General features: G+C 42.6%; 2 long non-coding RNA genes across 2 annotated transcripts; both read right to left on the reverse strand.

The window, feature by feature from the left end:
• Window positions 1-6,983: 6,983 nt before the first annotated feature.
• Window positions 6,984-25,862, reverse strand: LOC140526234 (uncharacterized). The gene is made up of 3 exons (XR_011974291.1): window positions 25,775-25,862; window positions 24,917-25,010; window positions 6,984-7,188 (listed from the first exon to the last, which is right to left on the reverse strand). It is a non-coding gene; the product is annotated as an uncharacterized lncRNA (long non-coding RNA).
• A 6,394-nt stretch (window positions 25,863-32,256) lies between these two features.
• Window positions 32,257-44,451, reverse strand: LOC140526233 (uncharacterized). The gene is made up of 2 exons (XR_011974290.1): window positions 44,159-44,451; window positions 32,257-32,801 (listed from the first exon to the last, which is right to left on the reverse strand). It is a non-coding gene; the product is annotated as an uncharacterized lncRNA (long non-coding RNA).
• Window positions 44,452-72,089: the final 27,638 nt, after the last annotated feature.

Here is a 72,089-nt window from a genome sequence, read left to right on the forward strand (position 1 = left end):
GACGAACACACACTTGTCTATAAATGGCCAATGGCTCCTTCCCCCCTCTTTTGTAGCCCACCTCCCACACTATGTTTAGGAAAGCCAACTGGTATATGTGCGTGTGTGTGTTTTATATTTGATATTCTGTGACCCCCATTCCAGCTGGGGGTTAAGAAGAGAAGAGGGTCTCAATATCTGTGCCAATATAAATATATTACCATAGTTTATGCTGTGGGGTTCAGGGAGTATACACAGGTCAGTCTGTTGTCCCTTGTTTATTCTTTGTGGTTTGACATCCATGACTGTCCTCCTTCCCTCCTCCTCCAGATTCTAAAGCTCAGTCTGCTGAGAAAGCTGGGAGAAGTCTAGGATTGAGAGCTCCAATCAGCATTGAATTGGAATTCAGTATTTAGGAAGACCCTCCACACATTCCCCTTCTGTGATGGCAAAAATCCCACCACTGCCTCTGACCTCCAAGGGAATGCACTCTTCCATAAACAGAGGGATATGAACATGTTGTGTAACATATCAAGCCCTGTTCAAATCAACAAGAGACCTTCATGAACTTCTCTGTGGTTTGGGATCACCTGCTGGCCACACCACATTTGGCTCATCTGTCCTTGCACTTGGAACGGAGTAAAGACGTCATCAGATATTCCTGGGTGGAGCAAGGAGCTGAAATTTGCTCAAGATAATCATTATTAATACCAGTTCCTGGCACCAGAATGGTATTTTTTCCATGTTCCTGAGCACTTGTTGCCTCCTCTTGTTGCCTTCTCCCAATGTATCCCAGGAGGCAGGCAGAATGGGTAGTATTTCCACTGATTATTTCCACTATTCCCAACATATGGGGGAAGGGGAGGCAGAGAAGGAAGATTGTCCTAAGGCATGGCAATGGAGGGGAAAGGATGAAGCGCACCCTCCTTCCACCCTCTAACCCCATATCAGTACCTACTCTGGACCAGATAAAAGCCTTTTTTTCCCCTCTATTTGTAAGGGAAACTAGAGAGAGGATTCATGCTTCATATAGTAGCTGGAACAGAAGGCCTCCTGGTAGAATGGAAAGGATACTGGGTTTTGGAACCAGATTCCTGGATTTGAATCCTGGTTCTAAGTGTGCCTGGGCTCTGACTGGTCAGCTTTTACCTTACCTTACCTACCCAGGCCTGCATCTTACTTCCCTTCCTTTTCTACAACATGCTACTAAGCAGATCCTCCCAGCTCTCCTCCATCCTCTTCCAAGCTCCCCTTTATGTGCTATCTTGAATAGCACATATGAATGTAGGTTAGAATGTAGGTTCCTTGAAAACAGAGACTGTGTCTCTTGCTTGTACTTGTATCCTTAGCCCTTAGCACGGTGCCTGATACATAGTAAGCAACTCATAAATGTGTTTATCTACCTGCCTTCCTGTGTGAACTTAAGAAAGTGTGACCATTTCAGAGAATGACTCTAAGGTTTCCTTCCATTTCTAAATCCATGATCATCCTATGATTTTTCCAACTCTGAGATTTTTTGATTCTGTGACTTGCCTCAGGGTACATACTGAGTTGGAGGAGAGTGCACAACCTGGATTTCCTGGCTCTCTGTCTAGGCATCTTTTAATTGGAAGAAACTGTAATCACTGAAAAAAAGGGAGAGGAGGAAAGGGAATCACTGCTGATCTAATCTCTGTGCTTTCAGAGGTGTCCAATAAAAAAAGGACCCGAGTACTCATGTCTACTCCTTCCCTACCTCACTTTCATCCTACAGCTGGACAAGTCGACCTTCAAGTGGCAGAGGTCATAGGAAATGGTGTCCAGGAACTCTGGTTTTGATGAAATAAATACCATGCCAAAAAAGCTTTCAATCCTCCAGGTCAACTTGGGGTTCTCTTCTTTCTTTTTCTCTGATGCACTCCAGGGACATCAGTGTTATTGGCTGGTAAGCTTGTGCTACTCTGTATGAATCTCTCTCCATCGATGACAGCAATTCTAGTTTAGCCTCAGTACACATGGAGCCTAATATTTGCTTAGTGTACCCTAGACAAATCCAATGGGAAGTTTTCAAAAGAACTCTGTTAGTACTTAAGCATAGGAGACCAGCAAAGATGGCAGAATGGGAGAAAGTGTATACACTCACAACTATTTCAGCAAAGATGGAGGTAGAACACCAAACCAAACAGTGATTAGAAAATGCAAGGAGAAACCACAGTGGCACATTTTTCTAGCCAAAAATAGCAAATTCAGCTCACAACTAAGTAACTAGGTTACTTTGCAGACAATGGGGTCATCCCTCAGCTCTTTCACTCTGACTCTGGAGCAGGATCACATACCCTGAGCTGGGACCTGCAGCTGAGTAACAAGCACAGGAACTGAACTTCAGACCAGGGATGAAACTACAGGTCTTTGGTTCGGAAATTTCATCTGTACTGGAGCTCCAACCAGGGGCAAGCCTGCAATTGTGTTGTTCACACCCAAACCCAGGTAAGGAACCTGTAAAGCTCAGGAGGTCAGTGATTAGACTATGTTCTACATAGGATCATTTAAGGTTCCCTATAAGTTTGTGGGCCCCCAGTCTGACTCATTCCTTAGATCCTGCTCTCAAGAATCTCACATTCTGATAATGGAAGATGGCACATATAAGGGAGTTCAGCTGCAGATTGGATAAAAAAATTCAGGGGTCTTATGAGTGCTTATTGCACAGTGGGCATCAAAGCCCAGAAACCTGGAAGTGACTGGGCTATTACCACTGCAAAGGGAAAGAATAAGTCTAAGTGTTGGAGAAGAGCAAGGATTCTGGGTTCCCTCCTGTAGCAGTAAGGATGCGGACACGGGGTTATCATTCAGTTGGGAGGGGGCAAAGGAAACAATTAACATACCAATGCCAAATGAGGGTAGAGTCTGCACAGCAAACATATAGCAGGAGAGAGGAAGAGCACAGCCTCCCTACACACACACACACACACACACACACACACACACACACACACACACACACACACACACACACACATTGGAGTCAGTTTCTGGTGATAATAGAAGAGATTTCCAAAAGAAGATATATGGAGAGAAATACAAAGGAGAGAAGACCTGAGGACAAAAATGTAAATGTTTCTGAGACCTGGCAAGGAGGAGTAGAAAAGGGATTAGACTTGGAGCCAGAAGTCATAGACTGAATTATTCAGTCACTTACTGGCATTGTGATTTCTGGGAAAGTCTCACGATGAGTTCATCCATTAAATGGGCACAGTAATACTTGCACTACTTACCCCAGAGTGGGACTGTGAATAAAGCATGTTGTAAACTGAGCGGCTCTATCGAAATGTGAGCTATTTTTATCCTGAGCTATTATTAACAGGAGACAGAAATGAAACAGGTTCATTAGGATTGGTCAGGAAAGACATCCTAAAAGAGATAAGTTTTGATCCAAAGGAAGAGGAATAGGATAAGAAGAAGGAAGAGGAGGAGAGGGAGAAAAAGAATGAGAAGGAAGAGAAAGGAGGAGGAGGAAGAAGAAGAAGAAAGGGAAGGAGAAGAAGAAGAAAGAAGGAGAAAGAGAAGAAGGAAGAGAAGGAGAAAGAGAAGAAGGAAGAGAAGGAGGAGAAGGAGAAGGAGAGGAAAGAGGAGGAGAAGAAGGAGAAGAATGAGGAGGAGGAGAACCATTTAATAAAGTTTCTGATGTGCCAGGCACTGTGCTAAGTGCTTTCCAATTATTCTCATTTGAGCTTCACACTTTTCCTGTGAAGTAGGTGCTATTATTTTCCATATTTTACATAAGAGGCAACTGAAGGAAACAGAGGTTATTTTACTTGCCCAGGGTCACATAGCTGGTAAGTGTCTGCGGTCATATCTAAACTCAGATCTTCTTGACTCTAGACGCAGTGTTCTATACACCAGGCCACTTAACTACCTTTACTTTGAAGTGGGGTGCATTTTAGTGTAGTGAAAAGGGTATTGAATTTGGAGTAAGAAACTGTGGATTTGCATCCTATTTCCAACTTTTACTGGCTACGTGACCTTATATAAAGTCACTCCATGATAATGCTGACAAGTTATTAAATGAACATAATGAAGCATAAGTTATGATCATCAATTTAGAGTTAAAAGGGACCCCAGAGGTCATCTAGCCCAATCTCAATTTACAGATGAGGAAACTGAGGTACAGGGAAGGGAAGTGACTTGCTTAAGGTAACATCAGAAATGGGTTTCAAACTCAAGTCCTCTGACTCCAGAACATTTTCGTTGTACTGTGTTGTCATCCTATATTTCAAACAATTCAGGTAAAGCTCTGGATCCCTGCTGCCAGACATGAAGAATGCCTGCCCCAGCCCTGAAATCTAAGGCCAGAAAAAGGGAATCATTCTGGGAAATAGTATGACAGGTGGAGAAGTGGGGCCTGAGAGTTCTAATCTCAGCTCTATCGCTGACATGCTGTATGACCTTTGTAAGTGCCTTAACCTCTCTGAGCATGAGCCAAGCTCCACATGCCAGGTGATGGAGATCCCACCCAACCAAGTCTGCTGAGCCAAGAGCTGCTAGGAGCCATAGACACCAGGAGGATGAAGTCAGGGAAAAGAAATAATCTGAGAGTCAAGAGTAGGCGCTATTTTTTGGTAGCATTCCTGGAAAGTTACATTCTGATTGGCCCTGGAGTTGGACTTCTTTCCAGCCTTTGCCAGTCAGGAACAAGTCTATTAATAAAACTGTTTCTCCCTCTTGCCTCTCTCTCCCTCCTTTTCTCCCTCCTATCCCCATGAGAATGGGCAAGGCTGCCCTAGGAGTTTGGCCCGTTCCTAGCTAGTGTGAGCCAGTGATAGAGGAGATTGTAAAGTCTGACCTAGGAAAACTCCTGGAAATCAGGACAAGAACCCAGAAGTCAGAGGGCACTTGTCCTGGCTCACCTCCCCAATAATCTCCTCCTATACCCAAACCTGAAGCTCTGATGTTCACCCATTCCCCATAGACAGGCTTCTTTGTCTTCTGTTACATAGTTATGCAACACCCACCCCCAAGATTTGTGTTTTCCTTCTGTGGATTATCTCTAATTTATCCTGTATGTAGCCAGTTTGCACGTGGTTGCTTTGCATGGTTCCCCCGCCCCACACTAGATAGTGAGCTCCTTCAAGGCAGAGACTTACTTGTCTTTTGTCTTTCTTTGTATCCTCAGTACTTAGCACAGTGCCTGGTGCATAATCAATGTCTATTAGCTTGTGTAAACCTAAATGTCCGTGCATGTGTCCATTCATTCATTCAACAGATATTTGTGGAGTGTCCACTATGAACAAGATATGTGTATATGTACTTAAACTGAGTAAAGGTACATTGCAGAAGAGTATTTCTGTGCCCATTGGCTCATATTTCTACTCTAAAGTTAAATGATCATAATAGTTTACACTCCTATAACACTTTAAGATTTATAAATTAACAAATAATATTTCATTTCATCCTCATGACCACTCTTGGTGGTTAGGTGCTATGATTGTCCTCATTTTACAAATAAGGAAATCGTGGCAGGCAGAGGTCAAATGAACTTGCCCAGGGTTACACTGCTAGAAAGCCTCTGAGGACAGATTTGAACTCAGGTCTTCCAGACTCCAAATCCATCACCCCTTCCACTGCCCCACCTAACAGCCTAGGCTTACAAAGAACCTTCCTTGAAAAAACTCTCTGACATAGGTAAGTACAAGTATTATTATCCTCATTTTATAGATGAGAGGAGTGAGGATCAGAGGGACTAAAGTGATTTGTCCATCACATAGCTAGTAAATGTCAGAGGCAAGAATCTAAACCTGAGTCTCCTGGCTCCAAGTCCAGTATTCTTTCCACATGATTCCTTTTGTCAAAAAGAAAATAATGGACAATAATGGGGAATTCAACAGTGGGGCAGAAAGAAGCTAGTTGGAGGCAGGGTGGTTCAATAGAAAGAGCATCGGTTCGGGGACAGAAGACCTGGGTTCAAATCCTGCTTCTGATGTTTACTACCTATGGGACCTTGGGCTAGTCCCTGGCTTCAGTTGCCTCATCTATAAAATAAAGGAGAGCATTCTGGGAAATGTAACAATGCCCATTTTCGAGGATGACAATTTCCAATCATCTTATCAGGGCTTCTTAAACTTTTTTCCACTCCTAGCCCCTTCAGCACCTTTTAAACTGTGGGTCATGATCCCATGATCTCAAAGATCCTTTCCAACTCTAGAATTAGGATCCTACCTGTATGACTTTGGGCAAGTTACATAAGCTCAGCTTCCTTATCTTGGAAATGATGGCGTAGGACTAGTTGGCCCTCTGAGGTACCTTCCTTCTCTCAAGCTACAATCCTATGTGGCTTAACAAAATGAAATGTCTAGTCCAAGATCACACCATGGTAGAACCAGGCATCGAAAGGCTGAACCATGACTCAAACTCTAGCATGCTCAGGAATTATTAGTGCTAGGACAGAGGCAGTGGAAGGAGAAAGTTAGTTAAAGAGAAAGGGCTGGGAATTTCAATTTGCCTGGGAACTTCAAACCTTCTCTAAAACAAAATAGAGGAAGGTGGGAGTGCCTTCAGGAGTATGCCAAGGCACACTCAATACTCACACTCAGATAGATAGATCGATAGATGATAGATAGATAGATAGATGATAGATAGATTGGTAGATGGATGGATGGAAGAATGGATGAATGGATGGATAGACAGGCGGATGGACAGATGGACAGACGGATGGATGGATGGATGGATGTGCACAAATATATATATATATATATATATATATATACATATATCTATGAATGAATGAATGAGTATTCACTAAGCACTGTGTGCAAAGCAGTATGCCAAGTTCTAGGGATACAGATAGAAAAACCAGATAGTCCCTGTCTCAGGGTTCTCACAAGCTAATAACAATAATGACTAACATATATACAGCACTTTAAGGTTTGTAAAGAGCCTTACATACATTATAATAGAGGGAAACAACATACACACATTTTCAAGACTTTGGTCCATAAAGTATAATGGCAAAACAATGAGTAATTAATGTATTTTAAAAATATAATCTTTACTGACAAAACCTTTCTGAAGTTGAATCACTTGACAGTGTCAAGGACTTTGGTGGTGACAACATTCTTTCTTGCATCTTCAGTAGTGGTGCCTGCCGAAGGGGAGAGGACATATCAATGGATGGTGATGAGGATGGCTGGTCCATTCTTTACATGAGTTGTTACCAAGACGGCTGCAGGGGCCAGGCTGTAGGCAGAGCAGATGATGGGATGGAAAAGGTTGTGAGAGGGAGAAAAGGCACTGCTATTTCTGGGACTCTTGGACTCAGAAACCTAGGCTGTCTCCATATAGATTTGAGGAGAGATTGTGATCCAAGTGGTAGCAATAGTTTGACTCACCTGGTACATGCTGCCTCCAGTCTCTACCTCAGGGATCCTTGCTACTTCAGCTAAGTGACAATGAATATAACCCCATGAATATAACTATATCTCTAAATACACATATATAAGATATACATAGATATGTCTATATAGAGTGACACATGTGTTGATACATGCATATATATGTATGTATCTACATATATACATATATGTATCCTTCTATAAGATACCTATATAAGAGGATCTGGGATCTTTCTCTGTTTTCTCTCCTGGGAAGACTGGTGAGAATGTTTGATATCTGCCCAGAGGGATACACGCTGGAACCTAGGATTGATACTCAATAAAAACTAGAAAGAAAGACAAAGGCAATAAAAACCACAGAACCTGGGATGCAGTGGGGTGGAGGCAGCATCAGAGAGTAGGACTGAGATTCTGGCTGCCTCTTGCACAGACAAACTAAGGATGAAGCTCCAGAAGAGTGGTGTCAGACACTGACCCTTTGGCCACATTGTCACCCACAACATTCCCAAGTGCCATTGAACCAGGTTAAAATGTAATTGAGAAATAGTTAAAATAAATAAAAATACAGTAGAACATAGATGATGTTAATATGTGGTAAGGGGGCTACAGGGATGCTTATGTACAATTTAGAGGTTCTGTTTCTGTCTGAGTTTGACACTACCAGCCTAGAATCATCATTGTCCGTTACAAAGGTGGGACAGCTAGGTGGTGCAGAGTACAGGCCCTGGAGTCAGAAGGACTTGAGTTCCAAGGTGATCTCAGGCACTTGACACTTAGGGCTCCTGCCCCTCCCAGCTTGATTTATTTGTTGTTTATTCATTCATTTACTTATCTACTTCTTTACTTCTTTTGTCTTATTTTCTATTCAAAGGGGCCATCATCCACTGACTACTTTTTAGAGGCCTATTACCTCACTTTAAGTGAGTACCTAAAAAGGCCTTAGCCTAAAAGGCCAAGGTCTCCCATTGCATACTGGGCTGTCTCCAGTCATCCTGATGAATATCTATCTGGTTCTTGGATCCAAATGACTCAGGAGAAGAAAGTGAGACTGGTGACCTTGCACAGCCCTCCCTCACTCCAGAGTCAAGTACAAGTCATATCATCATTTCTCTGATGTCATGGTCCACTTCAAAAACAAAGGACAAACCCAACAACAAAAGCTGCGTGACCTTGTGCAAGTCACTTAACCCCAATTGCCTTGCCTTTTCCCACCTCCAAAAAACAAACCAAAACTAAAAAGGGCACCAGAAATCAATCAGTTAGAAAGTGCAGCCAGGTCCCAACTGGTACAAACAATGAGTCCTCAAAGTGGTGGGATTGCTCTAATTCACACTGCATATTTCCATTAGGCTGGAACTAATTGACATATTTTACATAATTAAGACTTTAAATAGAGGGAGTTCAAATAAATCACTTCTCAGGATCCAGTGTTCACATTAATCAGGACCTGGATGAATTTAAGTGCCTACTGTGTGCCAGACACTGGGTTAAATGCTTCAGATCTAAGTACAAAGACATACACACACATACACACAAATACATATATACATGTATGTGCATTTGTGTATGTACCTTGTATATATATGTATAATGCACATATTATAATGTGCTGTATATGCATATAAATTTATATGTGGTATATGTGTGTATACATGTATGTGTATATGTATATGTGTATATATATACATATATATTATATACACACAGAGATATTAGGAAGTCTGCATGGACTCCAGTGGGCTTTTTCCTATTTTATTTCACCTCTTGAGTGCTTTAGCACCTGCTGCTTAAATTTATAGCTTACAAATTGGTCCCACCACCCCCTCTGCCTCCCTTGCTGAGCCTTGCCCTCATTTGGAGTGTCTCCCCCCTTCCCCTCCCTCCTAGGATGCTGCTATATGGGGGCTGCTGTGCTCAGGCATTTGCAAATGTCTCTCAGGCATCCCTGGGTCATCCCCCCCTCCCTCCAAGGGCAGGGTTCTGTGTATGTGTTTCTATCTCTGTCTCTATGCCTTTCTGAAAGTGTCTGAGGGAAGGGGCCAAAAGCACACAAGGTGGGGGGAGGGGAGGTGGAGGGAGTGAAAGGGCCAGGTAACAAAATTAGAATAGTCCCTGAGAAGCTTGGCCTTCTCCTGTTACCTCTCCCTATTCCTCCTCCTTCCCCTTTTGCCATTAGCCCTTGCCCTCCATTCCCTCTGGGTCATATGACCCAGTGCCCACAGCCTGCTGGGAGGTCCTGTTTCTTGCTACCCTACTCCCACCCTAGAAACATGCATGAAAACCTATTCTTCCCTCTCTGACCACCCACCCCCACAGACCCTAGCTGCCAAGAATTGGTGCTCCATGGGCACCATGGGGGGTGAGGGGCAGACTCTAGAGTTGAAAGGTCATGCAGACATAAATTGTCATGGACCTCCTCCCCTCCCTATCCTGAAGAGGGGTGAATTTTCAGCTCCTGAGGTCATCAAGGGTCAGGGTCACCCCTCTAGGAGCTGATCCCCGTGGGAATGGGCAGAACACAGATCAGTTCCCTGGCTAAGTTTAGCTGGTTATACTGTACTGACCCCTAGGGAGGGGCTGGGGGACAGTCTGTTCACTCAGTTCACTCCAGCTTTCTCACTCCTCTAATTTGGAGAGTGGGACTGATATGAAATGGGCAAAGCTCAAACTTGCTCCTAGTCTGATAGGGGAGGCAATCCCTACCTTCAGAGAACTTAGAGTATAGTGAAGAAAAAGATCCCACTTTAGAGTGAGCCTGGTCTCCCAGGAAAGATATCACCCCTGACTTCAGGTCATCCTTCTTAGGGGAGAGAAGAGCAGGAAAGAAACACACACATAGTCTTAAATAACCTCTGTTTTGATCCCTGAAGAAAAACCTCTTTTGTCTTCAGTTCTCTAAGCTGACAAGCTTCAGGACCTACCATCCTGAACCCCTCCCACTCTGACCCCCACCATCTGAAGATCATTCTCCCCTGGGTGTCTGTCAAGGTACCCTGCCAGGTCACCAGATTTACAGGATGAGGAACATCCTATAAACTCAACAATCCATGTTGACTCAGGGCCTATGCCACAGGCTGGCCCAGCCATCTTAGGAACAGCATGAGGGGAGCATCAGGCCCAGGAAAACCTAGTGTTCTGCACACTTCCCTGTCCTCCCCCCCTTGCCCATCCCCGTGGACATCTGGAGATGTAGACAGAGAAGAAGGCATCTTCTTTCCAGAGGTCCAGCCTAAGGACCTGCTTTCAAATCTCTTCATATTCTTTGATCCAGTTCCACTGGCTCCCTGGTGGGTCCACAAATGAGGACTCCTCCAAATTCTGGGCATTTTTGTTGTCCCTCACACCTGGATTGCTCTCCCTCCTCATCCCAGACTCCTGGCTTCCCTAGATTCCTTCAAGTTCCAGCTAAAATCCCACCTTCTACAGGAAAACTTCCCCAACCCTTATCAATTCTAACGCCTTCCTTCATTTATTTCCTATTTATTCTATTTATAACTTATTTGTACATAGTCCTCCAAGTGCCTCAATCTCACAACCTACCTGTCATACTTGACTCATTATTCTCTCACCAAGCTCACCCCCCCCCCCCAAAAAAACCAATCTGTTGTCAAGGACTGTTGATTTCACCTTTACAACATCTCTTCAGTATCTCATCCCCTTCTCTCCTTTGACTCTGCCATCACTAAAGTACAAGTCCTCATCACCTCACACCTTAATGGCTCAGAGTGACTGTAAATAGTCAAACTCTGAGGGTCTTCCCCTCCCAGATGGATTCTTTTGTGAAGGCAAACTAGGCCATCTTTGGCCTCAGTTCTTACTTAGCCTTAAATCACTGAATGGGTATTGCCTCAGATAAACTGAGACCTGGGAAAGATCTTAGTTTAGAAAGGTCAAGGTCTCCTACTGCATCCTGGGACTTTGCCAGGCATCCTGACCTATGTCTTGCCATTAGACTTCCAGTGACTCTGGAGGAGAGAGTGGGCCTGATGACTCTGCACAGCTCTGCCTCACTCAAATTCAATTCATTTGCAAGTCAAGACATCACCCTCCTGATATCATTGGTGCTGCCTACCTCAAGTGTTTCCCTATTCCAATTCATCTATTCAACCACTAAAGTGATTTTCTTAAAATGAAGGTTCAACTATATCAGCCCCTTTCCCACACACCTCCTCCACATTCAACAAACTCCAGTGGTTCCTTGTTTCCTCTAGGGTCAAGTGCAAAATGCTTTGTTTGGCATTCAATGCCCTTCATCATCTACTTCCAACCAACCTTTCCAGTCTTCTTACACTTTATTCTCTGACACCTACTGTTTCATCCAGTAACACTGACCTGTTTGCTGTTCCATGAACAGAACACTCTATCTCATGCCTGGAATGTCCTTCCTCATCTTCATCCACTGTCTTCCCTGGTTTCACTTAAGTCCCACTGCCTGGCCTTTAAAATATCTGATGGCAGCTATCAAGATACAAAATCAGAGAATTTCAAGACTTAAGAGACCTCAGCAGTCACAGTTTATCCCATAGTCAATACAACATCTCAGAAAAATGACCATCCTATATCTGGTTGAATACTTCCAATGAAGCGGAACTCCCTACTTCCCAAGGCAGTCCATTTCATTTTGGGACTCTGATCATTAGGAAGTTTGGGGATGTTTTGTCTTGATAAAACCTAAATTTGCCTCTTTGAACACTCTACCATTTTTGTTACTTGATCTCCCCTCTGGAGCCTCACAAAACAAGCCTAATTCCTCACCCACAAGCCCTTGAAGACAGCTATAATATCTTCCCTGAATCTCCTCTTCTCTAGTCTAAAACACTCCCTCTTACTTCCACCAATAACCATATGGCATGGATTTGAGGTCCTTCACTATTCTGATTGTCCTCTCATAAGTGCCCAGCTCTATACAATACTCCAGCTGCTGTCTGGCTAGGACAGAATAAAACAACATTATCACCTCCTTATTCTGGGAAGTTCTGCCTGGCAATAGAACCCCAGACTGAATTCACTTCTTTCAGTTGCTCTATCACATTATTAATCCATCAATAAGCATTTATTAAGTGCTTCCTACATAAACAAGATTATGCTGAGCTTGTGAACCACTAAAACCCCCAGATCTTTATCAGACAAACTTCTATTGAAATTCGTCTTGTATTTGTGAAGACATTGTTTAACCCAAGTGTAGCTCTTCACATTTATCCCATTTATTTATTTACTAAATGTAAAAATTTAATCTTGAAAAGCAGCATGGCTAGAAGCCATGGAACCCAAGTCAGGAAGGCATGGGTTTAAATCCCATTTCTGATACTCACTGTCTGCTTGACTCTGGGCAAATCCCTTACCCTTCAGTACTCTAGTGCAGAGGTGTCAAACACCAGCCCTTGGATCCCCAAAGTGTGCTCAGAATCAGATTAAAATGTCATTGGGAAATATTGTTTAAAATACATTAAAATGGAGCAGCTAGGTGGTACAGTGGATAGATCACCGACCCTGGAGTCAGGAAGAGCTGACTTCAAAGCCCACCTCAGATACTTACTAGCCATGTAACCCTGAATGCCCCCCAAAATTAGATAAATAAAAACACAAGAGATAATGTTCATACATGGTTTTCTAATATATTTCAGTAGGGATTCTTATGTAAGGTTAAGTGCTCCAGTTTCTATTTGAGTTTGGCCCCCAGCTCTAGGTAATTCTCTAAGATGCTGACCTGAATAGGAAGAGAGGGTTTCCTCATCCAGGGGGAGTCTATGCCAATGAAATCTAGATTCAGTCTCTATACCTATCCTGAAATTTCACCTCTTTATATTCACTCCAAAGTGAAGGTCTTTTTGGATCCTGACTCTATCATCAAGTGTGTTAGCTATCCCTTCTAGCTTTGTTTCATTGTCAGATTTGATAAGCATACTAGATATATCCTTATCTAAATCATTAGATAAAGAATGTTTCAGTGGAAAGAGCTTTGGGCCTGGAGTCAGGAAGACCTGAGTTCAAATCTGACCTCAGACATTTACTAGCAACGTAATCCTGGGTAAGTCACTTAACCTTAATCCACTTAAGGTTTGCCTTATTACACTGGAAGAAGACCTTTTAAAAATTATGAGCAGAGCCAAGATGGTGGAGTAAAAGCAGGGGCCTGCCACAGCTCTCCCCCCAAAACTCTCAGAAAACGTGTAAAAAAAATGACTCTAAACAAATTCTAGAGCAACAGAAGTCACAAAATAACAGACTGAAGCAAATTTCCAGCCCAAGACAATCTTGGAAGGTCGACAGGAAGGGTCTATTGCACTAGGCTGGGAGCAGAGCACTGGGTGCAGACTGAGCAGGAGCAAGTCTTAGGGGACTGAATTGCTGGTGACTGTTGTAGATTCCAGACTTCTCAATCCACAAACACTAAAGACAGCTTCAAAGGTCAGTGGGAAGGGTCTCTTACCTGGCTGAGAGGGGAGCATGGTCTGGCCCCAGTCCCAGCTCCAGGGCAGCAGCAGCAACTGCTAAAGCAGAGGATGTTTCTGGTTTCCTCCACTTAACAAAGCTCAAAAGTCAAGTAATTGTCTGGGAAAATGAGCAAATGGGAGAAAAAGAAACAAACTATAGATTCTTACTTTCTCAATGAAGAAGTATTTCCTTACGTCATTAGTGACAAGGAAAATCAAAACATACACCCAGAAGAAGACAACAAAGCCAAATCTCCTGTATCCAAAGCCTCTAAGAAACATATGAATTGGTCTCAGGCCATGGAAGAGCTCAAAAAGGATTTTGAAAATCAAGTAAAAGAAGTAAAGGAAAAATTGGGAAGAGAAATGAGAGTAATACAAGAAAATCATGAAAAATGAATCAACAGTTTGCTAAAGGAGACCCAAAAAATGCTGAAGAATATCACACTTTTAAAATTAGACTAACCCAAAAGGCAAAAGAGGTTCAAAAATGCCTTAAGAAGCAGAATGAGCCAAATGGAAAAAGAGGTCCAAAAGCTCACTGAAGAAAATAATTCTTTAAAAACTAGAATGGAGAAAATGGAAGTTAATGACTTTATGAGAAATCAAGAAATTATAAAACAAAACAAAAGAATGAAAAAATAGAAAATGATGTGAAGTATCTCAGAGGAAAAACAACAGACCTGGAAAATGGATCCAGGAGAGATAATTTAAAAATTATTGGACTACCTAAAAGCCATGATCAATAAAAGAGCCTAGACATCATCTTTCAAGAAATTATCAAGGAAAACTGTCCTGATATTCTAGAACCAGAGGGTAAAATAGAAATGGAAAGAATCCACTGATCACCTCCTGAAAGAGATCCCAAAAGGAAAACTCCTATCCTAGGAACATTATAGCCAAATTCCACAGTTCCCAGGTCAAGCAGAAAATATTACAAGCAACCAAATAGAAACAATTCAAGTGTTGTGGAAACACAATCAGGATAACAGAAGACTTAGCAGCTTCTATACTAAAGGATTAGAAGGTTTGGAATATGATATTCCAGAGGTCAGAGGAGGTAGGATTAAAACCAAGCATCACCTACCCAGCAAATATGAGTATAATACTTCAGGGGAAAAAATGGAACTTCAATGAAACAGAGGACTTCCAAGCATTCTTGTTGAAAAAATCCGAGCTAAACAGAAAATTTGACTTTCAAATACAAAAAGCAAGAGAAGCATGAATAGGTAAATAGGAAAGAGAAACCATAAGGGACTTATTAAAGTTGAACTGTTTACATTCCTACATGGAAAGATGATATTTGCAGCTTGAGACCTTTCTCAGTATTAGGATAGTTGAAGGGAAAATACATGTGCATGTGTATAAATATGTATACATATATATGTGTATATATATATACATATATATATATATATACAGAGAGAGAGAGAGAGAGAGGAGAGTGAGAGGGGGCACAAGGTGAGATGAATATGAAGGGCTGATATCTAAAAAAGAAAATTAAGGATTGAGAGGAATGTACTAGGAGAAAGAGAAAAGGAGAGGTAGAATATAGTAAATTATCTCACATAAAAGAGGCAAGAAAAAGCTTTTACAATGGAGGGGAAGAAGGGGAAGGTGAGAGGGAATAAGTGAGCCTTCCTTTCATCAGTTTTGGTTTCAGGAGGAAATAACATACACACTCAATTGGGTATAGAAGTTTATCTTACCCTACAGGAAAGCAGGGGGAAAGGGATAAGAGAGGGGGGATAACAGAAAGGATGGCAAATTGGGGAAGGGGTAATCAGAAGCAAACACTTTGGTAGAGGGACAGGTAAAAGGAGAGAACTGAATAAATACAGAGTGGGACAGGATAAAGGGAAATATAGTTTCACAACATCAGTGTTATAGAGGTGTTTTGCATGACTACAAATGTATAATCTCTATCGAATTTCTTGCCTTCTCAATGAAAGTGGGTGGGGAGGGGAAAGGGAGAGAACGTGGAACTCAAAGCTTTAAAAATGAATGTTAGAGGATGTTTTTACTTACAACTAGGAAATAAGATATATAAGCAATGGGGTATAGAAATCTCTCACCCTAGAGGAAAATAGAAGGGAAGGGGATGGGGGTGGGAGTGATAGAAGGGAGGGCAGATCGGAGGAAAAGGCAATCAAAATACGCACTCTCCTGGGGTGGGAGTAGGGGAGTGATGGGGAGAAAATTTGAAATTCAAAATTTTGTGGAAGTGAATGTTGAAAACTGAAAATGAATTTATATGAAAAAATACACTGGAGGAGGAAATGGTAAACCACTCTAGTATCTTTGCCAAGAAAATATGGACAGTACAGCCATGGTCTATGGGGTCACGAAGAGCTGAACATGACTTGACAAATGAACAACAAAGTTATTAGCAAAAATATTAAATAATAAAATGTCAAGCCACTGGAGACACCTCCTTTCAAGTTAACATCAAGCCCTTAATGACTATTCCTTGAGTCCTCACGCCCCAATCCATAAAGATCCAATCCATAAGATTGTACTATCACTTAGCCCACATTTCTCCATCTTTTCCATGAGAGACATCGTCAAACATTTCACTAAAATATAGGCAAACTCTTTCTTCAGCATTCCCCAGATTTATTGGTTAGGTAACTCCATCAGTGGGGCAGGTAGGTGGTGCAATGGATAGAGAGTCAAGCCTGGAGTCAGAAAGATTCACCTTCTCAAGCTCAAATCTGGCCTCAGATGCTTACTAGGTGTGTGACCCTGGGCAAATCACTTTACCCCATTTGTCCCAGTTTCCTCTTGTGTAAAATGATCTGGAGAAGGAAATGGCAAACCACTCCAGTATCTCTGCCAAGAAAACCCCAAATGGGGTCATGAAGAATCATCCCGAAATGACTGAATATCAGCAACAAACCCCATCAAAAGAGGAAATGCTACTAGTGTGATCTGATCTGTTCTTGCTAAAGTCATCCTGGCCCTTTGTCACCCTGATTTTTCCTTTTCTAGATATGCACCAACCTGGAATAATCCATTCTAGAATTTTGCCAGGAATGGAGGTCAGACTTTACCATTTGTAGACTCTACTCATTTCTTTTTCTGAAAATCATACCAATAATTTCCTCCTTCCAGGCCTGCTATTCCTCTCCCATTCTCCATGATCTTTCAGCTATCCCAAATGGTGGCTCAAAAATCACGTCCACCAGTTGTCTTCCTACCCAGGAATCTAATTGGCTGGGGGCAGGTGACCTGAAATTCACCAGGAGCAGCTAAATACTCCCTTACCATCTTCTCATCTGTCTTGGTCTCCACTGCCTACTAGTCATTTTTGTTCTGTTTTTCTTTTTTTTTCAAAAAGATCAACCCCTTTGGCCAAAAGCAAAAAATTAAGCAGCTTGGCTCTCTCCTTCTACTGTGTTATTATTGTCCCATCCTGCGCCAGCCAGTCTTATCCCTTCTTGAGCCTTCTCTTTTCCTCAGTTTAGGAATAGGGACTGAACCTGTGATTTCATTGATCTAGGGAACTCCCAAGTGAGGAAATTAACACAGGTCTGCACCTGTTCTTTAATTTATAGCCTTAGAGAGTTCTTGAAGCACTGAGAGACAAGAGACTATGTGATTGACCTGAGGTAACACAGTGGATATATATATATATATATATATATATATATATATATATATATATATATATATATATATATATATATATATATATATATATATATATATCAGAAGCAAGATTTGAAGAATGAGGTCTTCCTCACTCTGAAGCCAACTCTCCACCACATCACACTGCTTCCATTTCCTCAATATAACTTTAAAAAAATAACCCTTTTTATAGTCCTTACCTTTCTCAGCCTGTTCTCAATTAATTCTGAGTCTTAGAACTCTTAGCCATATTCTTATAAGCTCTTCTGTCTTAATACTCTATCACCTGCCCTTGCTCTCATTTTCTGTAATTTTCTTTGGAAAATCTAATTTGGTTGATGAGTTTTGTGTGACTGTAGACAAGTCCAGTGTTTCCTCTTGACTGGAATTGTTTCTCTTTGGGTCTTTAGAGTTTTATTGTTGAGAGCTGCTTGCCCCTCCTGGGCTATTTCCTACTGTAAAATGTTATTGCATGGGATCTTCTCTTTAAGTCTCCTCCAGGTTAAACAACCCTCATGTCCTCAACTGATTCTATGAGATGAGATTCTATCACCATCACACAGAGACTCTGAACACCACACCCCATAGTCTGAAGCAATGAGGGGAGAAAGGTACCTGCCACATTAAGTCTGTGGTCAAAATGAGGAAGAATACCTTTACCTCAAACCAACAGTTCTTATGGTGGGACTTATGAGTTTCTTAAAAATAATTTTATAACTATTTCAATACAAATCAGTTTCTTTCATAAAGTCTATGTATTTTATTTTATGGACTTAAAAAAACTATAGTTATCCCTTCCACATCATGACTTTCCCCATAGTGGTTTTGATATATCACAGGTTGGCATAAGAAATTAAGTGGGAATTTAGAGGGAGTTTTGTGGAAGCTACAGATGACACAGAAAAAGTTTAGAAATGCAGAAATGCATAAAATATGTATATAGTATTACATAACATCAATATAGTTTATCTTTTAATACCACAAACACCCAATAAAAGAAAAAGAAAAAATTCAGACTTCTTCTCTGGTACAAACAGAGGGCCAAAAAATTTTACACCGATTTTCCAGAACACAGGGGAGCTGTACCCCTAGTCCTTGTGTTGTGGAAGGGATAACTGTATTCTGAAAAGGAATCATCACCAGGCTGTCAATGGGGTCCATAACCTCCCCCCAAAAAAATTAAGAACCCCTAGACTAGAGGAAATCTAGATTTGAAGTAAAAAGAAAATCAGTCAAACTTGTTACTCAGCTTCAAGGAGAGAAAACAACCAGCTGGATTAACTAAAGCTTTAACTTCTCCCCTACTTGATTTAGCTTCGAAGAGACAGACAGACAGACAGGAGACAACAAAGTTAGCTGGCTTCACATGTGTGAGAGAGGTTATGAGTGTCAGAATGAGATGTTCAGTGAGCCCCATGGAGTAGAACAGAAGAGAGTAAGTGTGAACTGAGATGACCTGGGTTGGAATCCTGCCTCTAACACAAGCTAGCTTATGTATCATCTCCCTGTACCTCCCCTTCCTCAACTATTATCCCTGTAAAATGGGGATAATCATACTCCTACTATAGCTTGCAGTGATATGATTTGCTTTGTAAACTTTAAAGCCTTGTATAAATGTGTTGTTAGTGTATTTACCTACGTATGAGTGTGAGTGTCTACATGTAGCTTGTGTGCGTGTGCCCATGTACACACACATGCAAAGGCTGGTCTCATCCTCAGGAAGAAGGAATGTGATTTCTAGGACAAATTCTTTCCTTCCTTAAATCTTTCTCCACCTCCTATCCCAACCCACCACACACACACACAAAGCACCCCTTCCACCTGACCTATTCCTTCAATAGAGGTCAAGTCTTTCATTCCTACAAAAATGAAATGGATTGCCTTGGGAGGGGGTGGGTTTCTGCTACCCAGAGAGCTTCAAGCAGATTTTGGATGACCACTTGTCAGGTATGTTATAGAGAAGATTCCTTTTAAGTATGAGTTGAGGTACCTTCTAACTTGAAAATTCTGGAAACCCCTGAGATAGCCCACAAGGTAGCTGAAATTCATGCTTAATTGTAAATGACTGGTATTAGATTTTTTTTCATTTTCCACAGAGACAGCAGGAAATATGAGGATACTAGGCATTTAAAAAGAAAAGAAAAGAAAAAGAAAAGGAGTAAAATGCAGTGTTAGAAGCCTTCTTAGGTACTCCAGATCTAAAGGATACAAAACTAAAGTGAGCAACAACCTCAGAAACTGTCTAGTCCAAATACACTATTTTACAGTTGAAGAAATAAAGACACAGAGGAAGTAACTTGTCCAAAGTCACGGAAACATAGAATCTCAGAGTTGGGAGGGATCTTAGACGTCATCTCATTCAATACCTGAACAGGAATCCCCTTTGTAACATCCCCCACAAGCGGTCATCAAGCTTGAAGATTTCCCCAGTAGGTCAATGGCAGAATTGGAATTCGAACCCAGTTCCTCAGACAACCAATGTTCTTTCCAATAAGTCACAATGCCTTGCAAAAAGGTCACCATACTGTAAAAAAGAATTCGGTCAGCTTGGAAAACAAATTTTGCCTATTTCCCCAATTTTGCCTAGAGCTATTTTGGGGTGGGTGGGGGGCGGCAAATGCTACCCAGTGAAGATGAGGAGGGTGAGAAGAATGGGGCTGTGCAGAAGAAACAGCCGATATAGTACTTGTCACAAATCTGCAGAAAAGGAGCTAGAATCATCACCATCATCATCATCATTTTTATCTTTCTTTTCACATTTTTGACAGGTCTCAAATAGAATTGGTGTTGGGAAAATTGCTACCCTGCTATCATTCTTTCGTGTTTTGATGCTATATGGACTCTTGCCCAGGTAGAGAAAATACTTGCTTTTTGCAGTTGAATGAAAGGATTGGGATATGACATTAACCTCTATAGGTTTGTTGAAAGCACCTACGTTGTTATTGTTTCTATGGTTTGTTGTTTGTTTTCAAAGAGGACCAATGGCATCACAAATGGATGAAATTTTGACTTGTGAGTGAATTGGATTTAAGTGAGACAGAGTTGCACAAAGTCATCAAGTTTACTCTCTCTTCCAGAGTCGTCGAAGTTCAGGGGCACGACAAAATTCAAGCTGACTGGTGATGATCTGGGATGCAATGGATAACCCGGGCATTTTCAATGTCTGATGAAGCTCTAAGCACTCCACAACACCTGCTTTGACCACCTTAATGGCCCTTGGAATGAACTGTTCTCATCCACCCACTCTGCCAGGGGAAATCTTCTCATGCTTAAGATAGACACTCTCCTAACTCACTGATGGGTTTGAAGTTCATCAGTTACCCTCAACCTGGTTTAGCTTATCTACCAAGACAGTATATTTTGAGATCTGTATTTGCAGCAAATGGCAGATTTCTCGTCTTTCAGTCCAAGGAGCTTCTGGTACACAATTCTAGCTACCAGATTATGTTTTACTAGGTATGTATCAGGTGCTAAAATTTTCTAGCCTGTAACAATGTGTTGCATACCTTCTATTGTTTCTCTGCATCATCTACACTGGTAACTAAGTTTGAGATCTTCTCAATAATTTCTGGTGAGGATCACATAGTTCTGAATTGCCAGAATAAAACCTTCAGTTTCAACAAGCATTCAGCCATTGGCTTGAAGCTTTACTGTCAACAGGTTGTTGGCTGACCACCTAAACATCACTCACAAAGGGACTTCTGATTTCTTGCTTGAATATTTGAGTTTTTTCAGAAGTAAAGCATTCTGCGATTAATCAATCAATAAATATTTATTAAATACCTATCTACCATGTGCCCAGCACTGTGCTAAACACTAAAGATACACAAAGAAGCAAAAGGCAGTTCCTGACCTCAGGGAACTTACAATCTAATGGGGAAATAACATGCAAACAAATAAATACAAAGTGAGCTATATAAAGTATAAATTGGAAATAATTAAAAGAGGGAAGGCACTGGAATTAAGAGGGTTTGAGAAGGCTTCTTGTAGAAGGTGGGATTTTTGTTGGGACTTAAGGGAAGCCAGAGAGATCAGTAGTCAGGCTTGAGAAGGGCGAGCATTCTAGGCATGAGGGGCAGCCAGAGAGAATACCCCAAGCCAAGATTTGGAGTATTTTGTTCACAGAAAAGTCAGGAGATCAGTGTTACTGGATCAAAGAATATGTGTTAAGGAAATAAGGTGTAAGAAAACTAGAAAGTTAGGAAATGACTAGGTTATGAAGGTCTTTGAAGGCCATATAGAACATTTTGCATTTGCTCCTAGAGGCAATAGGAAGTCACTGGAGTTTATTGAGTGGGTGGAAGAGGATGGAGACAGAGGTGGGCAGGTGGTAACATGGTCAGGCTTTCACTTTGGGCTAGAGTGAAAAGAGACTCATGGCAGGCAGACTCAACAGCAAGATGCTGCAATAATTCAGGCAGAGGGTCTGCACCAGGATGGTGGTAGTATCAGAAGAGAGAAGTGAGCTTATTTGAGAGATCAACAGACCTTGGCAGCCTTGGTAGCCTTGGCAACAGCTTGGATATGGGGACAGGGAGGGTGAAAAATAGTGAGGTTGTGAGCCTGGGACTGGGAGGGTAGTGTTGCCCTCTACAGTAATAGGGAAGGTAGGAGGAGGTCTAGTTCCATTTTGGACATACTGAGTTTAAGATGATTACTGGACATCCAATGAGAGATGTCTGAAAGGAGCTGGAGATGTGAGATTATAGGTTGGCAGAAAGATTTGAGGCAGGAAAGACAGATTTGAGAATGATCAGCATAGAAATGGTGATTAAATCCATGGGAGTTGATGAGATCACCAAGGGAAGTTGTAGAGAGGAAAAAGAGAAGAGGATACAGAACTGAAAATTGAGGGACACCAGTGGCTAGAGGTCATGATCTGGAAGAGGATCCAGAAAAAGGGACAGAGAAGGACTGGTCATATAGGTAGGAGGAGAACCAGAAGAGAGTGGTATCCCAAAAACATAGAAAAAAGAGAGTATTAAGGAGGAGAGAGTGAACAACAGTGCCAAAGGCTGTAGACAGATCAAGAAGAATAAGGATTTAGAAATGGAGATGATTGGTTTTGACAACTAGGAGATCATTGATAACTCTGGAGAGAATAGTTTCAGTGGAATGATAAGATAGGAAGACAGTTGTAAGGGATTAAGAAGAAAGCAAAAGGAGAGAAAGTGGAGGTACCTATTGTAGATGACCTTTTGGAGATGGGGAAGAGGGCATTCATCATGAATGACTTCAATTTCTTCTGTAAAACATGAGACAAAATTCTCAACTGAAAGAGTGAGGGGAGAGGGAGTCATGTGAATACTGGCCCTGGAGTTGGGAGAACCCGAATTCAAATCCAACCTTAGACACTGAATACCTGTGTGATCCTGGGAAAGTCACTTAACCCCAGTTGCCTCAAAAAAAAACCCAAATAGAATGAGGAAAGAGAAATGGGGACAAGGAATGTCCTTGGCAAAGGACAGACAGCACTTAAAAAGTCTCAGAGGCTCATTTAATCATTTAATCAGCTCAGGGAAGGCCTCAAACTGAATATAGCAAAAGAGCACTAGCTTTGGAATCAGAGGACCTGGGTTTAAAATCTACCTCTGCCGCTTCCTACCTATATGACCTTGGCTCAGTTCCTTAACCTCTCCAACCTCCAGTTTCCTCATATGCAAAAGAGAGGGCGGGGCTAGATGACCTCTAAGGTCTAAGTCAATAATTCTTTGATCCTGTGACCCAAGTCAGAAGTCTCTCTTGCAGGAATTGTTCCTAGAAGTCTACTCCAACAAGGAGTTCCCAGTCGCCTTTGCCCGAGTGCTGGGCATGGGTGGGAAGGTCTGGGACTGACTCATTACCACCTTCACCCCAGACTTGGAACAGTCATTCACCTTTGGAAGCCTTCTGTCACTTGGAGGCAAGGTGTGGCAGCAAGGAAGGAACAGATGGGGACAACAGGGGTCAATGACACTAAGACATCTGCCCCTAGCACTATCCCAATCCTAGATCAAAATTCAGTCCTGCCCTTTACCTTGTCCAGGCACCTACCCCCAGCTAATCCCAGTATGGACCAGGAATAAGGAAGGCAGCTGGTTTATTCCCCCTCCCCTGCAGACCCCTCCAGCACAATACTTTGAAACCAGTTATTAGAAACCATATTGTTAGAAACAGAATAGTGTAACACAACGGAAAGAGGATCTAGCTTTGAATTTTGCTACTATACAGGTTGATACTTCCATTCTGTGTGGCCTTGGACAAGTCCTTTCTGACTTAGCTGACAACTTCTCCAGGTCTGTTTCCTAATAAAAATGATACAATATTTAATATTGAGATAAAATGAGATATTTGTAACATGCTAAACACAATGCCTAGGACATAGTAGGCATCTAATAATTTTTTTTTTTTAGTCAGCTAAGCGGGACAGTGGCATGGGAGCTGCAACTAGAGTTGGGAAGATCTGAATTCAAATCTAGCCTCAGATACTTACTAGCTGTGTGACCTTGGCAAGTTACTTAATCTTTCTTTCCCTCGGTTTCCTATTCTGTAAAATGGACATAATAATAGTACCTACTTCCCATGATCATTAGGAGAATCAGTCGAGAAGATATTTGTAGTTCTGTTACTGTGTACAATGTTCTCCTGGTTCTGCTCACTTTGCTTTGGATCAGTTCACGTAAGTTCCTCTAGATTGTTCTGAAATCATTGTCATTTCTCATAGTACAATAGTATTCCATTACATTCATATACCACAGCTTGTTCAGTCATTCCCCAATTAATGGGCATCCTTCAGTTTCCAGTTCTTAGCCACCACAAACATAGCTGCTATAATATTTTTGTACATGTGGGTCCTGTTCCTTTATAAGAGATCTTATAAAGCACAGTGCCTGGCACATAGTAGACAACTGTTATTTTTATCTGTAAAAAGTAAAGAAAATGTTAAAAAATGCAAGACAGTATTATAATTTGTAAAAAAAAAAAAAAACACCCAAATCTATTAAATCTGTAAAATTAGTATTATTACTATTATCTGCAAAATGAGCCATTGGAAGAGATAGCCTCTGAGTTCCCTTACTGGAGAGCTATGATCTCCCACCCACCTGCAAGACCAAGTAATGTCTCAGGGTTTGACATCTAGAGAAGGACAACAAAGACTTGAGCCCCTTCCCCCTAAATCAGAAAGACTGGGAACAAATGTGAAACCCTCCAGATGTTATCCTCCCTCCTAGACAAGAAGCCCTCCCTCTCATCCTCACCTCCACCCAGGAATGTGCTGGAAAATGTTTAACAAAAGGCTCTCTGAAAAAAATTTAATAAAGGCAGGATACATTTTTTAAACTTAATCTACATTATTAATATTTTCTATATTGTGTCTTTAGGTGTAGGCAATCTACAGAACAATAAATCAAGTCCTAATTTGTAGCATTTGCCAATTTCCAAAGTATAAATGCTCATCCTGAAAATTTAACATTCAGCTTTCATGTATCAATCTCACTCCAGTACATCCCTGCCTCCACTCCAACTCACCATGTAAGTGTGAGCCAGTCCTGTGTGAGTCCTACAAGTCACTGGGAAAGACCAGAAGTAGACTTTGAAATCCCTTCAATCCATCTCTCAGTTCCTATAATGTGATACCATGGGAGGGGAGGGAGGAAGCAATTGATAGGAAGTCAGATGACCTTAGTTTAAGTTATGGCTTTATTTACCACCTGTATGACAATGGGGATTTTAATTAACCCCTCTGTCCCTCAGTTTTCTCATGGGTAAAACGAGGGGGTTGAACCAGTTATCTCAGAGTCTCTGGGTCCTCAGTTCAAACTATTCCCCCCCAGTAAAGAGCAGACTGGATCAGTTCCCTCCATCTTCTCTCCTCAGAAAGGCATCATTACTCTCTAAAATATCCCAAACTTTCCCTCTCCTTGGTTTTCTCTATTCTACCTGGGAGTGGGGAGTCTCTTTATATTGTCCAACTTGTATGTGCCATCATTTATGAATTAACTGTATGCAACTGTGAGTGTGTATATGTGTAAAAGTGTCCATATCTGTGGAGAGAACCTCCTGTTCGTTGTGGATGATACTCTCCCCTGAGGAGGTGTGGAGCTTGGTGCAGAGAAAGTGTGGGACTGGGGTGCTGAGAATGCACGAGTCCTGATCTCACCTCCATCCCTAACTTTCTGTGTGACCCTCTCTCTGGGCCTCATCTCTCCCCATCCATGATCCAAGAATTACTCCCACAGTGTGAGTCTGTGTTGGGGAACCGGGGAAGGGAGGAGGGTGGATGGGAGGGGGAGGGGAAGAGAAGGGGTGGAAGACAAAGAGCACGTCGGTGGAGACTCTCAGAAGGGGAGGTAGCTCAGATCCCCACCTTCCACCCCCACTCCCTACCTCCAGTACACAGGTGCATCTGACCCAATTCTGATTATTAACTCCAGTTCGTTAGATATAGTTAAGGCAGTTGAGCACAAGCATATCCATCCGTCAGTTGCGGAAGGGATGGAATAAATACCCACACTTGGCTCTGACTACAAAGGGTGTTTCTTGGGGGGGGGCACCCCTGAACTGTTCTAACGCCCAAAGCGCCGCACGGGAGGGGGAAGGGGGAAGCGGGGAGGGGCCGTGACGTCGAGGTGGCCTCATGCAAACGAGAAGGAAGCAGCTAATTGCCGACCTGATGACTGGGCAGCCTGATGAGTGGGGTGATGAGGCCACTGGTGCAGTGAGGGCTAGGGGAGGGAGGCGGTAGGGAAAAGAGATGGATTGGGACCTTGCCAAGAGTGGAACTAGTAGAATCTTATAGTCACAGGCTAAGGGGAGGAGGAAGGGGGGCTGTCCACGGTACCGCTTGGGGTGGGGACGGTGGCGGGGGTGGAGAAAGGGTGCTGAGAGGTTGACTGTGGGAAAGGATTTCTCCTGAGTTCTCTATAGCTCCAAAAGAAAGGAGTTCTTTCCAAAAGAAAGGAGTCCCTAGGGATGGGAGCTACAATACTTAGGGATGAGAGGGAGGATTCTGGAGGGGGACCTAAGTTCTGGGAATGAGAAGGGCAAACAAGCATCAGGGGTGGGATTTAAGTGCTGGAGATGGAGACTAAATAGAGTAACAGATAACAAGCTGAAAGGGACTTTAAAGATCATCCCACTACATCATTTTACAGATGAAGAAACTGAGGTTGTTACTGGTTCAAGACCAACCAGTGACAAAGGCAGCATTTGAACTTACTCTTTAATACTCAGAGTTGGTTAAGAGAGGGTTAAGTGCCCAGGGCATAGAACTTAAGGATCATTCCTCAAACCACAAGTCCCAGGATCCCTCTCAGCTCCCTCCCTTCTCCCCAATTTCATCTAGCCCCATATTTGGGCCATTGGGAGTCTTCAAAGGGAGGATAAAGGAGCAGCATTCCAATTTGGGATCCAATATACTAGAAGGGATCTTAGAGAACCCCTGAGGCATGGGTTCTTTACTTTTGTGTGTGTATCATGAATCCTTTGGTCAGCTGGGTGAACTCTATCAACCCCTTCTCAGAATTATGTTTTTAAATGCAGGAAATAACACACATAAGATTACAAAGGATACATACCCATTATATTGAAATAGTATACACCAACCACACATACTTTTTTTTTTAAGTCCCAACTTCCCATGTTAAGAACCCCTGATCTAGTCTAACACATCTGAGGCCTAGGTGGGCCTTGTCTGAGGAACAAGGAGGACACTTGATTACAGAGTAAGGTATAAGAAGACTGGAAAAGTAGGAAGTGGTCTGGTTGTGAAGAGTTTTGAAAGCCAAACAGTGGGTTTTAAACTTGATCCTGAAAGTGACAGGGAGCCACTGGAGTTTATTGAATAAGGAGGGAGGGAGTGATGTGGTCAGATTTGAGCTTTAGGAAAATCATTTTGATAGCCAAGCTGAGTGAGGAAAGACTTGAGGCAGAGAAGCCAGCTAGTGGCTATTTGCCACTAGTCTGAGCCTGAGGTGCTGAGGGCTTGCACCAGGATAGTGGAAGTGTCAATATTGGCTGAGTGCAAAGGCTGGAAGAGCCAGACATTGGAGGGGTCTGAAAGGAAAAGGAATATCCAGGACAACCCTAACCCTAGCCCTCCCCACCACCACTCCCTTCCCCTCCTCCCCATCAACCAGGAGAATATGGTCTAATTAAGGAGATAAATGAAGAGTTGAACACAACTGAAAAACAGCTACTTCCTAACTCTAAATCTGGTTCTCTTTCCACTGTATCTCCCTATGCAAGTCTTCTTTCCAGGGGCCTGTGAATTATGTGGGGCAGCTAGGTGATGAAGTGAACAGAATGCTGGGCCTGAAGTCAGGAACTTATCTTCCTGAGTTCAAATCTGGCCTCATATACTTCCTAGCTGTGTGACACTGGGCAAATCACTTCGCCCTGTTTGCCTCAGTTTCCTTATCTGTAAAATCAACTGGAGAAGGAAAGGGCAAACCAATACAATATCTTTACTGAGAAAATCCCAGATGGGGTCACAAAGTCAGACACAACTGAACAACTGAACAGCGAAACAAAGCACAAACATGGGAAACAAGGAAATAATGGGTGGAATCAGGGAGATGAACAGAGATGACTTGGAAAGAGGAGGTGGGATATGAGGATCTTCAAGCAAGGTTAATGATAATAGCTCATAGCTATATAGTATTTAATAGCTCACAAAGCACTTTTCTCAAAGCAAGTACAACCAGTGCAAGTAATTTCATCCCTGTATGATAGATGAGGAAATTGAGGTTCTGAGAGTTTAAGCACTTAGCCACAATCACATAGCTTACTAGCCATGTGACCCCTGAATCTAGGACCTCAGACTTCAAACCCCAGTGTTCCCAGCTTCCTCTGCAGAAGGGTAGGATCTGGGTCAGTGGAGGGGAGAGGAGAGGGCAACCTAAGTAAAAGGAAGGCCTGGCAAAAGCAGGAGACACGTGCAAGGGACAGTAAAGAACACCTGCCTGTAGGAAGAGGTTTGTTTTTGGATTTTTTTCTTGTCAGAGAGGTGAGGTCAGAGGGTTGTTTCCCATCCCTGCTACCAACCATGGGCGTCATATCCTGGCCAACCGCTACTCCATCCTTTCAGAAAACCACAGTTTGGCAGCTAAGAGGCTTCTCACACTCACCCCTGTCCATCCCATCCCTGGCCTTCAGAGACTGGTTTTGTGGTTTCCGGATGAAGTAGAAGAAGAAGTGGGTATGCCAAGGTGGGCATGTTTCACGTCCTCTTCTTAATCTGGAGGAAAGGGACTTCCTTACCCAGTTCAGAACATGGGATCTGCTTGGACAAGTGGAGAGAGAGGTGCCACCTGGACCCTCCACCCTTGTTGACTCCCACCCTGGAAAGTCATGGCTCAGGCCAGGTGAGTGGCACCAGATGTCAACATCATAAGCTTCTGTGCCCTCAGTTCGTATGTCCACCCACTCGGTTGAAAGAGCCCCCTATGGGCAGAAATTTATCTTAGGTAACATGGACACAATTCAGTTCAAGTCACCATGCACTTATTAAGCACCTACTGTGTGCCAGACACTGCTAGGCATTCAGGATACAAAGACAAAAAGCGAAATATCCTTTCCTTCAAAGGGCTTGTTATATTCTGCAGGACACAAGCCTTGATAAGTTCAATGAGTCTCAGTCTCTCATGGAGCAAACCAAGCCCTGGCATGGGGAATTCTTGTTCTAAAATAGTATCTACGGCTGATGCAAGGAGAGAAAACACACCAGTCCAGACAGAAAGGAATATTAAACAATTCCTGCCCAGTTCAGAAATGCACCAAAGTGCTGCAGTGGCGGGATGGAGGGGAGGGAGGGGTGTCCCAGACAGTTCTGTTCACAGCAGTTTAAAATTCCTTCTGGGACCTGGTCTTTAATCCTCTAATACACAATCACCTCCCCCTTTTGTCCCCTTCCCCCAGCCTCAAGCCCGGGCTGTACCCAACCCCTTCTCTGTGCTGGCCCGTGGCAGTGCCACAGTCAGACTCTCTAAGCCCCTTTGAAGCTGACAGAGTCCCCAGCTCAGCAGGAGGGCCCGAAACTATGCCAGCAATGCCAGCTATGTCCCTGAGGCCCCCTGCCCCAGTCGGCCACCACCGCTCCCAATTAATACTTCTTAATCTGGCTAATAAATAAACTCCCAGCCTGCCCTTCCCTCCCACTCCCTGCCACCTGGGGGAAAAGGGGGGGGGGGGGGAGGGCGGGATAGGCAAGCAGGCTGCAGAGGAATGAGGAGGGAAGCAGGTTCCCCATCCCACCCTCTCTCAGTGTTAGACTCTCAGAGATGCCCATGGACTCTTAAGGGAGCAGAAAGAGAAAGTTTATCTCTACTTCCAGCTCTGTGGCTCTTCATCCTTCCATCTTTACTTCTCAGCTCTCAATTCCTCCGGTATCACAAAGAACATAAGATGAGCAATCAGAGGACCTCAATTTTGGTTCTGGCTCTTCTTCATGAGTGACCCTGGATGCGCTTGCTAACTCCGCTCTCATTCTTCATCTGCAAAATGAGACCTCTAAACTCCCTTCCCAATCTAACTCTCTAATTGTGACCTCATTATCCTACAACATCTAAATTCAATTAAACAGTTTGCCTGACAAATAGTAGGAGCTTAAAAAATGTTTATTGAGAGAGTGATTAAGCCCTGTTGTTGTTTAGTCATTCAGTCCCACCCCTTATGGGGTTTTCTTGGCAAAGACACCAAAGTGATTTGCCGTTTCCTTCTCCAGAGGGATTAAGGCAAGCAGTGACTTGCCCAGGGTCACACAGCTAGTAAGTGTCTAAAACAATTTGAACCCAGGTCTTCCTAACTCCAGGCCCAGTGCTCTATCTACTGAGCCACCTAGCTGCCTCTAGCACCATACATATATAATACACTGATTAAGCACCATATATATATATATATATATATATATATATATATATATATATATATATATATATATATATATATACACATACATATATACATACATATGTATATGTGTGTGTTTGTGTGTGTATGTGTGTATCACTGATGAAACCATCCTGGGCCTTAGATACAGAGATGAAAAACAAGTAGTTTCTGACCTCAAATAATACATTCATATAAGAGCTAGGAGTATATCATGGGCACAATACGTATGATAAAGGTAGAATGCAGTAGGGAAGATGTGCTTTAGGAACCTTGCTGAGAAGAGTAGTTAGGAGAGTTCTTCAGCTGAGGGACCAGAAAAGGCTTCACATAGGGAGAAGCAGCACCCAAGCTGGTTCATAGAAGAAAAGATTTTTTCAACAGGCAGAGAAATAAGGAAGGAATTCTAGATTCGGAAGATGATCTGCTCAAATATACAGAGACAGGAAGGAAAGAAGGAAGGGAGGAAATAAGCATTTATAAAGCCTGTGGTATGCAAATATTATCTCATTTGCTCTTCACAAATGGCCCTGGGAAGGAGATGCTATTACTTCCCCCATTTTACAGATGAGGAAACTAAGGCAGACAGCAGTTAAGTGACTTGCCCAGAATCACACAATTAGTACATGTGTGAGGCTGAACTTGAACTTAGGTCTTCCTGACTCCAGACCTGATACTCTGTCCATTGTGCCACCCAGGTGGTCTATGGAAGAAGAGAGGGTGAAATAGGGATCACTTAGTAGCTCAGTTCAGCCAGAATACCTAGTAAGGGAAATGAAGAAATGTGAAACAAAATGGAGAAGGTAGGTTGATGGCAGAGCATGGAAGACCAAAGAGTTTATATGTTATCCTACAAGCAATAGGGAATCACTGAAGATTTTGGAGCAGAGGAGTGCATATTCTGTTTCTCTGTTTTTGTCTCATGCTTCCTCTCTTTTCTGCTTCTCTATTTTCTTTCTTGTGTGTCTGTTTCTGTCTTTGCGATATTAGTGTCAGTCGACCTAAAGACAAAAGGATGAACTAAAAGACCTTGGAAAGAGCCTTTGGCCCCCATACACCCTAGGGGAAGCCTTAATTTCCCCATCTGTACAATGGACGTCTGAGGTCCCTTTCAGCTTTAAATCTATGATCTAAATGATCTATGAAGAGCAGAGTCAGTTCTTCCAATATCTGCCCCCCGATCCCCCCAAGGAGAAGGAGCCTGGTGCAGGTCCCAGGGGAGCTGCGCTGTGCTCCTCTGGAAGGGTCCCTGGCTGCCACTTCCCTTCCTCTGTCTAGAGACCACAGGATGTGGTAAGAAGCCACAAAGATCAACCCCGCAAAGCTCCTTGATTCCTGGAAGAACATTTCCACAGCGGAGTGTCATTACATCCTTGTCAGAAGTGTCATCGCCTTCCCGGGTTTCCGGGGAAAGTTGAAAATCCCAGAGGGGAAGAGAAACTCTCCATAGTACTGAATCACTTTCTCCTCTTATCACACCTCAGGCCCCACTCAGGCGGGGCTAGGGGGTGGGGCAGGGGGCCCAGGCCATGCTGCTCCAAATGCAAACTGCGGCTGAATTGTAAGACTGAAAGAGCCCGTCAAATACAGCCTAATTACCCCGAGGTTTTGCAAACTTTCGCTAATTAGGGCTCCCCTTCCCCACCCCCTGCCCCCGCTAGCAGGAGAGAGTTTAGTTTCACCAAGTCCAGCCACGTTCTCACTCTATGCTTCCTTCACAGCCTCACTGAAGGGGACTCGTCCAGGGCTTTCAGGGAGACAGAGGCACACAGACCCCATTTGCGGGAGACGTCTCTACCTCTCGTGTCAGTGAAACATACTCCCTTAGGTCGGAGGTTCTGAGTGCAGAAGTGGACAACGTCCTTTGGGGCAAGTGAGAGAAAGGAAGGGAGGAAGGGAGGAAGGAAGGGAGGGAGGAAAGACTTATTTATGTGCAAAACACTGTGCTAAGCTCAGGGAACTCAAATAAAAGAATGAGACAATTTCTGCTCTCAAGGAGCTCACATTTTAATGGGACACCACATATGGGAACCACTGCAAATCAGATGGAAAAGTCCCATGATCCTTAGGGTGCAGATGCAGAGAAGATAGTAATGCCTTTTCCTTAATATCATTTGAACTGATGAAAGCAAAACTATACCACATCACCAAAGACTTTGGTGACAAGAACTTTCTTTTCGGGTCTTCAGTAGCTGTGGGCTAGCACTCACAGGAATTTCCAGGCAGCATCTATTTCTTCAGGACTTTCCTTCCCAGGATGATGACTTAGGGCACTGGGCTGAAAACATTACTGTACAAGTTTCTTGGGTTCATAGTTCTGGGTTTGGTCCATCTGGGTCTGAGGAAAGATGGTTGTCAAGGTGGTTGTGGTGGCGAATTGCCTGGCAGGTGCTACCTCCAATCTTTCCTTCAGGGTTCCTTACTGCTTCAGCTGCCCTGTGGGTGGCAGTTGGTTGATCATTGATATGAGTGGCTGACTCCTTCTCCACAGAAGCTGCTTCCCCAGATGATGACTTTTAGAGCTAGACTGCAAACAAAATCAATGAGTTCCCATGATTAGTTGCCTGTTGGAAGCAATTGGTTGGTAAGTTGTTGCTGTTAAGTGGTACGGTGGACTCCTTTTCCACAATAATTTTCCCCTCAATGATAACAGAGGTAGGGGGTGGGGGAAGGGGAGTCAAAGGTTGGAAGCAGGTCTGGTAGTTTGAGTAGTACTGCTATTTCAAAGGTTCTTAGGTTCCCAGTCTGTCTACCTCAGACTCTGAGTGGAGATGATGGTCAAAGTAGTGATGGTGGTTTGATTTGCCTGGCACATGCTGCTTTATGTCTCTCCTGCAGGATGCCTTGCTGCTTCAGCTAAGGAATACACCACCTCCGCTTTGCAAAATAACCATTGTCCTCAGCCCATCCTCTGGCTCCTCCAGCTCTTGCCTTTCACTATTGGGCTCAAAACCCTACAACCAGCAGCTTGCATCCTACTACACATGTTCTCACCTCAAGAGCCTGTGATTCTAAGTCTGGGCGATGATCCACATTATCCCTGCTGTCCAAAGCATGGAGGAAGGGGATATCATAGGATCATAGTTCCAGAGAAAGAAAGGGCCCTTGAGATCATATGGTCCAACCCCCTTGTTTTAATAAGTCTGGAAACTGAACCCCAGAGTAGTAAAGTGCTTTAGCCCAGGTTATACACATGCTAAGGGGCAGGAATCTCTGGTTCCAGATCCAGAAGCTACAGGGCTCACAGGTCCTGTTCAGCTCCCAAAACCCTATGATTTCCTTCTCTCTCTCTCTCTCTCTCTCTCTCTCTCTCTCTCTCTCTCTCTCTCTCTCTCTCCTCAATTACATGTAAAAAAATTAACATTCATTATTTTAAAATTTTGACTTCCAAATTCTTTCCCTCCCTCCCTTCTTTCCTCCTTGAGAAGGCAAACAATTTGATATTGACTGTATATGGATAATAATGCAAAACATATTTTCCCATTAGCCATGGTGCAAAAACACTCCAAAAAAAAAAAAAACACACAAGAAAAATAAAGTGTGTGGGGGGAAATATGCTTCAATCTTCATTCAGACTCTATCAGTTCTTTCTCTGGAGGAGGATAGCATTTTTTTCATCATAAGTCCTTTGGAATTGTTTTAGATCATTGTATTGTTGAGAAAAGTTAAATCATTCACAGTTGATCATTGGGCAATATTGTTGTTACTATGTAGAATGTTCTCCTGGTTCTGCTTACTTCATTTTGCTTCAGTTCATATAAGTCTTCCTGTATTTTTTTTTCTGAAAGCATACTGCTCATTATTTCTCATAGTAAAATAGTATTCCATCACCATTATATGCCACATGTTCCGCCATCCCCCAATTGAGGAGCATATCCTCAGTTTCTAATTCTTTACCACCTTTTTCTTGGATCTCTTTGGGATACAGACCTAGTAGTGGTATTGCTGGTTTAAAGAGTGTGGACAGTTGTATAGCCCTTTGAACACAGTTCCAAATTGCTTTGCAGAATGATTGGATTAGTTCACAACTCCATGAACAGTGCACTAGTGTTCCAATTTTTTCACATCCTCTCCTACCTTTGGAATTATATTTTTCTTTTATATTAGCCAATCTGATAGGTATGATGTAGTACCTCAGAGTTGTTTAAATTTACATTTTAATAATCAGTAGTGGTTCCGAACATTTTTTACATGACCATAGACAGTTTTAATTTCTTTCTCTGAAAACTGTCTGTTTCTTTCCTTTGACCATTTATCAACTGGGGAATGATTCATATTCTTATAAATTTGTCTCATATCAAATATATTCTCACGTTTTTTAGAAATGAGGCTTTTATCAGAGAAACTCGGTGTAAATTTTTTTCCCCAGTTTCCAACTTTCCTCTTAATCTTGGCAGCATTGGTTTTGTTTATGCAAAACTTTTTTAACTTAATGTAATCAGTTATCCATTTCTTTTCCTATAATGCTCTCTTCCCTTCTCCACATTTCCTTTATCCAAATTTTCCATGCTCCTCTAATTTGTGTATGATATCACTCTTTATGTTTAAATCATGTACCCATTTTAACTGTATCTTGCTGTACAGCGTGAGATGTTGGTCTATTTAGTTTCTACCAAACTGCTTCCCAGTTTTTTGTCAAATACTGAGTTCTTGTCTTGGGTTTATTGTGTACCCAACCTATCCCACTGATCTACCACTCTGTTAGCCAGGCCCAGATTATTTTGATAATTACCACTTTGTTATACAGTTTGAGATCTGGTACTGTTAGGCCACCTTCCTTCACATTTTTTTTCATTGATTCTCATAATATTCTTGACCTTTTCTTCTTCCAGATGAATTTTGTTATTATTTTTCTACCTTCATAAAATATTCTTTGGTAGTCTGATTAGTAGGGCACTGAATAAGTAAATCACAATTTCCTTTCAATTAAAAAAAGGGAAAAGGAAGGAAAGAAGAAGAAAAATGAAGAGAAAGGAAGAAAGAAAGAAGAAGGAAACAAGGAAAGAGAGAGAAAGAAAGCAAAGAAGAAAGAAGGAAGGAGGGAAGGAAGGGAGAGAGAGAAAGAAAGAAAGAAAGAAGGAAGGAAGGAAGGAAGGAAGGAAGGAAGGAAGGAAGGAAGGAAGGAAGGAAGGAAGGAAGAAAGGAAGGAAGGAAGGAAGGGAAGGAAGGGAAGGAAGGAAGGAAGGAAGGAAGGAAGGAAGGAAGGAAGAAAGAAAGAAAGAAAGAAAGAAAGAAAGAAAGAAAGAAAGAAAGAAAGAAAGAAAGAAAGAAAGAAAGAAAGAAAGAAAGAAAGAAAGAAAGATCCCAACTGTAACACATCCTGGCCATGTGCCACTGGGCAAGTCATTTAATCTCTCATTGCCCCCTGGCAACTCTCTAAGACTCTTTAGTCACAGAACAGGTGCAGCTACAAATTGGAAAAAGGGAGTTTCCTCCTGAGGAGTTCTATATATGAATAAAATCACAGATCTGGGAGGAGGGAGGAGGGAGGAGGGAGAGGGACAAAGGAAAAGAAATTGCAGGTTCTGTAATAGGAGGAGTCAGGCCTTTTGCTTTAATGTCAAATGTTCATGATGGAGAGTCCTCAGCAGCAGCAGATCCAACCCTTACCTGAGCATGAATATATACAACCTTAGCAAGAAATCCTAGAGATTCAATACCCATTTAAATGCACTAAATTTAGGGAGCACTTGATAATTTGAAAACCTTTTTATTCTCATTACTCTCATGTCCAGCGAGTAAAAGCATTACAAAACAGAAGGTATCAGAATTAGATGGGACATTTTGCAGTCATCTGAAAAAGTACTGGATTTGGAGTCAAAGGGCCAGGTTCCAATATCGCCTCTTCTATTTACTGCCAATGTCACCATGGGCAAGTAAATCACTTAACCCTTCAATTTCCTCATTTGTAAAAAGAGGGGGGTCATACTAGATGACTTCTGAGGTCCCTTCCCAATATAAGTTTTATGATCTTATGAAAGACTCCCCCCAATGTGGGAATCTAATTCAACTCTCATTTCATAGGTAAGAAAACTTAAGTCCATAAAGGTCTTGTGACTTCCTCAAAGTCACTAGAGAATTAAAGGCAGAGCTGGCAGGTAGAGTATTCTGATATTATCATTTTCATTTTACAGATGAGAACACTGAGATACAATGAGGTTATATAATTCCCCCAAGGTCACATAGTTTGGGCATTTGGGGCTTAGACCATGGCTGGTTTGTTGCTAGTTAGGCAGTGGTCAGAACAAGGAGGCAAAACTCATAGATTCTATCCTCATCCAAGACAATGCCACACACAGAAAGAAAAAAAAAGCAGGGGGAGGGGGACTTCTCTCCAACCAAGACTTTTCTCTTATTCCCTGTTGGATATCTGATATGTCCTGCTGAACTCAAGGACAACTAGGTGAGAATATAGGTGGTTTAGTGCTGGCTATCCCAACGGGTGGGCAGCTAGGTAGATAGGGCAGTGGGTAGCATGCCAGGTCTAGAGTCAGGAATTCTCATTTTCCTGAGTTCCAATTTGGCCTCAGACACATGCTAGCTGTGTGACCCTACACAAGTAACTTATCCCTGTTTGCCTCAGTTTCCTCATCTGTAAAATGAGCTGGAGAAGGAAATGGCAAACCACTCCAATATCTCTGCCAAGAAAACCCCAAATGGAGTCACAAAGAGAGAGGACTGAATGACAACAAAAGATCCCCAGTAATAGAGAAACAGTTCAAAGAATATTTCTTAAGGTTGGATGGATGTTATCTGCAGCTATGAAAAAGTGGTACTTGAAGACTATAACTGGTTTAGGAAGTTAGTTCCTTGGCATCCAGGTTTAGGGAAGAAATATGAAGCTATTTACTCCCAGCCATCCTCACCTGACATATTTGGCTATAACTCAACCCTTCCTTATAAACCTGGCTCAGATCTCTCCTCTTCCAAGAAGGCTTCCTTGATTCATACAGGATCACTCTGACTGCTCCTTCAGGCCACTTCTCCTTAGCATTCATAGATACAGTCTGCAGCCTCTGTCCACCTGCATGTTTAAGTCTGTGTTCTCTCCTACCCATCAGCAGGGACTGTGTCTCCCCCATCAAACTGGGAATTCTCTGAGGAGAGAGACTGTGACTCTTCCTTCATCTAGATCTTCCCACCCTCACCCAGTACCTAGGTCTGGAAATTCTTTACAGGCATGATTTAGATATGGCAGAAATCTCAGAGATCCTTCTATTCCAAACCTCTAATTTTAGAGGTAAAGAAACTGAAATCCAGAGGTTGTGGCTTGCTCTATTTTGCATAGATAATATGAAGCACAGGTGACATTCAAACCCGGGGCACCAAATCCCAAATCTATGACTTTTCCACCATATCATGATGCACTAAGAATAGCTGTCTTTACGCTTTCAAAACCCTTCTAAAGGGGGAGGAAGGTAGAAGAAGGTGTCAGAGCCCAGATTACCTAAGAAGGACCCTGGGAAGACTCTGATAAGTCTCCTACCTCCGTCTCTGGGGTTAGAGGAGGCAGGACTGGCCTTTGGGGAAGGAGGTAAGTGGGGTAGAGAGAACAACCCTGAGAGACCTAGCTGAACAGACATGGAGAAAATATCTAGGCACTCCTCAGCTCCATGTCTCCAATCTCCAATTGCACAGAAAGCCATGTGGGCCCCCATCTCTTTACACAGTAGTTCCCTCTTAATCCTCCCCCTCCCATCCCAGACACCTGCTTTCCTATGCCTCACCCCTAGAAGGCTATGATATCAGGGTGCACGAGGGAGATGCCAGGACTTCTTGGCAGGCCACAGCTGACTTGAGGCCTCCAAAGGAGCAGTCAGGAGGGGAAGGGGACAGCCGGATAGGATTTTTCTAACTTTCTCCATCCCCCAACCAAGGGACACGTTAATCTTCCAGAGCCAACTTCTAAAAGCACTTGCAAATGAGTTACTCTGGTGGGAGCAGCTCTTGGGTGCTATCAATTGGAGATCTGGGTGGGTGCTGGGAATGAGGAGTGGGGGAAGGGGTTCTCATGACCTAGAAGTAAGGACCAAGTTGCCCTCATTTCCTCAGCCCACTGTGTCTCACTTTCCTCATCCATTCCTCACCCTTCTCTGTCCACGCTGAAGTCTTATGCCACAAAGTTAAGAATAGTGTGACCTTTCCCCAAGCAAATATTCATTCTCCCTGGGGCCCCCAGAGTGGGCACTGCAGGTGGTCAGGGGAATGCAGAAGGGAGGGGAACAGTTGACCTTAACCTACTTCTTTACAAAAATCCCTCCTCCCCCTCCCCTACCCCTACTTCTGGCTCAGCTCTGGGGAGGGAAGCATGCCAGACTTTTTTTTAAGACTCTGCTCACAGCATGAAGTACAGATAAAAGAGCTCTGGATTCTGAGTCCAAAGACCTGGGTTCTAGTCCTGTCTCTGTCACTCAACTTGCTTTGTGAACTTGGGTGGATGATTTACCTTCTTTAGATCAGTTTGTCACTGTTGCTGTTCAGCCATGTCTGACTCTTTGTAACCCCATTTGGGGTTTTCTTGGCAAAGATACTAGAGTGGTTTGCCATTTCCTTCTCCAGATCATTTTACAGATGAGGAAACTGAGGCAAACAGGATTAAGTGACTTGCCCAGAGTCACACAGCTGGAAAGTATCTGAGGCCAGATTTGAACTAAGATCATCCTGACTCTAATCCCAGGCCTCTATCCACTGCACCATCTAGCTGCCCATCTACCTTAACTTTACAGAATGTTTCCCATGCATCACCATGATGAGGATGGTAGTAGAATTGTCATTTACGGACATGGACCCTTCCAGATCTACAATCCATGAATCTGTTAGGCCTCTGCTAATACCTTGGACTTGTGGATTACTTTGCAGTATACATGCAGTTAGGTGGTGAAGTGGATAGAGTGCTGGCCCTAGAGTCAGAAAGACCTAAGTTCAAATCTGACCTCTGACATTTACTATCTGCACCACCTTGCTGTCTTTAGATCAATTAGTCAGTCAATAAACATGTATTAAACACTGAGCCAGGCACATAAGAAGCAAAGAAAGGCGACAGTCCCTGCTCTCAAGGAGCCCGCGGTCTAATGGGGGAAACAATAAACAAACAATTGTGTACAAATAAACTTCAGGCAGGATAAAGTCCCTCAGCAGAGGGATGGTAGTGAATTAATAGTGACCAGGAAAGGCTTCCTGAAGATAAAAGGTGGGATTTTAGCTGAGACTTGAAGGAAGCCAGGAGGGAGAGATGAGGAGGGAGAGCCTTCCCCAGGCCCCAGGGACAGCCAGAACCCAGAGTCAGGGGATGGAATGTCTAGTCTGAGGAATGTCAAAGACGTCAGGGTCATTGGATCAATGAGTACGTGCTGAAGTGCAGAGAGGGGGAGCGCAGAGGCAAAGTAAAGGCTGGGAAGGGGTGGGAGCAGATTATGAAGGGATTTGATCCTGGAGGTGATAGGGAGCCACTGGAGTTTTTGAGTGGGAGAGAGGGGGTGACATGGTCAGACCTGGACTTTACAAAGATCACTTTGACAGCTGGCCGGGGTTGTGAGAGACCTGTGACTGCAGAGTGATTAGAAGCCTATTACAGTAATCCAGGAGTGAGGTGATGAGACTTCACACCAGGGTGGTGGCGGTATCAGAGGAGACAAGAGGACATATTTGAGAGATGTTATGAAGTCAAAATTGGCAGCCCTTCGAAACAGATTGGATGTCGTTGCTGTTCAGTTGTTTCAGGCATGTCTGACTCTTGGTGACCCTATCTGGGGTTTCTTGGCAAAGATACTGGAGTGGTTTGCCATTTCCATCTCCAGTTCATTTTATAGATGAACAAATTGAGACAAATAGGGTTAAGCGACTTGCCTAGGGTCACACAGCTACTAAGTTATCTGAGCCTGGATTTGAACCCAGGTCTTCCTAACTCCAGGCCCGCCCTGTGATCTACTGTGCCATCTAGTCACCCACCAGATTGGATATGAGATGAGAAAGAAGCAAGGAGTCAAGGATGACACCTAATTTGTCAGCCTGGGGGCTGAGAAAATGGTGGTGCCCTCAACAGTAATAGGTAAGTCTGAAAGGGGGAAAGATGATGAATTCTATTTTGGATATTTTGAGGTTAAGATTCAATAGAACACCCAGTTCCAGATGTCCAGCAGACAACCAGAAATGTCAGGTAGGATTAGTTAGCAAGGAGTTTAGGGCTGGATAAATAGATTTGAGGATCATCAGCCCAGAAATGATCAGTAAATCCATGGGAGCTGATGAGATGGAGCACCAAGTGAAATGGTGGTTGCTTGGTTGGTTGGTTGTTGTCTTTCGTCTTCGAAGAGGACCAAAATGACATCACCTTTGTAAAGTGAAATTTCAACGTGTCCTGCTGTGGCTGATCAGACCAATATGAGCTCAGAATGATCTGCCACAGGTTGGGCACAGATAGTACTCATGAATATTTGGAGTGGATGTCCCAAATTTGCGCATCCTGCATTTACTTTGTGATGTCTCAATTCTGCTTTGCTCAAAGAGCACAGCACCCCTTCTTATGTGGGCATGCCATGCTGAGCAGTCCTGTGCCAGTGTCTCCCATGTTGCACAGTCAAATCCAAAGTTCTTGAGAGAGACCTTGAGAGTGTCCTTGTATCGTTTCTTCTGGCCACCATGTGATTGCCTGCCCCATGCAAGTTCTCCATAAAATAGTCTTTTTGGCAAGTGTACATTTGGCATTCGAACAACGTGGCCAGCCTATCGGAGTTGCGCTCTCTAAAGCATAGTTCGAATACTTGGCAATTCAGCTCGAGCAAGGACTTCAGTGTCTGGTACCTTATCCTGCCAGGTGATCCTCACAATCTTCCTAAGACAGTTCAAATGGAAACGATTCAGTTTCCTGGCCTGGCACTGGTAGACTGTCCATGTTTCACAGGCATACAACAATGAGGTCAGCACAGCGGCTCTGTAGACCTTCAATTTGGTAGTTAGTCTAATACCTCTTATCTCCCACTCTAACTTCTGTGATGTGGTGACTCTGAAGGGGCATCAGGAATAGAAGACAACATTTTGGAACATTTTATGGGCTAGATGTAAGAACCAAAACTTTGATCTAGGGGTTCTATCAGTCCTAGAAGGACTTATAATGTTGTCCATGAGGATGTCAGTGTTAATTCTATTTCCATGTATCTTTATGTATCTAGGATGGGGTTCTAGGGTACATATACAGAGTTCATGGGAGAGGAGACCTTGGATTATTGAAGTTTGGTGAGATGGTGGTTAAAAAAAAAAGTAGGAGGAAGGAGAGGGAAAGAGAGGAAACATGTCTCTTTGCAAAGCTGATGAAAGTGTAGCCTCTCCTCAAAATAGGTGGATAGACCATATGCCCTCTGCAAGAGCATTTGGGTTCAAAGCTACTACCATGCACATGCATTCCCTTTCCTCAACCTGGAAGTAAATTTAGCTCTAAATTGTCTGACTCGGGCCTTACTGGCCCAAATGCCTGCGGAGCTCATGGGACAGCTGAGGGGCCATATAAGGCAGACAAAAGGCTGAGATATTTTCTCTTGGCTTATATCTCAGGGGGCAAAGATACCAAGCAAGGCTTGGGGGTCAAGAGTTGGGTTGACAGGTTCAGGCCTCAGGCAACAGGTGTCTGAATCCTCAAGATGGATAAAAATATGGAAGAAAGCAGGTTAAATTTGGGTGGATGACCTCCTAGGGGTGGGGGGAAAAGGGAGAGAAAGCAAGAATGACTCTTCCCTTCAAATGAGCCAGTGAAGCAGTGTTTTCTTTTCTATAAGAAATGACAGACCAGATGATGGAAATTAGAGCTGAATAGGGCCTTCAAGGTACAACCACTCCAATCCTCTCACTTTACAAACAAGGAAAATGAAATTCCAAAAGAGAAAGTGAATTGGCCCTCCAGTCATCCAGCTAGTAAATAACAAAAGTGAGGACTGAATTCTGGTTCTCTGACTCCAACCCAGTGCTCTTTCCACTATATTATGCTTGGAGCAAGCTTTCCACCCAGCACCCCAATCCTTTGATAGAGAAGGGCATGGGATACCCCTTAAGGCTTCTCTACCCTCTGAAGGGAGGGGAGAGGCTCCTGGGCTTCTGTGTCACCCCCATATGTTGGTGAGGGCACCATGAAGTAGCCAGGGAGGTGGTGAGAAAGAAGGAAGCTGAAATCAGGTCTAGCCTTGGTCTGGATAAGTTCTTCACCTTTGGTAAGTCTCAGACGCCTTTGTCAGTCTGGTGAAGGCTATAGAGACCTTCTTAGAATAATGTTTCATTGTCCACATTCATAACTGAAGGAAATGCTAGATTTCAGTTGGAGCAAGGATTCTGAACCTGGAATCCACAGAACTCCTAAGGGGTCCTAGGATAGATTTTAAGGAGTCTATGAACTTGGATGAGAGAAAAGGGAAATCTATGTCTTCATTTCAATAAATCTGGTTTTCTTTGTAATCCTGTGCATTTCATTTTCTATATTTAAAAACCATAATTCTGAGAAGCGGTCCATAAGCTTTACCAGACTGACACATCTATGTCTTTATTTCAATAAATTTGGTTTCCTTTGTAATTCTATGTATTTGATTTTCTATATTTAAAAATCATGATTCTGAGGAATCTATAAGCTTTACCAGACTGACAAAGGGGTTCAAAAAGAGGTGACATTAGAAGTTAGTAAAAATAAGGATTTTTTTAAAAAAATTTTTTCCCATACAAGTTCATAAACCCCCTGATGTTCATCCACCTAACCCCTGGCCTAGATGACGGCTGGGATCACTTGTAGCTTAGCGTTCTGCTGTGTGCACAGCAGGATGAAGACAGCTCTCCACCCAGGCTACCCTGCCCCAGGATATGAGAGGATTAGACAAACCATCATAAGCTAGGCCATCTGATGAAGGTCAGGGAGCCCTGGCAAGCAAGAGGCTCTTCATTCTCTTCCAGAAGTAGGCCAGGCTTCCCACAGAGCAAAATGTACTAATGTCCTCCCTGTCGTAGCCTCCCTCTACCGCAGATGCCAAGAGCGTTGGAACCAGAATCAGAAGACCTAAGTTCAAATCCCAACTCTGCCACTTTACTCTCATGTGACCTTGGTCATCCTACCTCTCTAAGTCTAGGTTTGCATCCGTAAAATGAGAAGGCTGGACTATATTACCTCTAAGGTCCCTTCCAAGACTAATTCTAAGGTCCTCTGACCCTTACCTTTTCTTCATCCCTCCCAAGTTTTCCCTTAGAGAACTCTGCCTGGATCTCCTTTTCCAGTCATTGCTTGATTTATATCATCTCCCCTTCCCCCCGTTAGTAACCTGGTCTCCATCCCTGGGTCCCTCAGCTCGGATAGGTGTCTTTGCCTTATCTCGAACTGATCCAGACCCCTCAGGTGGTTTCTCCACCTTCAACTAAATACACACCCCCTCCCCATCCTTTCTGGCTCCCTTTTACAGCTGTTCTTCTTCCAGTAGAACTGGGATGTGCTTTGATGCTGGGGACTGTCTTGCTTCCTTATATTTATATTTCCAGCACTTAACACAGTATCTGGCACGTTGCAAACCCTGATAAATGCTTTAGCTAGCTAACATATACATCTTTGTCGTTCCGCCTTTGAAAAAGATTTACATTGCTGTGTGATCTTTTCCATCTATATATCCACAGACCTCAGCACAGTAGCCTGCACAGAATAGGCCCTTAATAAATGTTTGTTGAGTTGAATTAAGTCATTTCCTCTTCTGTGCCTAGGGCAGTCTTCTCTGCAGCAGTGGAGGAGCTTCTCAGTGATCTTATTGAGGTGAGCTAAGGATCAAGGTGAGATGAGTGGGGTGAGGGGAGTGGGGTGAAAGGAGGGAGATAGTGAAAAGGAGAAGTGAGATAAAGGAAATCCCGTGGGCCATTGCAGAGGCTACTTACCTGCAGGAGCAGGGAGCGATGGGGTAGCAGGTTGGGTAACCTCACAGCCACCACTAAATTTGGAAGCGATGAGAATGATGTGAACCTAAGAAAAGTCGCTATGCAAATGAATCGTGGCAGTCGGGATCTCTGGAAGGAGAAAGTGACAGATGATTCAATAGGGGAGGAGAAGGAGAGGAAATTGGCTAAGGTTCGTGACGACCCAGAAATTCCCAAGAGGGGAGAGCAGCAGAGGGGGAGACAGTTTGGAAGGGCGGAGTATTGAATACCGTCAGCACCCTTACCTAGCCAGGGCTTGCCCCACCCTACCACGCACAACCTTGCCCCACCCCCTTTTACTGTTGGCAGGACAGTGACTCAGAAAATCACCTGTGAGGGTGGAGAAGAGCTAGGTTTCACCTGCTCGTACTAAAAAAAGATTTGAGAGCCAGGCACTTTAAATTAAACATAATAACTCCCTTTTCTTCACTCTAGGTGCCCACACACACGCGGACACACCTAAGGTCACTGACACCAAGGTAAAGAATTGCTCTCTTTGGAGGCATATTGCTCAATTTGTGTCATCTTTTGCCCTTCAAAAATGCCATTAGTGTTCATATCACCTTAACTTTTACCTCTATAATAAGTGCCATCTGCGGGAAAGGGGAAGGAAATAAGCATTTAGCAAGTACCTAGTATGGGCCCGGCACCATGCTAAGTGCTTTACGGATATTATCATCTTACTAGATTCTCACAGTAACCCTGTGAAGTAAGGGCTATTATGAGCCCAATTTTACAGGTGATAAAAGTAAAGTTGACAGATATTAAGTGACTTATCCTGGGTCCCATAGCTAGTAAGTGTTAGAGGCTGAATTTGAATTCAGGTCTTCTCAACTCCAGGTTCAGTGCTCTAATCCACTGGGAAAGAGAGAAACGATGTGATTTAAACCCCCAAACCTCATACCCCTTAGTGATGGCGCTGCTGAACAGTTCCAGTTTTCACCAGTTCTGGAAATTATTCCAAATATTACCTCTTACTTTAAATTCCAACCTCTGAGGAAGCTGCCAGGGTCATAGTGAGAACACAGCCCTTGCCTTTAGGGAGCTCCAGTCTAAAAGGAGAGACAACATTGGTGGAGGACTAAAACTAAAATAAAACCAAAAGTCCATATGCAGAGGGGAAAAGTCAGGTAAAATTGTATAGGGAGGAGATGAAATAAAGGAGTTATTCAGTCATTGTGGGGTTAATCAGGGAAGGCTTCTTGGAGGAAGTGCATCCTGAGCCAGGTTTTGAAAGAGAAGGAAGACAAGGCTTGGCAGCGAGTTTGCTTATCCAGGCAGCCAGGATCTGGGAACACAGAATGAGGACACCAAACTTGGCTTTGGACTGGGTGAAGAAGGAGGGTTTCCCTCGATCATTGGTTCCCTGTGCTTTCTTTGGTCACCAAGCCCCACCCCGTTAAAGCATTAATGAGATTCCCCTGAAGGACCAGTTAGTTCTCTCTTCTACCACAGCCTGTCCAGACTCAGAACTTCATTTGTATGTCTAATTAAATCAACAATAGCTCACATTTCTATGGCAACTTAACATCTGCAAAGCATTTTACATGCATTACTTCATGTGTGCCTCACTCTATAAAGTAGACTGCTATTATAAATCCTATTTTTTAGAAATCCTATTTGAAATGAGGAAACTTTTAAGGTACTGAGATATAGCTGGTATCTGAGATGGGAGTCACTCCTCTACTCAATAAATTCCAATGGCTCCCTATTGCCTCCGAGATCAAATATAAAAATCCTGTTTTGTGTTTAAAGTTCTTTATAGCCTGGTTCCTTCTTACCTTTCTGGTCTTAGTACACCTTACTCCTCTACACATGTTCTGGAATCCAGTAATGCTGATCTCCTCGCTAATTCTCAGACAAGACTCTTGATCTCCTAACTCTCATTGTCACTGGCTGTCTCCATCCCTCGAATTCCCTTCTCATAAGTGCTTCCTGGCTTCCCTGGATTCCTTCAAGTCCCAGCCAAAATCCTACATTCTGCAAGAAATCTTTCCTGCTTCCACTTAATGCTAGTGCCTTTCCTCTGTGATTAGCACCAATTTGTCCTGTATATATCTTGTTTGTACATAGTTGTTCACATGTCTCTTCCATTAGAATGGGGGCTCTTTGAGGGTAGGACTGTTTTTGCCTTTCTTTATATACCCAGGGCTTAGCCCAAGGCCTGGGACACAGTAGGCAGTTAATAAATGCTAGTTGACTTCATCTTGATGCTCCCCCCTACCCCGCCCAGTCCACCTCTTTATCCATTCCATCACATCTTTTATTGGAAAGAACCCTCAGCTGGGATCTAGGAACATTACTGCCATTTCCTAGCTATTACTTCCTTGGTTGAGCCTCATTTTATTTATCTGTAATATGAAGCGTTGGACAAGAAGATCTCTAGCCCTCACATATCCTAATTCTACAGTTGAAGTCCAAGAGCAAAAGAACAGGTAGCTCTAAGGAATTGTCTGCACTGCACTCAATGGCCAGGTCATATAGCCCCAGATACTTTGGAGGAGGGGAAATATCTGGATGCCCACAGAAGTGTCCATCTCCCCACTGGACCTAAAGTCCAGAAAACAAGTTCAAATCTGACCTCAGATACTTAACAGCTGTGTGACCCTGAGCGGGTCCCTTAACCTCTGTCTACCTCAGTTTCCTCATCTGTAAAATCAGGGTAATAAATAGGATAAAATGAGATACCCTGATTACCAGGCAAGGACTCGTTCCCTGAGATGTGGAGAAGTGCAGAAAGCACTGGACTTGGAGTCAGGAAGACATGGGTTTGACTTCCACATTATATACTTATTGTATGACCCTGAGTAAGTCATGTGAACTTGTTGAACCTCAGTTACATCATCTGTAAAATGGGGAGAACAATAGTACCTATCTCCCAGGGTTGCTCTGAGGCTCAAATAAGAAGCTCAAATGAACTCGAGAGCTATCTGACGTTTGGGAAGGTGATGGGGCCTCTAGAGAGGCAAGTGGGTCTGGGCAGAAGAGTTAAAGATAAATGTGCTGAGACCGATGAGTGTGGGAACAATCAATTAATTGTCTCTGCCTGTGGGTTATCCCCTCCCTGCATCATGGATGGCAAAGACTAATTATTTCCGCAGCCACCCAACCAAGGCATGGCTTGGAGAAAAACAGCCTGAGCCACAGAGTAAAGAAGAGGATTTATTCTCTTTTCTTTAAAACCTTATGGTTTACAAAACACTTGCCTCAGAACCATCCAGGGAGGTGCAAGTAGTGCCAAGTACTGTCAATACCATTTTACAGATGAGGTAACTGAAGTTCAACAAAGTCAAAGTGAACTTGCCTGGGGTCATGCATCTAATCTAGGTAAGATTAATGCTAGACAGAGTATCACAAAGCCAAACCCAAATGACCTTTTTATTATTTGCTTGGTTTCAGTCATTCTTGCTAAATTCCTCTTCAGATGAGGGGAGGACTACCTCACAGGACAATGGGATATAACAAATCAAAGGAGGGACCCTGCTATGCCTGCCTTTTCCTAGATAGGGGGAGCAGAGAGCAGCAGTGGCCTGAGCACATGGACATTCTTCCGGGTGGTCTAGCCTTTTATTGGAGAGGATGTGATACGATGTGCTGGGTTCTCCCAGGGTATCGTAGAAACCAGTTTTCCCAGAGATTCTGTCCATAACCCCATGCTACCTTGGGGCAAGGGCAGGCTTGGGGACACAGGCCCTTTCCTTCCTCTTGCAGGCAGATGAGGGAGCAGATCAGATATCCTCCAACCACCAGCCTGGTATGCACTGAAATGCTATCCTGCCTTTCCAGCAGGCCACACAGGGCCATCTGCAGAGGCTTTGTCTGATCCTACAGGCTTGCAGTAAAGGGAATTATGGATGCAGAGGAAAGCAGGTGCCAATTGCCTGCAGAGCCTGGCCCCACCTCTTAGATCATTGTCTGACTGCCCCGAGCTCTCTGCCAGCTGGACCACAGACAGATACTGCATCCCTAGGGTCATGGTCATCAGAAAGCAGAACCAGGGAAATCTGAGATCAGAGAAGGGATCAAAATCCCAGGCAGGAGGAAGAGAGAGGTTACTAAAGAAAAGAATTGACAATCAATGGCCCTAGGGCTCCACTCACTCCACTCCTTGAGGTGAGTAACGTCCTTGATGGTATCTTTCACCCCTCACTCTCAGTCATCCCATATAACCAATCAGTTGTCTAAAAAAAAAAAAAAACAGCTGGGAAAACTAGAAAAACAATAGGACACAAACTAGGTTGTTGTTCAGTCATCTTTCAGTTATGTTTAACTCTTCATGACTCCATTTGGGGTTTTCTTGGCAAAGATATGGGGGTGGTTTTCCATTTCCTTCTCCAGCTCATTTAACAGACTTGGAAACTGAGGCAAACAAGGTGAAGTGACTTGGGTCATGGTCATCCTGACTTCAGGTTTGGCATTCTATCTACTGCATCACCTAACTACCCATTGCAGACCTTAGAAGCTCTATAAAAGTTTTTATTAGTATTATTACTATTTAGTAAATTCTAGTAGCTCCCTATTTCCTCCAAGATCCTTGACAGTTAAAGCTCTTTACAACCTGACTCTTTTTCTACATTCTAGTCTTCTTACACTTTCCCCTTTCCCAACTCTATGATCAAGCCATGCTGGCCTACACACTCCACCTCTCATCTTCCTTCATGTTGGCTCCTTCTTGTTCCCCCATGCCTGGAGTGTCCTCCCTGTCTCTCCTCCCTTCCCCATTTTATAAGCTCTGGCTTCCTCCAGGACTCAGCTCCAATGTCACTGTTCCCAGCTCTGCCAGTTTCTAGAGACATCTCCTCCAAAGTAACCTTCCAACTAGTCTGCATCATGTACATGTTGTCTTACCCTTTAAAATGTACACTCCTTGAGGGGAGACACTTTTTCGCCTTGCTTAACCTTTCTTCAGGTGAATCATCACAAAACTAAATCCAAATAACCTTTGCATTAACTGTTCACAGAGCGGCACTTATGCCACATCTGGCATATAGTAAGTGCTTAATAGTTACTTCTTTATTGATTGACTCTCCAGACAAAACCTTCAGTCCCTGGCCTCCATTTTCCTGTATAAAGAATATTCCCTGAGAATAGGGACTTTAATTTTTGCCTTCATATCCCAAGCAACTAGCAGAGTTCCTAGCACATAGTAGGTATTTAATAAATATAAATATTTTTATAAGTAAGCATTTAATCTTTTTTTTTTTCATCCAGCTATCCATTCATTCACACTAAGTCAGGCAAGGTAGGCACCCTCCCCATAGGGAAGATAAGACAAGAAACTGGACCTATGATTTTATTAGTGTGACAAATTCCCAAATGAGGAAACTTTCTCTACCAATACAGGTCAGCACTTTTTTAGTAAGCTTATAGTCTTAAAAGACCAAGTGCTTGCCCATAGTTACCATGTGTCAGAGGGCTAGACTTGAACTCAGGTCATTCTGACTCCAAGGCAAACTCTCCATCTCCTATGGCATGCTGCCCCTCTGTTGTGTTTTTTCATATTTCATATTTGGATAGAGCACAATTTCAGCATCATAGATTGTGATCTGCATCTCTCAGTGTGGATCAAATGCTTCCACCTCATCTCATCCTGTGGACTTCTCATCCATCCTTTCCCCCAAATTCTCCATAGAATATCTATCCAATGTGTTAGAAGCCATTCACTGGTTCTTTTAACACCTCAGGGTTACCACGGTATGCCTCAGGCTGTCCATCAGTTTGACTTCCCTCCTAATTATATTTATGTTATCTCCATTAGCATGTTTTAGGCCATTTCTCATCCACAAGTTTTGGTGATGTGTCCAACTCCTAAGGACCCACCAGGCATCTTTCTGTTCCCTTTGAGTTTTTGTCATTTATATTCTTCTGAGATTCATAATAGACTCCTAATTCCTCCCTGCCTGTAGTATCTCCCCTTTCTAATTTATCTTCCACACAAGCACCAAGATGACATTCCCAAAACACAGGGCTGACTCTGTCATCTCTCTCCCTGCTCAAAAAAAAAAATCTTCAGTGGCTCCTAGAATAAAATATGAACTTGGTTATTTGGCATTTAAAGCCTTTCACAATCTAGCTCCAATCTATATTTGCAGACACTTCACATTACTCTCCCTTATACACTCTATATTCCAATCAAACTGGACTTCTTACAGTTCCCTGCATATAACATTCTGACTTTGTACAAGCTGTCCTCTGTGCCTGGAATGTCTCCCTGCCTCTTGGAATCTCAAATGTTATTCAAGGCTCAGCTTAAATGCCTCCTACATGAGGTCTCTTTTGATTGTCCTACTTGTTAATGATTCCCTTCGCTCACCAGTCCAAAATAACCTTGTTTTCTTTATTTGAATTTCTTATTGACATGCTGTTTTTTTCCCACAAAAAATGTAACCTCTTGTCTTTGTATCTCCAACACCTACTATGTTAGCATATAGTAGACACTGACAAATACTTGAATGGATTGATTTTGGCTTCTGGAATATCATATTCTATGCCCTTTGATCCCTTAATGTAGAAGCTGCTAGATCTTGTGTTTTCCTGATTGTATTTCCACAATACTTGAATTGTTTCTTTCTAGCTGCTTGCAATATTTTCTCCTTGACCAGGGAACTCTGGAATTTGGCCACAATGTTTCTAGGAGTTTCTTTTTTGGATCTCTTTCAGGAGGTGATTGGTGAATCCTTTCAATATTTATTTTGTCCCCTGGTTCTAGAATATCAGGGCAGTTTTCCTTATAATTTCATGAAAGATGATGTCTAGGCTCTTATCTTGATCATGGCTTTCAGGTAGTCCTATAATTTTTAAATTATCTCTCATGGATCTATTGTCCAGGTCAATTGTTTTTCCAATGAGATATTTCACATTATCTCCCATTTTTTTCATTCTTTTGTTTTTTTGTGTGATTTCTTGGTTTCTCATAAAGTCATTAGCCTCCATCTGTTCCATTCTAATTTTTAAAGAACTATTTTCTTCAGAGAGCTTTTGAACCTCCTTTTCCATTTGGGTAATTCTGCTTTTTAAAGCATTCTCCTCATTGGCTTTTTGAACCTCTTTTGCCAATTGAGTTAGCCTATTTTTAAAGATGTTATTTTCTTCAGCATTTTTTTGGGTCTCCTTTAGCAAGGTGTTGACCTGCTTTTCATGCTTTTCTTGCATCTCTCTCATTTCTCTTCCCAATTTTTCCTCCACCTCTCTTACTTGATTTTCAAAATCCTTTCTGAGCTCTTCCATGGCCTGAGACCATTGAATATTTATTTTGGATGTTTAAGATACAGAAGCCTTGACTTTTATGTCTTTCCCTGATGGTAAACATTGTTCTTCCTCATCTGAAAGGATGGGAGAAGATATCTGTTCACCAAGAAAGTAACCTTCTGTAGTCTTATTTTTTTCCCCCTTTTTTGGGCATTTTCCCAACCAGTTACTTGACTTTTGGGTCCTTTGTCAAGAGTAGGGTATACTCTGGGAATCTGTAAGATCTCAGTTCCTCCAAGGTGGCACAATCAAGTGTATACACTGGTCTGGGAGCAGGAAGAGATTTTTGTGCCCAGAATCTTAGCAGTTTCCTCTCCACAGCCACCTAGCCTCCAGTTCTGCCAAGCTAGCACTGGAGGCTGAGATTCAGATAAGCTGCATGGGCAAGGCCACCATTCAGTGTGAGATAAAGATCAGCTGCCTCAGGGCCTCTACATAGGGCCAAGGTAAGAGTCAGCTCCTCAGTGCCCCCAGGGAGTTTTACAATCTAACAATGGATGCAGGCTGCTGTAGGGGCTGCTGTGGGAACTGCTGCCACCTGCCTGATGTGACCTCTGTGGCCACTGCCTGAGATTGGAGCTATGGGAAGGCCCTTCTCCCTTCCCTGCCAGCTGAAAAACCCTGTCACTGACCTTTGGCTCCTATGGGTTGAGGGATCTGTGAACTGCTGCTACTGTGACTGGAGATTCCACCCCCGAGGGCTGTTCAGGAGCCACAAGTTGCTGGGCCAAGGCTGGGCTGGGTTCCACTCCATGTCCAGTGCAACAGACATTTCCCGTTGGCCTTTCAGGTCACCTGGGCTGGAATCTCCTCCATTCTGTTGTTCTCCACTTCTGCTGCTCCAGAATTTGTTGAGAGTCCCTCTCTATAGGTATTTTATAGGCTGTGTGGGGAGAGCCAGCATATGTGTGTCTTTCTACTCTGCCATCTTGGCTCCCAAATGGATTGATTTTGGGAAGTTCCATAATTCATGGTCATGTACCAACACTGGAAATCCCTACAATAAAGAGATGGGACTAGTAGAAGCAGGATAATTGCACACACACACACACCATAAAAAAATAAAGGCAAGTAGCACTGAATGACATTAGAATTCTGACCAATGCAAAAGAACCATTGTGACTTCAGAGGATTTGGCAGTGAAACATATGACTGTCCCCTCATTAAACAGGTGATGGCCTACAAGTGTGGAGAAGGGTATATGATCTCAGACATGCGCAATGGGTTGATTGGTTTTATTTGGTTACACTTCTTTTCTATGAAGGAAGGTCCTTGGAGATGGGGAGGAAGAAGTCATTAAGAAGTGGTAATGATGTTAAAAAAAGAGCACCCATCAAACATTTATTTTTAAACAATATGTTAAATACAAGGATGGGATTGTGTGATAAATATCTTGGAATCACTTCAAGTTCTGTACAGTCTCTCAAATGTGAGTCCATTTTCCCCCTTCTGCTAAATTCTAGGTCCAATCCATTATCCATCCAAGTGGTAGCTAGAGGACACAGCCTTCCCTTAGCTGTTATGAGTTTGGACAATTCAGTTGTGCGCTCTCTGCCTCAGTTTCCTTATCTGTAAAATAAGTAGGTTGGTCTCAAGCTCTAAGGTCCCTCCTAGGTATAAAACCATAATCATGCAAATGGACCAGTTCAACCTGTCCAATCACGTCATAGTCTAAGCAAATGCCTTGTCTTCCCTGTGACTGGGAGTAGATAATCTTCATTCCCCTCACAGCAGTGTATTTTTAGCCTGAACCCATATGCCTTATGTAGCACTCTCTTGGGGTTAATCCCCCAACTTTCATTTGAAATGGAGGGTTAGATCCCCAGACATCAACTGCTACTTCATATTCTGGGAATAATTCTTGAAGGCTACACCTCTATCAGTATAACTCATAAGCCTCCACCATTATACTTCCCATTAATAGCAGTAGATATAATTAGCTCTTAGCAATTTAAGAAAAGTAGCTACAAAACTTTACCCAGTATTGAGACTTGGGATTCACTCTCCCACAAATGCACACAGCATCCAGGGGAAGAGTGAGTTCAAACTTAGAGTGTAACGGTAGTGAGGCCCATGAATAGGATGTACATATGGGGCAAAGGTAACTCACACCTCTCAGTAGCACAGTGTTTAAAGGTTCTTTCTCTCTTTGTAATATACTCACACAACTCCCTTTGCGTACAGTGTCTCTGTTGGATAGGATATTCAGCTAGGGTCCGATGATCTGCTCATCTCCACAGGAAGCTCTATTCTCTGCTGCCATGGGTCCTGTTCCTCAAAGCTGGTTCCTCCCTTGAGGGACTTTTCTTTCTGTCTAGGTCTGTATGGAGTACATGTCTTTGCTTCTTGATAGATACAGTGTTTCCTACTGGTCCAATAGTTACACTTCAAAGTGATATGGCCTAGGGGGAGGGTGAGAGGGATGAGAAGGAGGCTCTGACAGAGGGAAAGAGAGAAACTCTTTCATTCTTTCTCAAAGTCAATTCCTTCACAGGGGGCTGATTTATTTCTAGCTCCTGGCTTAGAATTCCCTCAAACTTCTAAGGAGTTAGCTGTTTAAAGCATCCAAGGAGGTAGTTAATTGATTCACTCAGATAAATATCTCACTCAGATATTCTTACTTCATAAAGGGATCAGGGCTTTTTTAGACATATCTTTATGATTAGCTTAACACCTTGTCAACACCTTATAATTACATTCTGTGCTTTCTGGAATAGGAAGTTGATTAAAAATCCTTATGCTTAGTTTCCCACTCAGGATATCCTCCAGGCCAAGGGATAGTTAGTTAACACCATTTAAATTAGTCACCCTAAATAAGCTGTGGAACCCAAGTGAGAGTTAAGTCTTTACTTTGCAAGATCCCAATATTGTTCAATGATCTGTTCCCACATTTCAACCCAAGCAAGCCCACATTTACTCTCCCCAATCTAGAAAGGGGTAAGGCACAAAGTGAATAGAAAATGCAAGAAGTAGAAGGGAAAGACCCTAAAAATATGCATCTGTTCTTCTTAGGTTTCCTGTTAGGGAGAGTCCCCAGGAGTTAGCTATTCTATCCTCCCTTGCCAACCAAGAGCCTGCTGGGCAACTTGAACATGAAGCTAGGCAATGGGACAGAGGACTCAGGGATTTGGGCCACTATTGCCCCATCCTTGTTAGGAAAAGGCAGAAAAGGGACACATATACCATTTATGTCGTGAAGTTCATTCACCAATCATATACCTTTTAAACTCCCTCCATTCTCTAACCTGAGAAACAGCTTAGGTGGCTACCAAAGATTCAAGTAAGTGATAAAGTTGGTCAGATAAGGGGATGCAGTCTCTGTATCATTGCAAAGCTGTTTATCTATCTCTCTGTGTATATGTATATATATGTGGGTATGTACACACATATGCATATCCATTTCCATGCCTTTGTTCAATGTTTCATGTGTTTTAGAAACAATGTCTCCAATAGGTGAGCATCCAGGTTATGCTGGAACACTTTGAGGTTCAAGAAAATCACTGCCTTATGAAGCAATCAATGTATCTTACTACCATCATAGAAAGTTCTTCCTTTCTATATAACTTGAATTTTGCTTCCCTTCAAATGCTATTTCTTAGTGCCTTTTATGTCTCCTATATTCGCACAGAACAAATGCATTACATTTATTGATAACTTTTGTTTTTATATCATATTCATTTCTGAATGTTTTATTATATATCTTCCCCTTCCCTGCCCAGTAACCCATCCCTTATTTAAAAAAAAAAAAGGAATAAAAAGATTCAACAAAATGAATACCCAACAAAACTAACACTTGCAAGTCATGACATCATCTTCCTGATCTCTCTTCTTCCCTCCTTTCCCTCTTCTTTCTCTGTCCACAGAGGGTATCATACTCTTACCTGCAGGTGGTCTGACCAAAGGATTATAATCTTGATCGCTGCAACCTTGCACGATATCTTGGGGTTTATGGGTTAGATTTCTTTTTTATGAACCATGCCCTAAACCCAAATCACTCTGGCTCTCATTGATTGGCCAACAAAAGGTCAAAACCCAGTCCTTACTTGGACATTGTTTCAAAACCCTGAGGGTCTTCCCCTACCAGATTTATATATGTGTGTTTGTATATGTATATTTATATATGTATATATGTGTGTGTGTGTATATACACACATACATACTTTTTTTTTAACTAGGTAAAAGAGGCCATTCTTTTTTTTTTTATGTTTTTTTTATTTTGTAATGTTTAACAATCACTGCCATACAATTGCGATTTTATCCCTCCCCACCTACTCCCCACTACCCCCCTCCCTCCCCACGACTGCATACAATTCTGTATAGATTCTACATATACTTTCCTATTGAGTATATTTTCACTATAGTCATGCTATGTAGTCAGACTAAGATAAATGAAAGAAATCGTATAACAAATCAGAACATGATACACAAACACATACACATACACAAACATGATCTGCTACAATATGTGAGTGACTTCCATATTTCTCTCTCTGAGTGTGGCAGGCATTTTGCCTTGAGATCCTCCATTGGGATTGAAAGAGGCCATTCTTTGCCTCATTTCTTACTTAGCCTTAATCTCTGAAAGGGAGTTGTCTCAGTCAACCTAAGACCTGGGAAAGACCTTAGCTTAAAAAGGCCAACGTCTCCCACTGGTCAGGGAACATCTCCAGTCATCTTTATCTACATCTGGCCACTAGACCAAGATGGCTCTGCAGGAGAAAGTGAGGCTAGTGACTTTATACAGCTCTCCCTCACTCAAATCCAATTTACTTGCACATCATGGCATCACCTCCTTGATGTCATAGTCCTCTTTGAGAATGAAGGCCAAAAATGCTCACTATAATAACATAACATTCAGCTTCTTTTGTTGTTTTTCTTTCTCTTTACAGCCTAGTCCTTATGTCTATTGCTTTGTTAATTCTGTTTACTTCACTCTTCATCAGTTCCTATAAGTCTTGCCATTCTCTGAATTCTTCATCATGTGTTACAGCACAGTTGCTGATGTTTAGTCATTTCAGTTGTGTCTGACTCTGTGACCCCATTTGGTGTTTTCTTGGAAAAGATGTGGATTGATTTACCACTTCTTTTTCTAACTCATTTTACAGATATGGAAACTGAGGCAAACAGGGTAAAGTGACTTGCCCAAGGTCACACAGCTTGGAAGTGTTTGAGATCAGATTTGAACTTAGGTCTTCCTGACTCCAGGCCACCGTGCCACCTAGCTGATATAATGTACCTCAATTTGTTCAGTCATTCCTCTCCAATCAGGGAGCATCTACTTCATTTCCAATTCTTTGATTCTTCCAAAAGTGCTGCTATAAATACTTTGGCATATGTGGAAACTTTATTTTACATGGAATACATTTAATTTTCTTCCACAAGCATTCAAATAGTTGATGACATTGATCAGGCTTCCCAATGAGTCCCCTCAAATCTAAATATCCACAGTTCCTTCAATTGGCTTTTATAAGGCATAATTTCAAGTCCTTCTGTTCCCTTGTTTGCCTTATTCTAGACATGCTCCCACTCGTCAACATCCTTCCTAAAACGTGATGCCCAGAATGGAACCTATTAGTCTGGCTGTGGTCTAAATAGGGCAAAGGGCAGCAGGACTTTGATTTCCCTCACTCTGGACATTACTTCTCAGCAGTCTAAGACTGCATCAGTTCTTTTGGTTGCTAAGTAACAGCATAGCAAGCTTGCAATACACTAAGACCTCCCAAGTCTTTTTCAGTGGAACTACTACCAAACCTACTTTTGTCCATTCTGTATTTGTGCTTTATCTGAGTCAAATATGCTTTAAAATTTCTTCCTGTCATTCTAGCCTGGGGATGTCTTTTGGGAACCCATTTTTCCTCTTCTTGGGCTATATGAAAGTCAAAGACAGGTCCTATTCACGGGTAGGGCCATGGGCTCCTAAATCTAGAGCTGGAAGGAACATCAGAGTTCAGCTAGCCTGACCCCCTCAATTTACAGATGAGGAAACTGAGGCCCAAAAAAGATTCAATGATTTGCCCAAGCTGTATTTTTTTAATAGCAAAGATTGGAGACCAAATTGATGCCCATTAGTTAGGATGCACAAATGCAAGGTCCCAATTTCAGTCCCCATTCTGAGAGAGATGCACAGACATAGACTTAAAATAATAAGCACATGTACAGAAGAATACAATAACTTCTTTGGACATTCACAAATATACAAAAGTATATAGGTGTCCTCCATGATGGGAGCAGGAATCCTGTGGTGGGGGAGAGAGGGAGGGAGATGTAATTCTGGGCAGTTTTCTTGAGGAGGGGACATTGGAGGAACTGGCTCTCTCCATCTGCCCAGGGCATCTACCTATCCTTTCCCAAGCTAAGACCCACATTGGCTCAGACCCCTAAGTTTGTTATCCCCTCTGCCCATCCCTGCCTCACCCCAAATCTTCCATTCATTGTCTCTGAGCTGGAAAAAAACTAAACAGGTTTTTCTGTGGAAAATCCTTAGGGAAGGGAGTGTGCAAGGAAGGATTAGGCACCAGGGCGCCTGAGTTCTTGTTTCAAGATGTGTCCCTGACTTTCTGTGGGATCATTAGCATGTTTCCCAGAGTCAATATTGGGCCATTAATATACACACACTACTCACTATCCTCCACCCAGCGATCCTAGGAGTTTAACCTTAGAGATGATTGAGTTCAACCTCATTTTAAAGAGGAAGACCCTAAACCCCATAGAAATAAAGTAAGAGGTGGTATGGTGCAGGAGATAAAGCATTTGACTTTAAGGCAAGAAGACCTGAGTGTAAATTCTGCCTCAGACACTTACTGTGTGACCTTGGGAAAGTCATAAAAATATAAAATAGAAGGGTTGGGTTTGATGGCTCCTGTCCTTCTCTACATCCAATATCCTAAGGTCGCCTAGTTCAAAGTCAAGATCTGAACCCAAGTCTTCTGAATCCCTGATTCAGCATTGTATTTTGTGAGTGACAACCTGGGAAGGTAGACACAATGTCCTGGCAATGGGCATGATCACCAACCAATGTTGACCAATGATCAACAACACCACCTGTTGAACCCTATTGACTGATGAGACTACAGCTGGGTTTTGCCCTGTTCTCCCAGTCCCCTTGGGGAGCCTTTATCCAGAGCATGCCTGTTCTCCCAATTGTAAGTGGAGCTGTTAAGGCAAGAACTGCCAAGAAATCCCAGACTGAGAAATACTTTCTGACCTCTGCTTCCTCTGCCATGTGCTTCTCCTTACCTATCTAAGGATTTTGTTGTTCTCATTCTTCAGTTGATTCAGTCTTGTCTGACTCTTCATGACCCCATGTGGTGTTTTCTTGGCAAAGATACTTGAGGGATTTGCCATTTCCTTCTCTAGTTCATTTCACAAATAAGCGACTAAGGCAAGCAGAGTTAAGTGACTAGCCCAGGGTCACATAGCTAATAAGTTTTTTATCCCCTCTGCCCATCCCTGCCTCACCCCAAATCTTCCATTCATTGTCTCTGAGCTGGAAAAAACTAAACAGGTTTTTCTGTGGAAAATCCTTAGGGAAGGGAGTCAGATTTGAACTCAGGAAGATGTATCTTCCTGACTTCAAGCCCAGCACTCTATTTACTGCACCACCTAGCTTCCCCTTCTGAGGGTTAGGATAGGCAAAGTTGCCAGAAAACATTAACTCATCTTGCAATTCCTCCTACTGGGCCTCTAGAAGTGATAGGAAGAAGATGATGGTAGACAGAATCAATCCAGAGAGACCCCAGCCCATAGGGTAATAGGTCTAGCTCTGGAAGTGACTTTGAAAGCCATTGGCTTTACCATCCTACTCATTTTACAGATGAAAAAACTGAGGCTAAGAATGGCAGTCCATGATCCCTCAAATGAGTGTCAAAGGCAGAATTTGAACCCAGGTCTTCATAACTAGGTCCAGTGCTGCATCTATCATGCCACACCATTATCCCTCTGATTTCCCTCCCCATCACTCCACTCTACCCCCATGTCCACCCCCACCTCCATGTGGGGAGAGAAGAAGAAGATGGTCAGTGTAAAACCTCAAAACCTGGAGGATACTGCAGAGATCAGGAGATGAGGATATTGAGGCAGTGAAGATGGTGGTTGGAGGAGTCTTGGATGTCTGTCTAGTTGAGGAGTCTGGCTTTTATATGATGGACAACAGAGAACAACTGTAGCTTCTAGAGTAGGGGAAACAGAGGAATGGATTTAGTATTTGAGAAGGCTAACCCTTCTCAAGGCTGATGTTTCCCTGAAGGTCTTCCTTCTTCATTCAGAAGTTTATCTTTCACCCTCCCATACCTCTATACTTGAAGGATCTGTCATTCCTGGAGTGTGGGGTCTCCCTGCAGATCACAAACCCTCAGTAAACCGTTTGGAGTAGCTGGGGTTGTCTTCCTGTAGCCATCCTGGTGGTAAATGTCTCTGAACTGAGTCAAGCTAGTCTTTGGATACCAGATACAATAGGTTTTTCAGCTTGGTAAGCAACTTGAGGCAGCAAGGCAGCCGGCCTCTGGACCTGGAATCAAGAAGCCTTCAAATTTGGCCTCAGACGCTGGTTGTGTGACTCAGAGCAAGTCATTTCACCTCTGTCTTCCTCAATTTTCTCATCTGTAAAATGGGGATAATAATAAAACCCCACCAAGCATTATTGTGAAGATAAAATAAGATCATATTTGTAAAGTGCTTTGCAAACTTAAAAGCACTGTATAAGATACTAGTTATTAGTTTATTTCCATCCTTGAATCCCAGCACCTAGCAAAGTGCCTGATAAAGAAAGGGTGGGGAAGAGAGTGAACTTGTTCTTTGAAAAAAAAAATGTATTAAAGAAATGTGGACACAATGAAAAAGAAAACATTTCCTGCACATAAGGAACTTAAAATCTAATAGGTAGAAATATGAAATGTACACAAATAAGTATGATTCTAGGTACAATTTGACAAATACAAGGGAGAAACCCAGAAAAATCTGACGGAGGAAAATTGTAGGAGGGTGAGGAAGACACTTTCAGCTGAGATTGGGTATTAGGGAGAGGGTATCAGGAAAGACTTCCTGGAGGATCATAGAACCATGCTGTTTCTCAAGAGTAAAGGAAGTTATTATTATACTATTATATTAATAACTATTTATTTGGGATCCAGACTTTTCTCCTATTTCCTCATTAAGGCCCAGTTCTTGTTAAAGTCAGTCTCTGAAGGACCTGACTGATTGATGAGATTACTCCTAGTCCTCAAGAAACATGCTTATCAATCTTGGACTGGACCCCTCGGAGACCTAATTTCTGTTTAAAGTCTAGATGAAATCCAACTGAACGAGTCCTTACTCTATGGAAAGGAGCCCCTGTCCTTGTACCCCTCCATTAGAATTTAGGGTGACCCAGCTCATAAAAATCAGCCAGAGAGGTCTGGATGGAATTGGCTTCCCCTGTCCAGCTTGCTGGAGGCCACCGAGTCTCATGGTCAAGCCAGTTCTCAGCAGGAGGAGCTGAAGACTTGTAGCCCACCTTCTCATTAAATGCCCACCACTCAGATTTGATTTTCACTTCTCAGGGACATTCCCTTTTAGAAAGGTGTTTAAGGTTTTCAGGGTCTCCACTGGGGGGGTCTTTGGTTAGCAAGAGGAACCACTGACCACCAGTTTATTGATTGCCAGCTAGCTTAATAAATTGACTCTTAATTACCTAGAAACTCTGTCTCTTTGGGTTTTCATTTATCTCAACAAGCAGTACCTGAGGTGGGTCACAAAAAAAGAGAAGGATCCTAACAGGCAGAGGGAACATATTCCAAGCAAGAAGGACAGCCTGAAATATGTGCTCTAAGTAGTGCTCCCTCCTGGGGGGGGGAAATGGTCTTGGATGAGGATGGATGAGGGCAAATGGCAACCCCACAATCTTTCTTGTCTACCATCTTGTTTCTGTCCACATTGGCCTTGAGAAGGATTAGCCTTCTCAAATACTAAATCCATTCCTCTGTTTCCCCTACTCTAGAAGCTACAGTTCTCTGTTGTCCATCATATAAAAGCCAAATTCCTCAACTAGACATCCAAGACCCCTCCAACCACCATCTTCACTTCCTCAATATCTTCATCTCCCAATCCCTGCATTCTTGTACAGCTAATTGACTTTGTACTTTTGAGGTTTTACACTGACCATCTTCCTATCCCCTCACATGGGGATGAGGGTGGACATGGGAGTAGAGTGGAGTGGTGGGGAGGACAAATTCTCTTCCCCTTCCGTAGAACCAGATACCTACCCTTACATTCCTTTGCAGCTCGATTCATCTCCTGTAGACAGCAAACCCTGAAGGACCCCACCCAACTTTGGCTACCATGTCATCTTTTTACCTGCTCAGCACTTGCAAAGTCCTCTTAGCCATAATGACTTTCAACATTCTGAGACTGTTTCTGTTTCTTTTAGAGATAGGGAAGAGAAGGCAATGAGCCAAAAAAAGGGCAAATGGTTTTTGACCACCCACTAAAGCTCTGTAACCATGGTGAAGGATCTAGGGAAGAAGCAGTGGGCACATGCTTGGGGGATAGGGCAGATGGGAAAGAAGCAGGCTACCTGGAGTCTCCTGGGTCATCGTCAGTCATCCAATGACTGGAGGCTAGAGTGAGGCTGATGACTTTGTTAGCTCTTCCTCACTCAAATCCAAAACACTTGCAGGTCCTTTGTCACTGGTCCTTTTTGAGAACAAAAGACAAACAAAAACAACATCTATGATCTCTGTCCTTATAATTACCCACTTGTATTTTTAAAAACCCAGAAATTTATTGGTCTTCAAATGGCTCAAATTGCAAGTAAAGAAATTGGATAATGGCATCAGATCAAGATGTAGGAGGTCTCAGTGTCCACTGGCTTCATAGCACCTCAGAACCCAAGATAAAGGTCCTAAAGTAAAGTCACAATGTTAATGGTTTGTTAAGACTGAAAATGAGTACACATGAAGATAGAGTGGCATTTCTGGCCATGGTTACAACAGAAAGTACATAGTATAGGTAGCTATACATAGTAAGGTGGCTCAGTGGATAGAGTGCCTTTCCTGAAATGAGGAAGATTCATCTTTGTTAATTCAAATCTGGCCTCAGACACTTACTCAGACCCTGGGCAAATCACTTAATCCTGTTTGCCTCAGTTTCCCCATCTTCAAAATGAACTGAAGAAGGAAAAGGCAATCCAACCCAGTATTTTTGCCAAGAAAATCCCAATGCGGTTATGAAGAATTGGACATAATGGAAAAATGACTCTACAACAGGAACATCCCTAGGATGTTTCCTTTTGATAGCTGTAGATAATACTCTCACTTTCGAGAATGCCTGAGGCCACTCTTTGAACTGTTCATTACAGGTTTACAATTGAAATTACCCACATTTAGAACTAATCTCAGAAATCATGTAGTCTAACTTCCTGCCCCGTGTGGGAATCTCTTCTTTTAATAGACATAGGATGGTAAGAAAACTAGAATTAGAATCAGATGATCTGATTTCTGTCTCTGCTACTTACTAATCTGTACCACCTTAGGCAAGCCATTCTCCTCTCGGAAGCTCCCTTTGTTCATATATAAAATGAGAATGTTCAGCTAAACGAAAACTTCAGGTCCCTTACAACACAAAAGTCATATAACTCTAAGAGCGATCACATTTACCTTTCCCCAGCCAGAAGGGAGTAGCAGCAGCCCAAACCCTGGTGGGTTCTAGGATGAAATGGACAAATAGGAATGCTGCCAGGTATACAGGTCAGAATATAAACCTGGATTCTAGTCTAATTCTTACTAGCTTGATACACTAGACAAGTCAATTCTCTGAAATTCCATTTTCTCCTGATTTACTCTCTCCCAAGTTATACCAATAACAACAATAAAACAATTTTTATTTTTATTATTGTCATTCTTGGTATAAACATAGTATAGTGGTTGAGCACTAGAGCTGGCATCAAAAAAGAACTGAGTACAAATCCCTCCTTAGACACTTATTCACAGTGTGAACCTGGTTAGTCCTCTTCCCAAAAACGAGTGCTTTAGACTCAGTTGCCTCTAAGGTCTCATAATTCCCATTCTATAACTCAAAAATCTTAAAAATTGCACTTTTAAGGTCTGGAAAGCTCTTACACACCATTTGGTCCTCACGGCAACTCCATCAAAGAGATGTTAACATTATTATTTCCATTTTCGTTGCTGTTGTTTCAGTCACAACTCTTTGTGACCTCATTTGGAGTTTCCTTGGCAAAGACATTAGAATGGTTTGCCATTTCCATCTCATTTTACAGATGAGGAAACTGAAACAAATAGGGTTAAGTGACTTGCCCAGGGTCACACAGCAAGTAAGAGTCTGAGTCTGGATTTGAACTCAAGTCTTTCTTAGTCTAGGCTCAGCATTCTATCCAACAAGCCACCTAGCTGCCCCGTTTTACCAGGGAGCAAACTGAGATACAGAGAAGACTTGCCCACAGTCACATAGTAAGTGTCACAGGCAAGATTCTACCTCTAGCTACCCCATCACCTCACCTCTTCCCTTCCAGAAGGACAAGGTACCCTTCCAGGACCTGCCTCCCAAAGTTATTGTGTACATGCATGGTAGCTAGGTGGCAGAGTGGATAGAGTGCCTGGTCTAGAATCAGGAAGACTCATCTTCCTGAGTTCAAATCTGGCCTCAGACACTTACTAGCTGTGTGACCCTTGGGCAAGTCACTTAACCCTGTGGCCTCAGTTTCCTCATCTGTAAAATGAGCTGGAGAAGAAAATGGCAAACCACTCTAGTATCTTTGCCAAGAAAATCCCAGATGGAGTCATAGAGAGTCAGATATGACTAAAATGATAGAACAACTACAAATGACTATTTCCATGTGCTCATTGTATGGCCTGGTGACATGGAACACAAAATGAGTGAGAAACTGTCTCCTAGAGGACTCTGCCCCTCTTTATCCCCATAGTTGACCCATTGACCTGTCTCCTGCTCCCAGTTCACCCTTTACTTTCTTTCTCCCTTCTTTTCTGTCCTCTGTGGCAACAGATTTCTGCACCTAGCCCAGACCCATCCATCTCCAATCTCCTGCGGGAACAGAAAGTCACAAACAAACTGAATATCAAGTCGCAGTCCAGCAAGAGGCTATCAATAAAGTCTGGGTAACGCAGTTACTGAACCGATTGGGTTTGGGGAGGAAATAGGGTAATCAAATCTCCCCTCTGGGCTTCCCATCTGTCTCTATTTCCTTCTGCTCCTTCTACCCCTGGCTGCCTTCAGCCTCAGGCACTTGGGCACGACCCAATCCAATTAGGCTCTGGTCCTGTCTCAATCACCATCCATCCCCAACACACGGGGGAAGCTGATAATATGGTTACCAAATCATTCTGTTGAAAGTTGGAAGGGGAGCTAAAACACCAGAGTTCAGGGCATTTGGGGACGAGTCAAGGGAACTTATAAGGAAAGGGAAACAGGTGTGGTTTGTGGTCCTCAGTACAGGATAGAGAACCATAGAATCATAGAATGACAAAGTTATAATGGACCCTAGAACATGAGGTTTCAGACAACAAATGTCAGGACTAGAAAGGCACCTACGACATAGACTATTCAAGCCAGGAAGTCAGAGCTAAAAAGTTCTTTAGAAAACAGAATGCAGAAGGTCAGTGTCACAAGGGACCTTAGCACACAGGTTATTAGAATACAGACATTCAAAGTTAGTAATAATAATAGAACCTACTATGTGCCAGGCACTGTGCTAAGTGCTTTACAAATATTATCTCTTTTCATCCTCACAACAACTCTGAGAAGATAGGTGTTATTATTAGTCCTACTTTTCAGTTGAGGAAACTGATGCAAACAGGTTTAAGTGACTTACCCAAGGTCACACAGCTAGTAAGTGTCTGAGGCTGATCTTGAATAGCTTATTACTATGAAGGACATTAGAAAGCAACAGACTGTTCATTCTGGAAGGGACCTACAACCACAGAATATTAGAAAAGAGTGTTCATCCAATTTTACAAATAAGAAATTAGATATACACCCTTCCCACCTTTGGTGCCGTCACATCTACCCACACCCCAACACCACAAAGAGCTTCTATTCTCCTCCAGCCCTACTCTTCTTTCAAAATTTGTTCGACTTCTGAGACATTGTGTGATCCAATGGAAAGGGTCATGATTCTGGAGTCAGAGGAACTGGATTCAAATCCTGGATTTTCTACGTTCTTACTATCTCTATGAAGAGTCATTTAACATCCCTGGGCTTTCACTTTCTGCAAAAAGAGTGGATTGGAGGGTCCCTGAGGTCTCTTCTAGTTCTATGATTACTATCTTTTCTAAAAAGCTTTTCTGACTTCATCCTGCTGAACTCAGAGACCTCCTTTATTCAGCCTTCTTTCTAGCACTGATGGCCTTGCAAAGAGTATTTATTTTCCTTATTTCTGACTCTGTGTAATGAGTGTGCGTAACGATAGAAGCTCCCTTCTCTGAGAACAGGTGTGTTTTTCCTGCTAGATTCGTCTTCCCCAGGACTAGTCACTGTCCCTAACCTATTCAACTGGACACTCTCTAAGGGGAGTTATTGTGTCTGTTTCATCCTCCTGGGAATCTAAGGAACCCAAGGAGGAATGGAAGCCAAAGAGGCTTCCAGTGGAAAAGACAGAGCTTTCCTTGACTTTTCTCACCTTGGAGTCATCCAGGCAACCTCCCTCACTCACAGTAACCACATCCTGTCTCACAGCCCCAGCATTCCTTTAGCCTAAACCTGTTCTCCACTGATATTTCCTGTTGATTCCTATTTAATGTAAAGGTCAAAATAAACACTAAAGTGAAGAAATGCAGAACATGAGAAGGTACTTTGTGTAATGACAACAGTTCCAACCTAAGGTATCATGTGTTCTATGTCACCAGGCTACAGGGTGAAAAAAAAGGGAAATGAATAGAAGCAAAAATAGTGACTAAGAATCATTGTTTCCTAAAGCAGTGGAACTGATATAAAACAGTCACTAGAAGAAGGCCAAAACTGATGTAAAACAATCATTAGAAGAAGGTGCCTTGGCCCCCAGATATTGGAGTTTGTTAGCAAGCAGAAGGAAAGAAGCCAAGAACAACTCTCATTAAGAGTTCAGGTTTATAGAACCACAGATTTTGTTTATTTGTAGTTAGGCAACAAACATTTTTTTGAGCACCTACTATGTGCCAGCCACAGAGGGAAGGTCCTAAGATTAAAAAGGAATGGGAAAGGCTTCTTGCAGAAAGTGAAACTTTAGTGGAGACTTGAAGGAGACCAGGAGATAAAGATGAAGAGAGAGAACAATCCAGGCATGGAAGGCAACCACTGAAAATGCCAGGAGCCTAGAGATAGTGTGTCAAGTTCAAGAACATCGAGGAAGCCAGTGTTACTGGATTCCATAGTTTGTGGAGAGGAATAAGGTGTAAGAAGACTAGGTAGAAAGGGCCTAGATTATGAATGACTTTGAAAGTGAAAGGATTTTATATCTGATCCTAGAGGTGATAGGAGTCAATGGAGTTTATTGAATAAGGGAGCAACATGGTCAGATCTGAGCTTTAGGTAGATCAATTTGACAACTGAGTGAAAGATAGATTAGAGTGGGGAGATACTTGAGGCAGGGAGATCAACCAGTAATGAGGGGGTGAGGGCCTGAGTCAGAATGGTTATAGTGTCAGAGGAGAGGAATGGGAATATACAAGACATGCTATCAAGGTTGAAAGGACAAGACATAACAATAAATTGAATATGACTGGGGGTGGGGCATGTGTGAGTGTGAAAGAGAGAGAGAGAGAATTAGGTAGATTACATATAGTTTTAACTGGGTAGATGTCAGAAGGGCAGACTGGAGAAAGGGAAGACTGGAAGCAGGGAACTCAAATAGGCCATTTCAATGATCTAGACAAGAGGTCCTGTTCTAGGATAGGGACTGTGTGAGAGGAGAGAAAGGAGCATTTTCAGAGAGTTGGTATGGAGGCAGAAATAACAAGCTTTGATAGCTAAAGTGAATATAAGAGGTGGGAGTAGGATGACACCAAAGTTCCAAATCTGAGCGACTAGAAAGACTGGTGTGTATATGACAGAAGTAGGGAGGTTTGGAAAAGGGATGCATTTGGGGGAAAGTATGATGAGTTATATTGTAGACATGTTGAGTCTGAGATGCTAGTGGGACATTCAGATGAGATATCCAGCAGGCAGCTGATGATGCCTGACGAGTTGAGAGAGTAATTCAGGCTGGATACATATATATATCTGGGAACCATCTGCAGAGAGATGATCATTGAACCCATGAAAATTGATGAGATCACCACTTATGGAGAGAGGATATAGAGAAAAAAAGGAAGAGGGTCCAAAACTGAGCCTTGGAAGAAACCTAATCATAATAGCCTGGAGCAGGATGATAACACAGCAAACTAGATGGAGAAAGAACAATAAGAAAGAAGAGGAGAGTTTAGTGGAAACCAAGGGCCAAGAGAGTACCAGAGAAAAGGGCATGGCCAACTGTGTGGAAAGCTGTCCAGAGGTCAAAGAGAATGGGACTAAGAGAAGACCATCAGCTTTGGCAATGAAGAGATCATCAATTAGAGCTAAAAGGGGCATTAGAAGTCATCTGGTCCAACGTCCTCCTTTGACCAATGAGGAAACTGAGGACTAAAGAGTCCACATAACTATCAAGTATCAGAGCTGGATTTTGAACCCAAGTCCCCTGACACTAAATCTAGCATGCTACCATCTATACTAGAGAGAGCAGTGAACAGGCAAGATTGGAAGAGAAGTTGATGTATGTTGGGACAGGTAAGCTGTGACACTTACTGGCTGTGTGATCCTGGGCAAGTCACTTAACTTAGTTTACCTCAGTTTTCTCATCTGTAAAATGAGCTGGAGAAGGAAATTGCAAACCATTCCAGTATCTTTACCAACAAAACCCCAAACGAAATCACAAAGTGTCAGACACAATTGAAATGACTAAATAGCAATACCTTAAATATTATTACTGTCATTTTACAGATAGGGAAACTAAGAAGTGAACTTGTCCAACATCACAAAACACTGTGGTGCTTGTTACTTCATGTAACGTCATGAGTATGGGAGGATACCCGAAGGGCTACCCCAAACTTGAGGTCATCCTTGGGGCCATATCAGTCAAAAACTTACAGCTGAAAGTCCCAACCAATGCACTTGCTTTTACAAGTCAGCCAGGGTACACCATTATTTCAAAGCAAAAGGTATTAAAAGAAATAACATTGTAAGAAAAGTAGCAGCAGAATATATTTCCTGTATATAGAATATATATCCTGTATATAGCTTGTTTGTACATGGTTATTTGCATGTTTTGTCTCTCATTAAACTTGCAAGCTCTGGGCTTTCCGCTAAAATACAGATGGTAGAGCTCACTCTCCTTCTTCAAGGGATAGGATATCCCCAAGTGCTAGTTCCTGGCTTGTTGTAGTTTCTTATTTGTTGATGTTTGTCCTTCCTTTTCAAAGAGGACCATGACATCAGGGAGGAGCAAATGAATTGGATTTAAATGAGAGAGGAATGTGCAAACTCACCAGCCTCACTTGGCGAGATATAGATCAGGACAACTGGAGATAAATGCTTAATAAATAATTAACAAATATTATCAGTGGAAGGACTGGACTTGCTGGAAAGCAGATATGAAGGGACACATAAATAGAGAATATGTCTATCCAATGCATACAAATGAATTCACACCTACGACACTGGGATCTTCTGGAAATGTTCTCATGCTGCTGCCCTGCCCCACCCACTGGACCAGTTGGTCTCAAGCAGTATGTAATCTCTGTCAGGTAGCGTTTAGCTGGCTTTGTGGTCTCTGCTAGGTATTGCTCTGCAGGACAGCTTTATTACTCTATGCCTTTAGCTGGAGTAGCTAAAGAAATACCTCTTCAGTGGAGGTAAAAGAAGGAAAAATGGGCTCTGCCATCTGTATTTTAGCTTAGAGCCCAGAGACTTTTTAGTGAAGGAATCAGATACTTTTCACACAGAATTTTAGACCAGGGTAAACCTTTGGTTGCTTTTTTTTCTCCAATAAGGAGAAACTGTCAATTCCATGAGTCTTAACTATATACAGTTTTTCTCCCCAGAAAAGAATCTTCTGGACTATTCAGTAAGAATTAGGGAATGAAATCAGAAAGGGAAAAAGGAAAAGATGCTTCAGAGATGACTGCTTGAGAAAAGCATCATGGCATCTTCCTTTACACAGATACTCACACATTTCTTCACTTAAATAAAGATTAATAATATATATACTTTCTCAACTCAAATATGATTTAAAAAACATTTTTATCAATAAATTTTGTTTTACATCGCCTTCCTTTTCAAATATATTCCTTTACTTCTTCCCTTTCCAAAGAGCCATGCCTAATAACAAAGAATTTTTAAAAGACTTAAGAACTCTAATCAATATAAGGTCCAATTATGATTCTAGAGGGCTCATGATGAAACATGCTACATGATAAGGAGTGGACTTTGGATGTCGATTGAGGCATACATATAAATACACACACACATGTATATATACATTTTTTTTTGAAGGGGAAAAGGCAAGGTAAATGGGGATGTGACTTGCCCAAGGTCACACAGCTAATAAGTATTAAGTGTCTGAGGCTGGATTTGAACTCAAGTCCTCCTGACTCCAGGATCAGTGCTCTATTCACTGCACCACCTAGTCACCCCAAGATATATATTTTTTGAGCATGGCCAATGCACAAATTTGTTTTACTTGATGATGCAGATTGGCTACTAGAATTTTGTTTTCCTTTCTTTTTCTTTGCAGATGGAAAATTGGAGGTGGAAAAGGTAGATTTTTGTTCACTGAAAAAAATAAAATGAATTTTTTTGAAAAAAAAAAAAGAATAAAAGAGAGAAAACAAAGCAATTCAGCCAAATTAACTAATATTATCAAGGGAGTCTGGCAATATATTCAATGTTTCATACCCATAGTCCTTCATTTTTGCAAAGGAGGTGCATTTTTTTACCCTTCCTATACACTTTTCACATTTGTTTATATTAATTTTTTCACATATGCACACATACACACACATATACAACCGGGGTCTGTTGTTATTGATAAAATACCATCATCCACACTAGATGAAGAGTTTCTTCTTCAGAGATTGACAAATAAGGATAAGTAGTTGAGAAGAAGTGGAGGTGGAAAGACCTCTCATCTTGGGATGAGCAAGATGTGGTCCCAACAGAGGCAGTAAGATGGGTCATGGCCTTGAAATAGCAACAATGGGAGTATGAGCCAGTAAGACATGCTGGGGTGGTGAGCATGGAGCGGTGTTTGTGGGTAGTGTGGTTGTCAGAAATAGCTAGTGTGGTTTCTAGGAATCCAGTGGTCCTTGGCCGCAGCTGACTCCCTGTAGTACTTATGTGCTTGGTTGAACTTTTCAAAGGGGCCTCTGTTGTTCACTACATCTTCAGAAAAGACTTTGAGTCACTTCCTGTTCACCAGGTGGATCTTTGGCTCGCTCCCTTCCTGTACCCAGGTGGCAGGGGTGGGGCACAGTTGAACTGAGTCATAGGTAGTTCTCACCTGAAGGAGAAAACTGAATGTCAGGAGGCAAGAGAGGCACCTCAGGCTAGCCTTTGTACTTCAGTCTGTTCATTTGTGAAATGGAAGCAGGTCTAGATGTCCCATCTGAGCTTTTCAGGAGAAACAAGGAGAGGACCCAGGAACCCCAAGAAACTCTCAACAACTCTGTGAGGCAGAGTTATATTATTCCCATTTTTTTACAGATGAAACAACTGAGGGGGGTGAGAGGTTAAGTGATTTCCCCAGGGTCACCAGGCTAGTGTGTGAAACAGAGATTAGAATCCAGTTCTTCTTGATGACTGGTCCAATGGCCTGTCTACTCACCTGTCTACTCACTGTACCATATTAGCCTCCATGTACCATGCAAAAAAAAAAAAAAGACAGAGTGGATATAAATAAGGAGTGACGATGCATCCCTCTGATGTAGGATCATAGACCCAGAGCCAGAAAGGACCTTTAGAGGATGTCTCATCCAACTCCCTCACTGCTAAATGTATCAAGGACATGCATGGTTGGGAAAGAATGTCTAGCTGGTCATGCATTAAAAGCAAAGGAAAACAAGTGGGAAGCCTAAGTATTGTGCTGGCATCCAAAAGAGGAAGGAAGGCCTCCAACACATTGGTCAGACGCTTTTACAGGCTTTATGGAGGGTTACAGACAAGAATCACAAAGAATGAAGAGGCCAAGTTGAGCTGTGGTCTGTGTCTGTGGAAGGATCATACAGCTGGAACCTCAGAGGTCATCTAATCCCAAACCCTGATTTCACATTTATATTATTCACAATTGCATTTATGAAGAATCTGCCACAGAGGAGTTAAATGATGTTCCCAAGATCACATGAGCAGTTATTTTCAGAGAGAAGATTTGAATCCAGGACCTCTGTGACCTCATAATTGCTCTGATGGATGTCCTTTATGCTGTATCATGCTGCCTCCTCACACAGATGAAATCCTGGATCAATCAATAAATATTTAATTAGTGCTGATTATGTGCCAGGCACTGTGCTGATGGAAATAGATCTGTCAGAGTATAATTAACAAAGTCTAGAATCTCAAGGGAAATACTGGAAAAAAAGAGGAATGAGAAGCAAATAGCACTTTTGGACTTCAAATTATACCATAAATCAGC

Source organism: Notamacropus eugenii, chromosome 2, assembly GCF_028372415.1.
Source record: "Notamacropus eugenii isolate mMacEug1 chromosome 2, mMacEug1.pri_v2, whole genome shotgun sequence".
NCBI classification, from domain to species: domain Eukaryota; kingdom Metazoa; phylum Chordata; class Mammalia; order Diprotodontia; family Macropodidae; genus Notamacropus; species Notamacropus eugenii.